The sequence below is a fragment of the Urocitellus parryii genome, chromosome 11 (assembly GCF_045843805.1).
Source record: "Urocitellus parryii isolate mUroPar1 chromosome 11, mUroPar1.hap1, whole genome shotgun sequence".
In the NCBI taxonomy this organism is placed as follows: domain Eukaryota; kingdom Metazoa; phylum Chordata; class Mammalia; order Rodentia; family Sciuridae; genus Urocitellus; species Urocitellus parryii.
In genome coordinates this window covers 117,535,014-117,607,102 of record NC_135541.1, presented here as the reverse complement: position 1 = coordinate 117,607,102, position 72,089 = coordinate 117,535,014, and the positions used below count along the sequence as shown (strand labels likewise).

Genomic DNA, 72,089 nt, shown 5'->3' with positions numbered 1-72,089 from the left:
GATGTAATATAAAATACGGAATTGATCTTTCCAGAATCAGAGATTGATGTTTTTGCTATACAAACTAATTAACAAGTATTTTTTATATGTTTATAAGCAAATATGCTTTGACAGCATATCCTGTCTAGGTAAACGCATAAAGGAAAAATAAATGGAAACTACAGAAATTGTAGTAGAACTTTTACTTGCTGGTATGATCCTGGTTGTATCTATCTCTGAACAGTTTTATCCACACTCAAGAAAACTTCCCAAGTAAATACAACTGGATGAGACTCTGAAATCATTTTCAATATTCTCTGCTATACATTGGCTGTTATATAAAGTATTAATTGTAAAACTTTTAATTGACAATTAGTGTAACTGATTTTTTTTTTTACTTTTGTGGATTATGTTTAAGCAATTCAAAAGTACGTTCCCGGTTTTGAGATACTAAGTGGTATTGCTGCTCAGTGTCACTTTACTGAATGTATACAACAGTCCCATGACCTTTATAGAGCATACCCCTACCTTCAGGTGCTGAAATTAAAGCTGATCTGTTATCACAGAAGAAAGAAATCCTTTTTGCAATATGTGGATGATATGCTTATAGCTAGCCTTGGCTATGAACACAGCTTTTCCAGTACTATCACTGTATTGAACCACCTTAACTCATGTGGGTTATAAGGTACCCCCAAATAAGGCTCAGATTTGTAAACAACAAGTAGCCTATCTGGAATTACAGATTAGGCTAGGAACTGAAATTAGCAGTTGGATCAGAGGAGACTGTCTTTAGCTTTAGAGAACCCAGAAGCCAGAGCCAGTCCTGTGGGTTCCTGGAAATGATAGGATTGCCATATTTGGATCCTTAATTTTGAACTAATAGCTAAACCCCTGTGTTAGGCCTTAACAGAAATAAAACCAGTGCCCTTGATTTGAACCCTGGAGCATCAACCTGCCTTTGAGAGGTTAAAACACAATCTCATGACAACTCCTGTTTTAGCCTCTGACTTACAGTAAAAGTTCAGAATACATGAGCATGAGAAGCACGGCACAGCCCTTGGAATTCTCTTTCAAGCTTTGTGAGGCTTACTACTACCACTAGCTTACTTGTCAAAATGGGTTGATCACGTATCAAGAAGATAGATCTCCTGATGTCAGACAACACATGCTCCTGAGATTGACTTCAGGAGACTGAGAAATGTGCTCTAGAATAACCCACTGCTATTTTTGTTCCTCACCAAGTCCTGTTTCAACTGAAAGAGAAGGGTAGCTACTGGCTGACAGAAAACCCAATCTACTAAAATCACGTCCACTTAAAATCCAGCAACCTTGTTACCACGAGGTGATAGTGGGCCAATATCATAGGAAGACTCAGAGATCTTGGAGCTTAGAGTTGTTTGATCAGCATATTACACAGCAAGAGTGGGACCTCCTCCCAGAGGGTAAACCGTCCTGGACAATGGTCAGTGAAAAGCTGGGTACCATGGTCACAGAGCAACAGGTGCTGGAAACTAAGATTGTGCCACTGGGAACATCAGACTGGAAAATTGTTCTAATTTCTCTGACAAAAGCTCTCAGTTGGTCCAAAGAGAGGAAGTGAAACATTTACACTGACTCAAAATATGCTTTCATGAGAGTATACCCATAGGTGGAAAGAAGGAGGGATCGTCACAGCTTAGAATAAGGACTTGAAGCATGCCCTCAAAATATTGCTATTAATGTAGGCTGTGGCCAATCCAAAGCAGGTGGCAACCCTATATTGTCCAGGTCACTCAAAGATGGACATTTGGATGACCATAAAATTAAGATCTCTTTTAGGGCATCCAAAAATGGCTGTGAAGAACAAATGGACAAATGATTTATCAAGCCTCTAATACCTCATCTTGAATCAGACAAATAGAAACTTCATTGTACTGAGGAGGATTGTTGGGAGCCATGAATGAATCATTGCTTTGAACTGTCCTGTGCAGAGGTGACACCTCTTTTGGTAACATCTGGTGGGAAAGTGCTGAGAACTCTGCCTATTTGAGGTGGCCTCTGTTTAGAGGAAAAATCCTGTGTCTGTCATGGAATTTATCAGTCCAATAGCCTCGAGTTCAAACCCCAGGTGCCCAGAGGTAGAAGAGATATGGGCATAGCAGATGAGCTTTAATTGGGCTGTTTTTGCTCACAACCTTGTTTTGGTTTATCTTGAAAAAAGATTTCTCACAGTAACTCCTTTTGATGTTTAAATCTATGTCATCAACAAGCAGAGCCTGCTGGTGGTCCATCTCTCTATCAGGAGTTTTGTTGATCCACTAGGTCCTGCCATCCCTATATTTGCATTTGTTTCTCTTATTTCCAATCCTCTTACTGCCCTGTTCAGGAAACTGAAGAAAAGTCTCATGGGCAGCGACAGAGGATGATAAATATGACAAAGAGTAGAGTTTTGACTTTTGACTCCTGGGATGGCACTGTCGAGTGGAGATGGAATTCCCATGTGTTCTTTTTCCTGTCTGAAGAACTGGTCTGGTGCTCCTTGAGAGTATTCATTATGGGAGGGATGCCTTGGTAAAGTTCACCAAGTCCCATTTTGAGGGCCATGCCTCCAACACACTATTCTGATGGTGACTCGAGAGAGCGTATTTTGCACCAGAAATAATCTGAAGACAGAAAGGCAGCCTACCGTAAAAAGAACACAACATGTGGGAATAAAATCTGTTGAAGATTGGCAAATAGATCTCATCCAAATATTCCATGTCATGGAAAACTTCAGATGTTTGTTTGTTCTGGTAGATATCTTCTGGGGGGTGTGTGTGTGTGTGAATCTAATTGCACCAGAAGAAAAAATTTTTTTAAATAACTCAAATCCTCTTGAAGGAGAGATGATCCCAAGATATAAACACCCCTCCTCAAAGCAAAGTGACAGTTGACCATATTTGACTGCAAATGTGAATTAACAAGTAAGCAAAGCATTGGATATACAATGTAAGTTAATGGAAACTGGAGACCCCAACACGCAGGGAATATGGAAGCAATGAATCCTACCTTAAAAAGAAATTGAGTCTATTCTACCAAGAAACCCACTTGCAGTGGGATAATGTGTTGCTAATTGCTCTCCTCCAGAGAGGGAAGAGCTCAAAATTGGGCTTCAATTGGCCCCTATAAAACTAGTTTATGGGAGACCTTTCTGGGTAGTCTGAGGGAGAGAGAAAAGTCTGGTATTGTAGAAAGAGCTACATTAAAGCAGTATGTACAATAAGTCTGTCAAACATTAATTGCTGAATGTGCCTATGCTTCTTGCAGTTTCTACCAACTTTGAAATCACCTCTTTATCTCTTACAGATAAAAGCCCAGAAGAAAAACTAAAAATGGGTTAAGACTCTTTCATTGTAGGGACCCCTTTCATTGCCCATTCTCAGTAGCGAGCAGTTTGGAAATGTCATCAAACCTTTTTCCACCGAAATAAAAAATAGAAATTGCCAGTAGGGAAAATGTAGCAGGGATCCCTTTCACGTAACATGGTCCACTTTATGCTTTGAATAGAAACTTGCTGCTTGACCACTTTTTTTTTTTTGAAGGGGGGGCGCTTTTTCCAAAGCTGAGATTTTGTTTTCCCTACCTTTTCCTATTCTCTCTCGTCCCCTTGGCAACTACAGTGGAAGCAATATTAACATGTTTCCTGTCCTAAGCTATTTGCCCTTTTGCTTGCTGTTCACAAGAATAAAGAAACTCTGGACGTGAAAATTGGAAAAAAAAACAGCTTTTTTAAGGACATTAGTTAAAAAATAATTAAATATATTGATAACAATGCTCTGGTATCCCCCTTTATAGCCCTCTGTTCACCCTAACAGTTAGACTGGCAGCCTCTATGATGTTAGTTCATCGACTTTCTTCTTTGGTAGCAAAGCTGTGAGACTTCTATTTGTTGTTGGTGGTGGTGGTTGAACTTTGTCCTCATTAATGGATGGACATCTGAAACAAGGGCTGAAATTTCAGAACCAGTTTTCCATTGCATAGAATATCTTTTCCCATCCTTTGCTTCCAGTCTCCAGGGGTTCTTAAAAGGGGATGTATTCTCTTGTATGTAGCATGCAGTTGGCCCTTCTTATTTTATTCAATTATTCCATCTGTATCTTTTTATTGGATAATTTAATGCATTTACATGTACAGTGATTGATGATTGGGCACAGCTACTACTGACATTGAATTGGTGCTTTCATTTTCTGTGCTTTGCTTCTTCTTTTCTCTTACTGTTTTACTTTGTGATTTGATTATTTTCTTAAGTGGTACTTTAGATCCTTTGGTTCTCATTGCCATTGTATGTCTCTCCTATAGACTTGGTTTTGATTACCGTGGTGCTTACTTAGGACATCTGACCCTTTTTAAAAGTCCATTTTAAGCTGACATAAGCTTGATTTTGACTGCATACAAAAAAATCTACACATTTGCCTCCCCCCTTTGATGTTTTGGCATCTGAATTTACAACATTTATCTGTATTTATCCTTTGACAGTTTATTTTAGGTGTAGTTATTATGAATGGTTTTGTCCTTTAATCCTTGCACTATGGATAAAATTACTTTGCATCTCACCATTATAGTCCTAGAGTGTTTAGAATATCATTCTGCATTATTTATACTGCTAGGTTGTGCTTTTACAAAGTCTTATATTATTAAATGGCAGCTTTATGTTTTAGTTTATGAATTTCCTCCAGCATTTCCTATAATGCAGACTTATGATGACGAACTCCCCTAACTTCTATTAGTCTGGGAAGGTGTTTACTTCTCAAAGACAAATTTTCTTGCAAATCATTTTTGGTTAGTAGTTGTTTTTTGTTTTTTTTTTCCCAGAGTACTTTGCATATATCATCCTACTGTCCCCTGGCCTGCAGGATTTCTGTTCAGAATACTGCTGATAGTTGGATCATAACTATTTTAAAAACTATTATTTAACATTTAATAAAAACTTCCATGTGTTTGCTAAAATTCCTCCTGTTGTTGAATGTTTCTTTTTCATTGAAACCACTAATATATTAAACAAAAGTACTTAAAATACTCCCTCTGATTTTTCCAACATATGAAGCATTTCTAATTTTAACTCTATTGATTTTAGTTTCTTGAACAAAGCTTGAGTTTCTTGGTATGTGTTTTAGTAATTTTTTGCCCAAATGCAGACATGTTATATGATAAATAACATTGATGCAAATGATGTCATAATTCTAATAGAGACTGAATTGTATAAATGAGAATTGTGTGTTACTTCATTTTTGGCCTGGAAAGAAATTTGCTTTCTCTTCTACTAAGCGTATAATGCGAGTGCTTGAGCAATCTGTTCTACAGTTAACTTGGTTTGTGTTTTGCTTTTGTTTCAAGTGTTCAAGAGTTTCTCTAGCACTAGTTAGCTTGTAGATTGAGGATGGTGTGTCAGAAGACTTTTCTTAACCTCTGCCCAACTCTTAGGTTTAGGTATTTCCTTTGTGATGTGCCTCAGGAAGTCCTACTAAAACAGAAGGGTGGCCATTATCTGACTGCTGAAGATATGAAGCCATACCAGGCCATTCTCTGGACAACCCAAATATTAACAACCTTAAAACTATGTCCATCTTACATCCCACATCCCTGCTGTCAGCACATGGTAAGGGGCAATGCAAATATGACTCCTCAGAGATCTTGGTGACATCATCAGGTCGGATTTGTCTGGTCAGCCTATCACATATTCATATTGGGACCTCTTCATAGAAGGGAACAGCTTCATGGGGAGTGGCCCCTGGATAGCCAAATAAACTGTGGGCACAGAGCAACAGGTGCTGGCAGATGAAGCTTTAGCCCTGGGGACATCAGACATGAAAGCTGACACAATTGCTCTGACGAAAGCTCTTGGACTTTCCAAGGATATAAGGTAAACATTTACACTGACTTCAAATATGATTTTATGAGAGTACATATGATACAAAAACCTCTCTTCTTGTCCCCAATGCCAATCCAATAATAATGGTTTTGAGAAGAAAAAAGAAGTCTTATTGTTTCCCTAGCAAAGCGGGAACACTGTGGCTCCTTATATTGATTGGTCCTTTCTACTTCTTCTTTTGAGATATGTCTATATAGATCTTTTGCCCATTAACTGAGTAGGTCATTAGCTTGTTATTTTTTGAGTTCTATATATTCTGGCTATTGACCCCTGCTGGAAGAGTCCCTGGTAAAGATTTTTTTTCCCCATTCTGTAGGCATTGTTTTCATGCTTTTAAAAGTTTTCTTTGCTGCACAGAAATTTTTAATTCAAATTATGTCACCTCACTTGTTAATTTCTGTTTGTATTTCTTGAGTTTAGAAGTCTTATTAAGGAGTTGAAGGGTTGAAGGGTTGTGCTGATTTTTCCTTCTTGAAGTTTTACTTTTTATGGTTTAATTTCCCTGTGTTTGATCTACTTTGAGCTGATTTTTGTGCAGAGTAAGAAGTAGGTATCATTTCACTCTTATAAATATGGTTGTCCAGTTTTCCCAGTGTCATTTGTTAAAAATTCTGTAGTTCTCCAACATATTTTTGGCACCTTAGCCAAAGTTCAGATGACAATATTTATGTGAGTTTGTCTTTCTGTCTTCTGTTCTACTCCATTGACTTTCATATTTGTTGGGGCCAATACTATACAATTTTGTTACCATAACTCAGTAGTATAATTTTAAATCAGGTATTGTGATGCCTGTAGTCTTTGTTCTTTCTGCTCAGAATTGCTTTGACTATTCTGGGTCTTTTATTCTTTCACATAGGTTTTAAAGACTATGTTTTTCTAGTTCTGTCAGGAATGTCATTGGAATTTTAATAAGGATTGCATTAAATCTGCAGATTGCTTTGGGTACTATGGCCATTTTGAAGATATTAATTCTGCCTATTTATGATCATGGTTGGTCTTTTCCTATTCTAAAGTGTCCTTTGATTTTGGTTTGTGACATATAGACTTTACCAGACTTGATGCAAATTTCTTCTATCACTCTTCACTCTTTTCAATATAAATGAATTTTTAATTTTGTCAAAGGTTTTTCTGCATCTATTGAGATATCTTTTTTGTTCTTGATTCTATTTATATGATGTATTATGTTTATTGATTTATGTATGTACATCAAACCAATCTTACATCCCTGGGATGATCCATTTACATCCAGAGTCATTATTTCCAGCTATTCTGTTTTTTTTTTTCACATATTTTATTCATTGATAATTCTCATTTACTTAAATGCTGTGAAATGCTTCATTCATGTGAGAGCTCTGGGATTTGTTTTGGGGTTCCATGTGTAGTATTTAGTATTTCTTTACCTTTAAATATTTTCTGTAGTGCTAATTCAGTGGTCATGAATACTTTTAGTTTATCCTTATCTAGGAAAATTAATATTTCTGGCAATTGTTTTTTGCTGGCACTCTTGGCCGGCAATTATTTTTTTCTCACAGCTTGAATTATCTCATTCTAAACCCTCCTGTATTTCAGAGTCTGACTTGAGAAGTCAGGATTGAGTGTTATTGGTATATCTTTAAGTGTTATCTGATGTTCTTCTCTTGAAACTTTTACTATTATAACATTTTCTCTATGTTAGATGTTTTGGTTATGGTATGTCTTAGGTTATTTTTGATCATTTTTATTTGGAGTTCTACATGACACACATATGTGGATGTCTATTCCCTTTCTAAGGTTTGGATTTTTTTCTTTTTCTTTTCTTTATTTATTTTTGCTATTGTATCACTAGAATGGTTCTTAATGCCATCAACCTGTAATTTCTATTCCCTCTGCTCTCATAAACACTTCATAAAGACTCTTAGGGAGTCCCAGAGTTTCTGTATATATAAATATTCTGACCATGGTCTCTCTTTTTTTCTTTATGGCCTACTGTTTCAATTCAAATATCCTGTCTTTGAAATCATTTTTTCCCCTATGCAATATAATCATTTGGTGATACTTTAAAATTAATTTTTATTTGGATTTATCATATCTTTATTTTCCAGGAAATCCAATTGGTTATTATTATTTTTTTTAATCTAAAATTGAAACAAGGCAAAATGACAAGTGGGTAAAGAAAGGGAAAATTTGATAACAACAAGACAAAAAGATGAATATCTATCTATTTATATCTTAAATCAGCACAGTACATATGCACACACACACACACACACACACACACACACATTCCATGGGAAAAAAAAGTCAAACAAAATCTTGATGGAAAAAAAGGGACTGTCTCCACGGAGGTGATCAGAACTGAATGTCCTCTGCCTATACCATACTATCCTACTTTATGTTTCTGCTTTGGCAAAATACTCTTCAGAGAGAGCAAGAACTGGGGTTTTAAACCCATCCTCTTTGAGTTGCTCACTCACTAAGCTGCCAGCGGGAGTAGCCTGGAACCATATCTAGTGGTCATATCTCTAAGCTTTTCTTCTCAGGCGGTGTCAGGTAGGACAGAATGCGAAGCAGTGATAGTTGGAGTTTTGTCTGTTTAAACTAGGAAGATGTACTCCCAGGGCAGGGCTGATTCAGAGTTCTAGATGTAAAGATCTGACAGCTGTTGTTGAGCTCTGATCCACATTTGGAGTTTTGCTGGAGGGTCTCTGTGCTCCAGAGAATAAACCCCCTACCCTATTTCTAGGTAGATCCCTGCTGGTTGTCTGGATCTACTCTTAGAGCAAAGAGACCAAATCTCTGCGGCTCTTACATACCTAACTGCCCACAAATATGGGCCTCCCAGTATCAGAACCTGAGTGCAAATGTGCCCACCTGTCCAATTTCTGGACTCTGTCTGGCTAGTCCTATGAACTGCCAGATACAAAGAGAAAGAGAGTCACACTCTGCTTCATGTCCCCAGCCTAGGTCCCCTTGGCTACAATCTTTTCTGTGCCCATTTCACTTGCATCCTACCAGGAACACTCTAGATCTCACAGCAGGCACATGCAGGAACAGTCTGATAATGCTCGTTATGAACTCCTGGGCTTCATCCACAGAAAGTGGCCTCAAGGCCATTTCAAGATATCGTTTGGGATGATAGGGCTTTCTCTATTTGATTGATCAAACTACTTGATATGTCAATTGATTTATTTATCCCCATTTTACTTTCTCCACATTTTAATGCATTGATGTATTATCTTTCTATTCTATGTGTTATTCTAAGTTATAGTATTCCTTTTTATGTACAACTTTAACTGCAAAAAGAGAAAGTATACTCTTTCATAATGCATTTCACTCAGGATTCTCCTTAAAAACCTTCCCATATCACTCTATGTCTAACCTGTATCTACCTTCCACATAGGATCCCACAGTGTACTGTTACCACATTTTATGAATGTGTTCCCATAGGAGTGAATATCTTGTGCTTCCAACACCTTAGTATCATTCAGTTGTCATGATAAACACTATTAGGTATATTTCCTCATGAAACTGTGTAAATATTTTTGGCAGATATGTTCAGAATTGGAACTGTAAGATCAACATGTACATACTTAGATAAGACACTGCTACAAGCTCTCCAGAATCACTTCACCACCATCAGATCAGAGAGATTTACACTTATGCCCCTTGCCCGCAGACCCTCCAGCTTTCTGATTTTGCCAAGTAGGTAATATAAAATGATACTTTGATACAGTGTGGTGATGCACTCCTGAAATCCCAATGGCTCAGGAGGTTGAAGCAGGAGAATTGTGAGTTTAAAGCCAGCCTCAGCAAAAGCTAGGCCCTAGGCAACTCAGTGAGACATTGTCTCTAAATAAAATACAAAATAGTGCTGGGGATGTGGCTCAGTGACTGAGTGCCCAATTCCTAGTACCAACCCCCACCAAAAAAAACCACTTTGTTTTAATTTTTTAAATATATTTTTTAGGTATTGATGGATCTTTATTTTATCTGCTTATTTATATGTCGTTCTAGGAATTGAATCCAATGCCTCACACGTATGAGGCAAGCACTGTACTGCTGAGCATTTAATTTCCTTGAATTGCTAGTGGGTTTGAGTATCATTCATATGCTTATCATCTGTGAAAGGTTTGCACACATACTTTGTTCATTTTGTAACTTTTTAGGTGTTTTCTCCTTTACCTATTAATTTAAATTTTAATATGTTTGTATTACATACATATTTATATAAATAAAATATTGTATATATAATATATATTATATATTGTATACATGTGTATATATTATATATAAAATATTGTGTTTATGGTATAAAATATTGTGTATATATATAATATTGTATATAATATATATAGCTCAAAATATTGTATATATTTTATATATAGTTTATTGTATATACAAAAGTACCATAAAAGTATGTGCATATTTACCAACTTCATTTTTACAATTCCAAATCCACTTCTTATGTATATTCTTATTAATGTTACTCAGTGTGTCCTTTGTCTATACAATGATGGGTTAAAGCTCATGTTTACAAAGCTAAGTCCTGAGTCCTGGGGACAAAAAGATGGTCAATATATATTATAAATAATTGAGTCTGATCTGAAAGGTGAAGGCTATTTGGAAAGAAAATCAAGTGCTGCCCTTTCCCTCCTCCTTCTTCCAAAGCCCTTCCCCCTGCTCCTGCTTTAACCGGTTGCTAGAGTAAACTGTCCCAGGAATTATTCTTCTCTGCAGGGAGTTGTAAGTGTTGTAATTACTGCTTCCTGGGCGGCTGGGATCACTCCACTATTCTAGCTCATCTGTTTCTCACCTTTTGGGGATCTCCTGGGCCTAGTCACCTATGCAGGATGAGGGGAGATAGTGGGGAAGGGGGCAAGAGAACAAAGAAAATCTAAAATGTATGAAAGGGGCAGGATGCTCTCAGTTCTTCAGATACCAGGATACCAGCTAGGGCCCCTCCTTCCCCCTGGGAGAAGTCTGTGTTACTATTCTTTAATAGTAACATAGTTGATATAATAATAATATAATATTCTTTAAATAAAACTTGCTTGCTACACTTGCCCTGGAGCTTCTCTGGTGTTCAAACTTCAACATTTGGGGAAGCAGAACTCATCACCAGTACCTGACTGTACATATAGGATATGGAAAATGACAAACCCTCAAACAGTATGGCCTGGGAAGAGGGAGTGAGAAAGCAGGAACACATTGATAGCATTGATCCTTTCCCAATACAGCCTTTTCTAATGACAGACAATCCCTGGAAATAAGCAAAAATCATCCAGTGACAAGACAATCCATGGGAAGGAGATATCCATCAAGCCTGAAATGGCAGTCTCTGGGAGGCATCTACCCTTCCCCAAATAAATTCTTTCCCAGTGACAGTACAATGGAACCCTGAAGGAAAGAGTTAAGCACTGAATGCTGATCCCAGGCCCTCCGTTATTCCCCAAGTAAAAACACTGCCCAGTAAAAACAAATTTCAAATTCTCACAAACTTGTTTCCTTAGTGCCCAAACGGTCATGCTCTGTCAATAATGAAGTCTCCTCTCAATATAACATATATGAGCACAGATTCCTCCTTTGACCAGTGGCTCATTTTCTATCAGGAAAGTGGGTCCACCAGAGGCACGATTTTATCACTGAATATATGCTGTGCTGATCCGTGAAGTTTGCACCCAACTTGGTCATTTTGTGCTAACAGTAACAGTACTCTAACCATCCAGTCGCAATCTGTATTTACATCAAGGAAATTTCTTCATCTCATTAAATAGTTTAGAGCAAAATTAAAATCTAATTACTCAATAAATTAGAAAAACATATCAAATACTAAAACACACTCTTTTATAATTCAATACAAGTTCATATTTTTAAAATATAATCTTTCAACTGGTTCAAGTTACTTTCCATCACATGTCCAGGGGATGGGCAAGGAAGAGTGGAGTGTAATACCCAGCTCCTTACATGTCTTCACAAATGTCTTCCTCCTCACTCACTTCCCCACTTCCCCAGCCTGCCAGGCAATTCTGAGGATACAGCCAACTCCTTCCAATTGTGAAATCCCAGCAAGTTAACATGTCAGCCATGGCAAGCCTGCTTCACATTTTGTAGTTGAAGATTTCATCCTTTTTTCTCCTTACAGAAAAATTTCTGCTCTTTAAGCAAAAACCCACTGTGGTGAAGCAGGGAGCTTGCTTAGGAAATGAACATGAATATATAATCAGAGAGATTATTTATGAAAGCACAGAAAGAGAATACAAAAAGAAAAAGGACATGGAGGCAGATCTCAAGGGGCAATCTTTGGGGGAAATACGGTGGTGGGCCACCTCAAGGGTCTGGGTTTTATATGGCCTTTGCAGAGCCAGGTCATTTGAGGGGCTGGTTACTTTTGGCTGGCCCCCTTGGCAGGCAGGGCCCAGTAATGGGAGGAGTTTAGGGTGAGGCCTAAGGAAAGGTAGGTAACAATATCCTTCAATTGAGACTCTCGATATTTATCACACTCTATATTATTTATCTGATTATATGATTACATAATTATATTTATTTCATTATATAATTTATTCTGTTTTATAGTAATCAGGGAGATTGTTTATAATCTATTTACCCCATGTTGATGTTGATAAAGCTCAACAATAGAGAAGGGAAGAAACAATTTTTTTTAGAAATTTTACTGAAAATTACTTAGTAAAACCCTGGGGCGGGGGAGACAATAAAACTTTATGAAATTTAACTCTATGTGATAAAATCTAAGCATCAAATATGGAAGTAGTTTGCAGTTAGAAATTATTAAATATATTTTCAATATCTTAGAGCTATGGCTGTTTTTCCTACATTTTAGAAATACTCTGTCAATATGTTTGCCACAAAAGTAGTAAAACTGAATGCATGATGAATGAATGAATGAACAGAGAATAAATTAATAAAATTTGTTAGGAGGAAATCTGTGGGGAGCCACTCTGCATGACCATGCCTTCCAGTCATGAAGCACAGAGGCTCTGACCAATTACTACATTGTGTAATGACCTGGGCTTTGTCCTAGCTCAGATAGCAAGGCATGACTTCAGGTGTAGGTGTACCAGCTGGGGTTGAGCTACACTCACCTATTCCTTTATAATCCTACCCCTTGCCTCATTTGAATGGCTTCTCCCCAATAAAAGGGTTCAGCACATGATCCTTTCTCTATTTCCACAGACCCCTAAAGTCAGAGGAGCCATCATAGGACCCCCCCCTCCCCAAAAAAGGCATTTCTCTGTCTCTGTGTGATTATTTCATGCCATCCCAGTTCACCTTGGGTGACCTTGAGTATTTAGTCATGGAACACAGCAGACATCCTTAGGGAAATGTCTTACATGTTGATTATCTAAGTGTTGATGCCACAACCTGCCACAGTTTAATAAATACTGGTGCTAAATTTTCTTTTCACTCTCATGAAATCCTGGAGAGAATACATATTTTTCTTTCTAAATTTTTAAATACTAAATAAAAGAATGAAAATCTAGGAACATTTCCAAATCACTCTTATCTAGCACTACAACCATCACTTTGATTTCTGGTAAATATTTTGACAAAAATGCATGAAGAGTGAAGAAGAGGGACTGATCCAAATGCCAGGAATAAAATCTAAGCAGTATACATGTTTAACAAGACAAGGACACTTATGAGGAAAAAAAAATCAATATTCAAGAAAAGCCAATCTCAGGAGGAGAGGAGGAGAAAGAGAAAAGTAAAAGGATGTTGCAAACAAAAATAGAAGTCAACTGAGTCCCCTGATGTCTTTTTACCTTAGGCAGGATCCTTCCAGTCACCCACAAGAGGACACATTCTTAATGAGCTGAAAAAATAAAGGAAATGGACTGACCGACCTGACTGAGAAGTACATGGGTCATTCAGCCTTTGATATAGTTTAATACGAACTCTTCTGTGAGTCTGTTGTCTCTGTCTTTTTGGCTGTATGATTTCAACAACAGGCTCACTCCTCTGGTGCTGATAAAATAATTGGAACTGTTTCTAACTTTGGATATCACATGTTAAAAAACCACTATTAGAAAAAAAAAAAAACTCTTTTTCTTCTTACCAACAAACATAAGAATCAGGCTTCTCATAAAATGAGCCGCCTTAGAAAAGATGCATACCCAGACTCATCCCTGTGAACAAAATAAGTAAGAAATACATAATTATTATGTTAAATTACAGGTTTCTAGTCCATTCTCTAGCCTACCACTTTCTCAAAGGTGGATTCTCATGAGCCCTTGGCTGATTGCTGCAGTTGAGTGGACTCAACCAACCAAACCAATGGCTGCAATAGAAACATGGCAAACAGACTTGGAAGCTGGGCAGATTGGAACCAGCCATGTCTACTCTAAGCAGAAAGACTGAAGTGTACCACTGTTTGCTCTCCCTCCCACATCCCATATTTTTCACATTTTCCTCTTCTCTCATCACAACTTCATTTTTCAAAAGTTTTCCTACATTTTGGAACTACTCTCAGTGAATGTTTGTCTTTCAAATAGTAAAGGCCGGATGTGTGATGGATGATGTCTTAGTCAGCTTTGAGCTGCTGTCATTAAGGATCTGACCAGAACAATTTTAGGGGAGGAAAAGTTTATTGGAGGGCTCACAGTTTCAGAGGTCTTATTCCGTAGAAGGCCGGCTCCATTCCTCGGGGCTAGAGGTGAGGCTGAACATCATGGCAAAGGGTGTGGCAGAGGGAAAAAGCTCACATGTGATTAGAAAGCGGACAGAGATACTCCTCTCACCAGATACAAATATATATACTCCAAATCCATGCCCTAATTCTCACCTCCTCCAACCACACTCTATCACTTCAGTTATTAATTCACTGATTGGATAAAGACTATCACAACCCAGTCATTTCTCCCTTGAACCATCTTGCGTGGTCTCACATGTAAATTTTAGGGGGACACCTCACATCCAAACCATAACAAATGAATAAATGGATGCAGTTTTCAGGAGGAAAACAATGGGAAAATGTCTTACATGGCCTGGTCTCTCTGGATGTTTCTTTGCCCTGGGCCCCCTCTTCTCAGTTCCCTGAGCAAAATGAGGCTAAATCCCCTTCCCCAAGTTTCACCCAAGTAAGTTTTTCTGCCAGCAAACTGGAAATCAAATTTATTAGACACGATTTTCAAGCTCAGAACCCAGTGATGATCTTTTTATCTCTGCATTACTTTATACTCAATATGTACTTGCAGCAGAAAAAGTCTATGTTAAGTGCCTAAGAACTCTTGAGTCGATTTATGAATTTTAAAGAAGTTGAACTTAATTGTGGATATCTTGACTCACACTGGCATTTGGGGTCATTGGTCAACCTCTATAATCAAGATATCTGTATTTGCTAATTTGACTATTCAATGAAATTCATTTGTAGCTCCAAATCAATACTCACAGTGCTTTCACAGTCATTCATGGATTTGTGCCGAATCTAAGACACTTGAGACACATGCAGGACACATTCCCTATGAAAGTCACAAGAATCGGTGCCCTGCCTTCTGGTTTCATTCCTCACTATAGGATGAGCATAAAGAGATCTGTATGGTCTGTTCAATGCCATGTTTTCCACATTTTTGTGGGTTTTTTGTTTGTTTTTTATTTTTATTTTTTATTTGTTTTTTTAATTTTGGTGGGGAGGATACCAAGGTTTGAACTCAGGGGCACTCGACCATTGAATCATATCCCCAGCCCTATTTTGTATTTTATTTAGAGACAGGGTCTCACTGAGTTGCTTAGTACCTCTCCATTTCCGAGGCTGACTTTGAACTCATGATCCTCCTGCCTCAGCTTCCTGAGCCACTGGGATTACACATGTGCACCACCATGCCTGGCCATTTTTATGCTCTTTGTTACAGATTTTGCCAGATAAAATGACCCCAATACATACTACAGAAGTGCTATCTACTGTTCTTAAACTCAAAAAATGCTGTGATATACCTTAAAGAATAAATAAGTGTTTTAGATAATCTGTTGCAGTTGTAATGCTGATGGCTATGAGTTTGATATTAATGAACCAACAATACAGTACATTGGGAAAAGAGGAAATTCTCCAAGTTGTAGGTGGAGGCTACTTTATAAAATAATGTGTATAACGCTATGATGCAGCTATGGAAAAGCAACAAAAATATTACTTCTTGAGATGAAAAAAGATTTTTTAAATATGGTATTCATCATAGTAGTGAAAATGAAGGTCAAAGAAATTCACAAACACATTATTCAGATCAGACACTTCACATATGATGTTTCAGTATAAAGAAATACTGCTTATGATAAATTATTCCTAAGCATATATATTAAATAAGAAGGTTTGAACCAAATACACATAAAAGGGTTATGTATTCATTGGTCAACAAAATTATTATGAACAGGAACTCACTGACACCTGGCCCTCTATTGCTTTAGGAACATGGTTCATGTCACTAACCCAGTGTTTGCAGTAAATGTGTCAGATTTTTGTTTTGTTTTTTTTTTTTTCCCACTATGACCAAGATACCTGACAAGAACAGTTTTAGAGGAGGAAAGGTTTATTTGGCCCTCATGGTCTAAGGGGTCTCAGTCTATAGATGGTCGGGGCCAATGCTCTGGTCCCAAAGTGAGACAAAACATCAGGATGGGAAGGTGTGGAGGAGGAAAACCACTCAGGACACAGCAATCAGGAAGGGGACAGAGAGAGAGAGAGAGAGAGAGAGAGAGAGAGAGAGAGAGAGACATCCGTGACAAAACATAAACCTAAAGGCACATCTCCTAGTGACCTATGTCCTCCAGCCACCACTTACTTGCCTACAGTTCCCCCCCGCCAGTTAATAATAGGTGACATAATGCACCTAGTATGAGTTGAGTTTCTTAGGACCTAATTATTTCACCTTAGAAAATCCTTTCATCGCCTCACACATGAGCTTTTGGGGGACATCTCCTATCTAAACCATAACAAACTGTATGGACAAAATTGCTGGGAAGAATGAAAATGCTGTGTTTACACATTCCTCTCCATGGCAGTACTGCTACTCTGAGGAGCAACACTCTCATTAACCGTTTTTTAAATAATTCAGTAAATCCAAGGTCAGTCCTCAAATTCTACATTTGTAACAAGCACTGATATGATGGTGTTTGACCCTGAGCCACACTGAATATCAAGGGCCTTCTTCATCTTACCATGTGGCTTTTTTTTTTAGTTTGGAATCCTTAGACTCATAGGATTAGTTTCACTCTAATAGTTCTCAATACGAATAACAAAAGTGGCAAGAATCAAATTTGTGCTTCTACCCAGAGATCAGAGAAGAAGCTATATAACCAAGATAGTCTGTGAATTCTTTTGGCTAAATGAGAAGACTTTTAATAAGAGAAGCATCAAATATCTCAAACTACAACACAGGTATCAGAAAGGAAAGAACATAACAAATCCACAAATCTGTTCGTCATAGATTTTTATCAAGGATAGACATTTCACCAGGGTTATGAATATTAAAAATGCATGTGCTCTGTTCCCAAAATTCTATCAAATTCAAATGGGGAAGGAACAAGCACAGCTGCCATAAAGGATAGGGATTGAGGATTATGGTTACTAAACTATAGTTGAAATACAGGGAGATCTCAGATGGGTGACAGATTGCTTCCCACTGTGAATTAGGAAGGACCTCTGGTGGACCTGACATCTTCAATGCATCTAATGATTCACTAATTAATCTCACCAGGTGGAGCCTGCTAGGATTCTATTCCAATCAGAGTTAAAATTTGAATTTTAAAGTTCCAGAAGTCAGGTCAGACTCAGTCCTTCCAGTTGACATTGTGCATGTGTCCACAACTGATCAGGAAGCAGAGACATATCACAAGTGTTTCACAAGGAGAGCCGAGGGATGTCATCACTCAAGGTGTTCAGGTGTGTGATGAGCACCTGGGATGTGGGTCCTCACTTCGAGGGGAGAGCATTGCAGGGAACTTCACAGTGTGTCTACAGTGAACCAAAGGAGAACAGATAAAATAACAGAAGTTCAGAAATTGGAGGCAAGAACAGAGGAGAACGCAGGAATGGGGCTGGGAGGAGAAGGAAAGGTGAGTTAAGAGACAGAGAAGATGGAAAGACCAGTGGGGAGGAGGGGCTAACAGGAAAGATGGATACAAAGAACTCCCCAGCACTTCCTAAACCAAAATGCAAGGCCTGTCAGAAGCAAAACAAAATGCAAGAGCCAGAGCCACCATTATTGCCAGGAAGATCAAGCCCAGGCAACTAGGATGTTCTGCAGATTCAAGGGAGCACCCAGGACGTTTTATATCCATCTCCTGACTTACCATTTACTCTCTGTATTACTGAATGAAACTTGGCTTCTTTTGTTTGTCTGTCTCACCCATCTGCTTTCTTTCTATTTTTTCTCATACGTCTTCAGAGATGAAACCATCTATCCCACAATTTTTTTTTCTGCATCTACAGATCCCTCATTTTAAACTTTAAATTGGATTAACCAATTTCTCTCTGTGGGGGGCCTAGAATTTCTTAAAATCTCAAATTTCTTAGCTGGCCCTCATGCTTTGCTATAGGATCACCTCCCTCCATCTTCAGTTGGGTCCCAGGTCTTGCCATCCCAATACCGGATGAGACCTTGCCCTCCTAGACTTCTGTCTAACTGAACACCTGGTGGTGATGGCATCCCTCAGTTCTCCTTGTGAAACACTTGTGATTTATTTGTCTCTGCTTCCTGATCAGTTGTGGATACATGCACAATGTCAACTGGAAGGATTCGTTCTGACCCGACTTCTAGAACTTTAAAATTCAAATTTTAACTCTGAATGGAATAGAATCCTAGCACTCTCCACCTGGTTAGATATCAGATTAGGCCTGCCACTTCCTCAGCTCCCAAATACAAGGCTGCTCTGAGATACCATGTCCCAGTGTTGGATGAGAAGTCACTTTGCTGAATGCCCTGCTCATCTCATGATCACATCACCCACAAGGGCACTGGGTATAAGCCAGAGACATGACACACCAGTAACAGATGTCCAGGCCTAGGACTGGGGCCTCTGGTCAGCCTGGCCTCGGGTTTCACTGCAGAGGACAGAAAAGATATTCAGACAAGGATCCTAACGTAGATTTAGAGGTTCACAGCTCCACATCAGCCTAGGTAGACAATCTCCTGGAAATGTCACTCATTATTGTCTTCTCCCTCTCTTGTCTCCTTCTTATCTTTGATTTGATTTGAGAATAGAAAATTCTTAGGGAGAGGATACAGAACTTAGGTCGCCTCTGGAGATGGGACTGCCTCACATTTAAGAAGACAAGGTGAAAAGTGGACAGGTGTCACTGTATGTGATGGCTTGGTTCTGACTGAGTAGTCTGCAGAAACACCAGGACTTTCTTCCATCCTTTGGAGATGGTAACCATGAATCATTTTTGAAGCTCCTATGAAGTCCCCTGCAGAGCCCAGCTCACAACCAGCTGCCATCTGTATCTCAAAGGGTCCAGGGAAAGAATAATAATTCATTAGAGAAAAAAAAGGAAGCAAAAAAAAAAGAGAGAGAAAATGGAATGAATGAAGGCAAAGGACCATAGAAGCCAAAGGGAGAAGATTTGGAGGTTTAAGGGAATGGGACAAAGCTCTGCTTGATTAGAGGTTCATGGAAAGCTAAATCGGTAGGAGTTGGAAGTAGAGGAAGAGAAGAATAAATGAGGAAGAGGAGAATGGTATGGGGGAGAGAGCACTTAGTGTGAGAGGGCTGGGATTATGATAAGACAAGGTGAAAGAATCAAGCAGAAGACTGAGGAAGCTGAGGGTGCCTGATCAGAGACCTTGGAAAAGGGTGACCAAAGGATATCTTTAAGGAAAGACAATAAAAATCAGGCTTGCTGTCAATGAGAGAGCAGTTTATAAGTAGCAGAAGACTGAAATGTTTGAAGACTCAGGGTCTGGTCTATAGCACCTGCTCAAAAGTAGGATTGCAGTTTTATGGTGCATAGGATGGAGTAAGATTCAGAAAGAGAGTAGGCTCTTTTCTAGAGGAATCTCTCATTCAGAGACACTCCTTACCCCTCACCTCCTCACTCTCACTCAAGGGAACTGAACTCACCTTTGAATCGTAATTGACCAATGTGAACAGCCCGAACACATCTAATGAAGTTGACCTGGAAAAACTTTTCCAAATAAATCAACTAGCTTGACTGAAGTTGCCCTTGGATTAGGGACACAGGAAATTGATGGTATTAGCCCTGGCTGTTCCAGATATGAGTCTGTACCTCACTCAACCAACCTGAGCACAGATTTTTGTACCCATGAATGGTGGTCAAAGATTATGATCTTGATGACATGGAAGGAGACAGACTCTTTGAATACTATGCAAAGACAAAATAGGAGTATTGAGAAATTGGTGAAGAGAGAATTGGGGGGGAAAGTGACAGAATAGGGAGAAAGGGTGAGCCATGGTTATCTGAGCAGATATTGGCGTGCCATAGGGTCCCATGCTCTGTCAGCACCTCCAGAAGAGGGCTGGGCCCTTGAGTCACAGACACTCAGAATGGGACCAGAATTTTTTTTTCCAAATATATGCCTGGGAAACTAACATCGTCAACACACACACACACACACACACACACACACACACACACACACCCAATTGGTCCGCTGCCCTAATTCTCACCCCCTTCACTGTCTCCGTCTGGGAAGAGAGCAGCGAGCAAGGGAAGTAGCAGAAAGAGCATGGCCCTTGCAGATGCTCCTTCTTTCTGTTGGAAAAGATGGTCTTTGGTTCCTGTTCTAAATAAACCTATCCCACAGACCTCTGTTCTGACTTCCTTCTCAAACAATCAGACAAACCTCTTCTGTTTGCAACCAAGAAAATCTGTTCCCTCCTAAAACCCTGAGCCTCCTACTCCGCTTTCCATTTCCCCACCTGTTCTGACCCTCCTCTAAGGCTTTCAGGTCCTATCAGCGTCACCTGCTTGTATCCCATTCATACTTTCAATCCCACGTGAAATAGCAATTGCTATTTCAACTGCTATGGAACAATTTTCACATGGGATTGAAAGTCTACCTTACCTCCAGAGACTTTTTTTTTCTTTTTTTTTTTTTTTTTTTTGCAGGTCTGGAGATGGAACACAGGGCCTTGAACATTTTCTATTACTCTGTTTACTTGCCCTTTTGAATTATTCCCCAACTTTTTCTCTTCCCCATTTGACCACATTCACATCTCTGACTCATGCTTTGTTTACTTTTTTAGAACCAACTGTGGCTTTCCTGTACAATGACATCAACTACCACCAGTTCTCCATTGTTCTCAGAGGAAAGCCAGTAGCCATCACAGAAACCACAGGGACATTGACACATAGAAAGAAAATTTTTTCAGTTTTTTGCTTTGATGGATGTTTATTTACTCACTAACTGGTTTCTTAGCACATGCCTGGAGTGAAGCATCTTGCTACACTTAAGAGTATATAGTGGTTGACGATGAAATTGCTTTATTATAGGAGCATTCAGTCTACATGGCGAGAAAAACACACCAAGAACTATGTATCTTGGTGTGCCGAGTACTATGACATATAGACTCTAGGTTTTAAAAAATCCTGCTTGAAACAATATTTTCCAAACTGATGACATTTAACTGATGTTTTCCCACTCTGAGTTTTGACATTAGTGACTCACTTGGGGCCTTCGTTCTATATCGTTAGTATACTGTGTCCCTACCTAACAGAGTACCTAGCAAGTGGTTAATATTTGTTAAATGGATGGATTACTTTAATCCATGCATCCAACCATCCCTTTTAATTATGGAGGATATCTTCAACATAAAACTTTTAAGGGTGCTTGCAAACCTATGTAATAAATTGAGAATCCTGCATAGTTGCACTTAGAATAAAAGCCTGCGTTACTAAGCATGAATTTTATGGAAGCAAAAATAACCAACACAATCTTGGCACCATTATGAAAACACAAATAACGGGGACAGAAGCAGAACTCGAACAGGTCAGAAAGCTTTCCTTTATTCTGCAGCAGAGTCAATCAATTTGGCTCTGGAGGGGCTCACTTTCTGCATAGAAAAATGGCCACTGGTTACAGAGGGGCTCTGAGTTTGATAGGGTACAGTGAGAGTGAATTAGTCATCAGAGACAGAAGCAGAATGTGTCTGTTTGGGCAGTCAGGAAAAAAGTCTGAAACTTATAGTTACTGGGAAGGGATGAGAGCTCAGAACTCAACCATAGTTCACTGTGATCTTCTTCCTCTGCCACCCACTGTTACCCAGAGCTTCACTGTTTATGTTCTCCTTCCAAGATTCATGGGCAATGGGAAAGGGTAGAGTCCAGGACCTCCTCCCTTCAGGACCTATTGTGGTTGGGAGATGTTTCCTTATAAAAACTAGCTCCCTTCCACAGAAGGCAAGGGTTGCAGAGGACACATTTTGAGCAGGCAGCAGTGAAAATCCCCTGAAGCTTTGGAAACGAAGGAGCATGTGTGTCTTGAAGAGAGGTAATAGATGGCTAACTCAAGCATCCACTAGAGCAAAAGTGTTCTTACAGAAGGAAGTAAGGGTATACTTGCCGGACCCTTAAATAAATGCAAAGCCTTCAGAAATAGAGTCAGTATTGAAAACACAGTTCCCCCAGGTCAAAATGTGTGGGATTCTATAAACAACGGACATCATCTAGACGGCTTCAGCAGGAGTGGCTGAGGCAAAGATTCTAGTATGGGACCAGAGATCTCTTAGCCACAGATTCTTTTAAAACATTAAGTAGCAAAACAATTAGGGACAGTTTTTCCTTGACTTTTATTCCAGACCAGATATGCAGCTAGATGAGATGTCCCAGATTTATTTCTCCTTCATACTATTTTGAACTGGCTTCGGGGTCAAGAAAGACTTGTGAAGAGACTAACCTTGAATATATGTGGCTTGTGCAGATGCTCAATAGTCATGTCTAATTAGGTAGTCTCAATTTGCTTATATTAGCTTCATTATTGCTTAGATTTCTGAGATAAACATTTTGGCTTCATACATGGAAGGGTGGCAAATTCTACTAATAAAAAAATGAAATAAGAGGGATTCTGCCTTCAGAAATAGACTGTGTACTTGGAATCTTATCAAGGACAATTAGGAAAAGCAAGAAGAAGATAAAATAAAATCTGCCTCAAGCCATGGAAGAACCAACAAAGGAGAGATGAGTTACTAGACCAATGTCAGGGAGAAGAAATTCATGGAGATAAACCCTGTCCTGGGGATTACTTTACCCCTAGAGGTATCCACAGATTCCATGAGAGGCAGCTTATGATACTGAGCAGCAAAGTTTGCAGCAGATTTGTAAATTTTCAAAGATCTAATTGGAGCTCTCACTTCAAGTTGGGAACTTAAAGATTTACATTTTAAGTGTAAATGCAAAGCAGAAGAGTAATCTTTGCAGAGATTACAGTATAGTTTCAAACTATCTTAATCTCTGAAAATGGTAAAGTAATTCTGGTTTCCCAGTGCCCTAAATGAATAAAGAGGAAGATAACATTATTCTAGGTCCCAAATTATTTATGCATTTTAACGTATATTAAGTAGGTGAAAATATTGACATGTGAGAGTAGAAACAGTATGGGTTGTTAGGATCTGTAAACAAGTCAAGATGGCATCTGGCATCTTGCCAGAGGGAGTGGTTTGTGAAGTAACACCAGGGAGCCATTAAGTGTGGAGATTCCTTATTGGTTGACTGCTGTATCTAGATTATGTTAATTAAGATAAGCTGTGTGGAATGTATATATACCACTCCTGTCCTACATTAAACGGCTCCCACTCCTGCTGTATCAACCTTCACAAGTTCCTTCACAAGTTCCTTCACAAGTTCCTTCACAAGTTCCTTCACAAGTTCATAAGTCACCCCCACCCCCCACCCACCCCCGGGCTATTATGCCCAGCCAGCCGGGCTGAGACAATGGGTGATTCAGTTATTGTCAGAACAAGGTCAAACATTCAGTGCAACATCCAAGAAAATGTGTAGTATTGTCCTCTTTGAGCATATATCTCAGCAAATTATGATAACATCTTGGCAGAGCATTTGTATAGAAGACTAACATTAATAGTAGGTAATATAACATGTAGGATATGTTATACAAAATGAAATAATTACAATGGTCACCGCTATGATGAATTAAAGAATTTTAAATAAGGTAAGAGATGTTGAATATTTACACTTGAATCTACTGATATTGATTAAAATTTATGCGAAGAAAAACAGGTCTTTATTATTCATTTGTGTTTCACTAAATGCTTATCTTTCCACATTGAAACATTTTGTATATTTTTCTTTTCTATCATGTAATCTGAATGGAAACAATTATATAAATCACTGATATACAAATTACAAGCAATGAATATGGCAGAAACTGATTTGAGGATTCAGGGATAAACAATGCCACCACTCTCGAAAAATATAATGACAGGGTCTGAAATGCTTTTTAAAAATATGGTATTTACATTTTTTTTTTATCTGAGCACTTTAGTTTTAAACAAATTAGGGGCTGGTGTTGTGGCTGAGCGGTAGAGAGCTTGCCTTGCAGGTGCGAGATCCAGGATTCCATCCTCAGCACCATATAAAAACAAATAAGTGAAATAAAGGTAAAAAAAAATGGTAGTAAAATGTAAAAGTCTATCTCAATATAGTTTTTAAAAGCACCGTACAAGAATAATATTACTTTTTCATCTCCATAAAACATTGTATTTTACTAAAAAATATAATAAATATAAAATTAAAATCATTGTTGAGTATATGATAAAGATGTCAAGTGAATACCATTATGTTACTCAGAATTCAACCTGTGATATTCTGCAATGCTGATTCTGAAACTTCAACATACAACCAATCTCCTTTCACAATGGGGGAAGCATTCTAAGACCTCCAGCTTCCTGAAACTGCAGACAATAGAGAACCCTGTGTAGACTATGCCTCTTCGTATATACACATACCTGTGGTAAGTTTTAACTTATAAATTAGGCACAATAAGAAATTAGCAACTAATAATAAAATAGAGCAATTGAACAATATACTGTATAAAAGTTATGTGAATATGGTGTCTCTCAAAATGTAACATTGTGCCCCATTCTAAGTGTGGGTCATCTTCTAATAGTTTGTGCTTTGAGCTTTCATTGCTGGGGACTCTCTGAGAATTCCTTTAAGGTGAAGATGTCTGCCAGCATTTCTTCATTTGGATACCTTTACACTTTCCTCATTTAGGTTGATGTGTTTGCTTTTACTAAGTTCCTCTAGTTCATATCTCAAACAGTGACACTATCAGCATTCCTATAGTAAGCTACTTATTCTAAACTTCTTTAATATTATGAAGTTTATAAACTTATTTTATATTTTATTAAAAATCTCACTTCTAATATCATCAGTTTTCTGCACTTTAATCTATGTTGTATTATTCATTCCTGGAAGATGTCACACATATTTATTACTGAGATACAAGGAGGCAACACAACTCCATGGTTTGTTATCTTTGCAGAGAACAAAACAATTGTCACCTGAAAACTTTAAAATAGGGATGCACATGATCACCAGTTATGTGTGCATTTGTTATTTCCATAATTATTCATGGACTACAGAGCTAATAGTAAAATTTGTACATTGTGCTATTTCTAACAGTTACATACTGGGACAACTGAAATTTGAGCCACACTGTTTGGGGACTGGTTTTATTGAACTAAGCTATGGCAACTGAAATTTGTGCATAATGAAACTTTGCAAAGTAAAGATTATTATATTAGAAAAAATATGATTGCACTAATTGTGAATCCTTGGAAAGTCATTTGTGTTTGCTTCTGATGAATGACACAATGCTATTAGCAGCTTGGAGCAATTTCTTATTGCTAATTTCTTGGACTGGGTATTTTCAGACATTTATTTTTTAAATTGAAATCTTGTTTATTTAAAAAATAATAAAACATTTTATCTTCCTCAAGTTAAATAATATTTGAGCCCTATTTTCATAAAGTATAATGAAAGCCTTTGCAGGAAATATGCAAAATAATGAACTCAATATTTGCTTCTGCAATTTGTTTCTTGCTTTTCTTAAGAAAAAATTAGAAATTTGCCTTTCTTCTTTCTTATGACCATTGTGGTATTAAATTTCACTTGGTGATAGTTTCTATGACAACAAAGGTGCAGAACACAGAGAATTTTTCCCCCTTTATCGTGTTTCACAAGAGATCCTTAAAACATTTGAAACTCATTAAATGAAATGTACCTCAACAGCATAGACATTGTTCCTCTGATGTGAAAGAGAAGTGAGAGAACTTTCCGTGATGTTGTGACTTTCTGACACTATAATAGATGCAGAAATTTAGAGACCTTTCTCCTGGTAAATGCTGGGCAGTACCTAAAAACCACAATGCAGCCAAAGAAGTAAGATACCACAGACTCAGGCTCATGCAAAGTAGTTTGAGGCAAGAGATGTCAACCTGCACGTTATCACTCAGCAGTAGTGATTGCTATCCATCTGCAGTTTCCAGGCACCTCACCTGCTTTCTCAGATAGCTCTACTTGGCTTCTTATCTTGGCTTCTGTTTTTGGACAGGTGCCTTGATCAAACCACATTTTCCCACAGCTTTTCCCAGTAACTATGTTGCTTGGATTCGGTCACTCATTTTTCTTTGTACCCTTGTCTAATATTGGTGTTATCAGATCCCATATCATGCCACATAGGACACCTCCAGTACAAAAATCTAAACAAAGACAACATGAACATATTATACAAAAATTTATAGGCTTTCTATTCTGTATAATCTTATGGATTTTGACATAATTCTTGTTTTTTTCTCACTTGGACTACTGATTCTGTCATTTTTTCCCCTTAAATTTCTGGCACAAAGAAAAGCCCTAATTTGTTGTTGCTATGATTTATACTGCTATAGTTATTCATTTATTTATTTTCATTTGTTTCTTTCAGTTGTACATGACAGTAGAGTCAATTTTGACACACTTATACAAACATGGAGAATATCTTATTCTGACTAGGATACCAATGTTGTTGATGGACATGATGTGGAGATTTACAGTCGTGTATTCATATGTGTACATAGTAAAGTTAAGGCATTTATTTTTTTTAAGTTCCAAAAGCATGTGAGGGTTAGCCCGTGATTAAAAAGTTTTGAAAGGACAATTTTGAAAAATTCAAAATAGAGCTTAAGATAATCACAAGATTCCTTGTGATCTTTCTGTCCAGATGGACAGGTTTTTCCTAAACCAATTTTGTCAAGGTTATTACAGAGGATCTTGTTCAACTTGCATGTTTATCAGGTGGATATTGTAGACAAAGCTGCTGGGAATTGATTCTTAACAATGTCTTGGGAAATTCAAATCTTAGCTTTCTGTTTTTCTCTCTAGTTTTCAATGTATTTTGTTTCTTGCATATTTCTTTATCTTGTGAGGGTATTGTATGCATGTATAAATAATTTTTAAAAGTATAATTTACTTAGTATTTCTTTGTGTTTTGTAGCTTTTAAATTGTTTGCTTGCTTATCTTCTACCTTGCAATGAGAAAAATTGTCTTGCCTGTGGTTCATATATTTACAGAAAAATAAGGATCACAGAAATCTAAGGATAAAGAGATAAGATAATTCTTTAGGTTTCCAAATTTAACCAGAATGGAAGCCTTGCTTAGCTTGAGTGGGTAGGGTATCTAGGCAAAAAAGAGGTCCAGGAAACTCAAATAAAGGATAGATTGCAACATAAGAACACAGAGAGTAAATGAGGAAGAGGAAACAGTGAAGAGACAGAGACTGTGTAAGCAGAAATAAATAGGTACACAGACCTAGTAAAAGCATGGTAAAGCTGAAATGGAATTAGAGAATATTGAGTTCTTTCAACAGTCATCTTACAGCGAGGAATTAATTCTGCTATTAAATGGTCCAGGCAGGAGTACACCCTAGTTTTCAGGTTGGGACCTATACACTGTTGTAGATCTGAGAGGGAAGAAGAGGTGGGCTAGAGATGGGCACTGCTGCCAGAATCCAGGAAACGGAGAGAAAAACTTGAAGGAGCACTGAAGGGGAAATGAAAGGTCCCGAGAGGGTCATGTGATTGTGGGTTTCTCTAGTAGGGAAGTGAGCAGAGGGCAAAACTTCTGCTTCTGGGGAAGAAGGGGTTGACAGAACAGAGTGTGAGGCTGTGAGGCATGAGGTCAGGACATCAGAGTCCTGAGGAGAGGCTAAAGTCACCCACTGGAGCAGAGTTAGGGGAATGTCACACAGGAGACCAGGCAAAGGGGAACAGGTGACTCACGGCCTGAGTACCAGCAGGACACTGGAAGGAGCCTGGGGAGCTGTGACAGAGGAGGAGCGCGGGATGTCCCAGGGGGAGTGGAGACCCTCGGTTTAGGCTGAGTTCTAATGGAAGGGTGTCCCCCTCTGGATCTATAAATTCTCTCCCTTTGGGGGCAATTAATATATAAAAGCCTTTTTGAATAAAATTGACATGCTTAGGAATCTAGAATTTTTTCATGAAAGCAATTAAAATATTTAAAAAATGAGATTGATATGATCAGGTTCAAATTTCACATAGTTCAAATGTCACAGGTTTGTGGTGCTCAGTTAAGGTACCACAGGCACTAATCTATGTCACACTTAATATGAGCAGAACTGGGTGTCAATGAGGCCAGAGAGGAAAAAACAAATTTTAGAAATGGAGAGAGCAGAGCCAATGTGGTAATTGTGAGGAGTAAAGGAGAGGTAAGTTTCCCAAGAAAGCAGGGTTGCAAGTTTTGTGTAACTGAATGGTTATTGCCATGTGAACTGGGTACTGACTCTGTTTGTTCCCTTGAGGGAAATTTTCCCCAATTATTTGTTGTTTCTTTTCTCAGCCTTGACTCTTATGAAAATGAAGTGAATTACCTCACTGATAAATCCATGAGAGAAACTGATATATATACCTTTCAGCACCTTTTCTCCACCCTTTCCCTTGGGAACCAAGGTACTCCCAGAATGTGCATCCTGTTCTCCTTATCCATGCTCAAACTCACAGGAATGGCCTGTCAGGTGGACAGAATTAGGGATTTTCTGACATTGCAAAAGCTGAGTGTGTTAGTCTGTGTGGGCTGCTATTACAAAATGCAATAGTCCAGGTAGCTTAAAAAAACAGAAATTATATTTTTTCACAGTCCTGGAAACTAGATGTTCAAGATCAAGATTCTGGATTCAGTTTCTGCTAAGGTTCTCTTCCTGGTTTGTACACAGCTGCCTTCTTTCTGTGTGCTCACATGGTCATTCCTTGGTAGGTACACACACACACACACACACACACACACACACACACACACACAGTTAACACTAGTTCTTTGGTGTCTCTTCTTAAAAGGGCACTAATCATATATATCAGACAAGGCCCCACTGTTAGGATCGCATTTAAACTTTTTTTTTTTTCCTCATTTGCCATTGTTTTTTTTTTTTTAGTTTTTTTTTTATTGGTCGTTCATAACATTACATAGTTCTTAATACATCATATTACACTGTTTGATTCAAGTGGGTTATGAACTCCTGCTTTTACCCCGTATACAGATTGCTGTGTCACATCAGTTACCCTTCCATTGATTGACATATTGCCTTTCTAGTGTCTGATGTATTCTGCTGTCTGTCCTATTGTCTACTATCCCCCCTCCCCTCCCATCCCCTCCCCTCCCCTTTTCTCTCTCTACCCCTTCTACTGTAAATCATTTCTTCCATTTGTATTATCTTGTCTTACCCCTCCTTCCCTCTTATATGACATTTTGTATAACCCTGAGGATCGCCTTCCATTTCCATGCAATTTCCCTTCTCACTCCCTTTCCCTCCCACCTCTCATCCCTGTTTAATGTAAATCTTCTTCTCAAGCTCTTCGTCCCTACCCTGTCCTTGTTTACTCCCTTTATATCAAAGGAGTCATTTGGTATTTGTTTTTTAAAGATTGACTAGCTTCACTTAGCATAATCTGCTCTAATGCCATCCATTTCCCTCCAAATTCTATGATTTTGTCATTTTTTAATGCAGAATAATACTCCATAGTATATAAATGCCACATTTTTTTTATCCATTCATCTATTGAAGGACATCTAGGCTGGTTCCACAGTCTTGCTATTGTGAATTGAGCTGCTATGAACATCGATGTAGCAGTGTCCCTGTAGCATGCTCTTGTTAGGGCTTTAGGGAATAGACCGAGAAGGGGAATAGCTGGGTCAAATGGGGGTTCCATTCCCAGCTTTCCAAGAAATCTCCATACTGCTTTCCACATTGGCTGCACCAATTTGCAGTCCCACCAGCAATGAACAAGAGTGCCCTTTTCCCCGCATCCTCTCCAGCACTTATTGTTGTTTGACTTCCTAATGGCTGCCAGTCTTACTGGAGTGAGATGGTATCTTAGGGTGGTTTTGATTTGCATTTCTCTGACTGCTAGCGATGGTGAGCATTTTTTCATGTACTTGTTGATTGATTGTATGTCCTCCTCTGAGAAGTGTCTGTTCAGGTCCTTGGCCCATTTATTGATTGGGTTATTTGTTATCTTATTGTCTAATTTTTTGAGTTCTTTGTATATTCTGGTTATTAGGGCTCTATCTGAAGTGTGTGGAGTAAAGATTTGTTCCCAGGATGTAGGCTCCGTGTTTATCTCTCTTATTGTTTCTTTTGCTGAGAAAAAACTTTTTAGTTTGAGTAAGTCCCATTTGTTGATTCTATTTGTTAACTCTAGTGCTATGGGTGTCCTATTGAGGAATTTGGAGCCCGATCCCACAGCGTGTAGATCATAACCAACTTTTTCTTCTATCAGATGCCAAGTCTCTGATTTAATATCAAGCTCCTTGATCCATTTTGAGTTAACTTTTGTGCACGGCGAGAGATAGGGATTCAGATTCATTTTGGTGCAAATGGATTTCCAGTTTTCCCAGCACCATTTGTTGAAGATGCTATCTTTCCTCCATTGCATGCTTTTAGCCCCTTTATCAAATATAAGATAGTTGTAGTTTTGTGGATTGGTTACTGTGTCCTCTATTCTGTACCATTGGTCCACCCGCCTGTTTTGGTACCAGTACCATGCTGTTTTTGTTACTATTGCTCTGTAGTATAGTTTGAAGTCTGGTATTGCTATACGGCCTGATTCACACTTCCTGCTTAGTATTGTTTTTGCTATTCTGGGTCTTTTATTATTCCATATGAATTTCATGATTCTTTTAACTATTTCTACAAGATATGCTGTTGGGATTTTGATTGGCATTGCATTGAACTTATAGAGAACTTTTGGTAATATCGCCATTTTGATGATGTTAAGTCTGCCTATCCATGAGCAGGGTATATTTTTCCGTCTTCTAAGGTCTTCTTCTATGTCTTTCTTTAGGGTTCTGTAATTTTCATTGTACAAATCTTTCACCTATTTTGTTAGGTTGATTCCCAAGTATTTTATTTTTTGGGGGGATATTATGAATGGAGTAGTTGTCCTCATTTCCGTTTCAGAGGATTTGTCGCTGATATACAGGAATGCCTTTGATTTATTCGTGTTGATCTTATATCCTGCCACTTTGCTGAATTCATTTATTAGCTCTAATAGCTTCTTTGTAGACCCTTTTGGGTCTGCTAGGTATAGAATCATATCATCTGCAAATAGTGATAATTTAAGTTCTTCTTTTCCTATTTTTATGCCTTTAATTTCTTTCGTCTGCCTAATTGCTCTGGCCAGTGTTTCGAGGACTATGTTGAACAGAAGTGGTGAGAGAGGGCATCCCTGTCTTGTACCAGATCTTAGAGGGAATGCCTTCAATTTTTCTCCATTCAGAATGATGCTGGCCTGTGGCTTATCATAGATTGCTTTTACAATGTTGAGGTATGATCCAGTTATCCCTAATTTTTCTAGATTTTTGAACATAAAGGGATGCTGTACTTTGTCAAATGCTTTTTCTGCATCTATCGAGATGATCATATGGTTATTATTTTTAAGTCTATTGATGTGGTGGATAACATTTATTGATTTCCGTATATTGAACCAACCTTGCATACCAGGGATGAATCCTACTTGATCATGGTGTATAATTTTTTTGATATGTATTTGAATCTGATTCACCAGAATTTTATTGAGGATTTTTGCATCAAGGTTCATTAGAGATATTGGTCTGTAGTTTTCTTTCTTTGAAGTGTCTTTGTCTGGTTTCGGAATCAGGGTGATGTTGGCCTCGTAGAATGAATTTGGAAATTCTCCCTCTTTTTCTATTTCCTGAAATAGCTTGAAAAGTATTGGTGTTAGTTCCTCTTTAAAGGTTTTGTAAAATTCTGCTGTATACCCATCCGGTCCTGGGCTTTTCTTAGTTGGTAATCTTTTGATGGTTTCTTCTATTTCCTCTATTGTTATTGGTCTGTTTAGGTTGTCTATATCCTCCTGACTCAATCTGGGCAGATCATAAGACTTAAGGAATTTATCTATGCCTTCACTATCTTCTATTTTATTGGAGTATAAGGATTCAAAATAATTTCTGATTATCTTCTGTATTTCTGAAGAATCTGTTGTGATATTGCCTTTTTCATCCCGTATGCTAGTAATTTGGGTTCTCTCTCTTCTTCTCTTCATCAGCATGGCTAAGGGTCTGTCAATTTTACTTATTTTTTCAAAGAACCAACTTTTAGTTTTGTCAATTTTTTCAATTGTTTCTTTTGTTTCAATTTCATTAATTTCAGCTCTGATTTTAATTATTTCTTGCCTTCTACTTCTTTTGCTGTTGTTTTGCTCTTCTTTTTCTAGGATTTTGAGATGAAGTATGAAATCATTTATTTGTTGTTTTTTTCTTTTTTTGAGGAATGAACTCCAAGCAATGAATTTTCCTCTTAGAACTGCTTTCAATGTGTCCCATAGGTTCCGATATGTTGTGTCTGTGTTTTCATTTAACTCTAGGAAGTTTTTAATTTCCTCCTTGATGTCTTCTAAAACCCATTGATCATTCAGCAACCTATTGTTCATTCTCCAAGTGATGCTTGATTTTTCCTTCCTACTTTTATCATTGAATTTCAGTTTCATTCCATTGTGATCAGATAGGATGCATGGTGTTATCTCTACCCCTTTATATTGTCTAAGAGTTGCCCTGTGACATAATATATGGTCTATTTTTGAGAAGGTTCCATGTGCTGCTGAGAAAAAAGTGTAGCTACTTGATGTTGGGTGGTATAGTCTATATATGTCAATTAAGTCTAGGTTGTTAATTGTGTTATTGAGTTCTATAGTTTCCTTATTTAACTTTTGTTTGGAAGATCTGTCCAGTGGTGAGAGAGGTGTGTTGAAGTCCCCCATGATTATTGTATGGTGATCTATTAGACTCTTAAACTTGAGAAGAGTTTGCTTGATGAACACAGCTGCGCCATTATTTGGGGCATATATATTTATGATTGTTATGTCTTGTTGGTGTATGGTTCCCTTGAGTAGTATGACGTGTCCTTCTTTATCCCTTTTGATTAACTTTGGCTTGAAATCTATTTTATTAGATATGAGTATGGCCACTCCTGCTTGTTTCTGCAGTCCATATGAGTGGTATGATTTTTCCCAACCTTTCACCTTCAGTCTATGAATATCTTTTCCTATCAGATGAGTCTCCTGTAGGCAGCATATTGTTGGGTCTTGTTTTGTGATCCATTCTGCTAGCCTGTGTCTCTTGATTTGTGAGTTTAAGCCATTAACATTTAGGGTTATTATTGAGATATGGTTTGTTCTTCTAGCCATATTTATTTATTGATGTTACTAAACCTGATTTGTTATCCTCTTTGACTACTTTCCCCCCTTTACTGTCCTACCTCCCATTGTTGGTTTTCAATTTATTTTCCATTGCCTCTTCCTGTGATGTTTTGCCAAGGATTTTTTGAAGAGATGGTTTTCTAGCTGCGAATTCTTTTAACTTTTGTTTATCGTGGAAGGTTTTAATTTCATCTTCTATCCTGAAGCTTAATTTCGCCGGATACACGATTCTTGGTTGGAACCCATTTTCTTTCAGTGTTTGGAATATGTTATTCCAGGATCTTCTAGCTTTCAGAGTCTGTGTCGAGAGATCAGCTGTTATCCTGATTGGTTTACCCCTAAATGTAATCTGCTTTCTTTCTCTTGCAGCTTTTAAAATTCTCTCCTTATTCTGTATGTTGGACATCTTCATTATAATGTGTCTAGGTGTGGATCTCTTATGATTTTGCACATTCGGCGTCCTGTAGGCTTCTAGGATTTGGGATTCTGTCTCATTCTTCAAGTCTGGGAAGTTTTCTCGTATTATTTCACTGAATAGACTGTTTATTCCTTTGGTATGGAGCTCTGTGCCTTCTTGTATCCCAATGACTCTTAAATTTGGTCTTTTGATATTGTCCCATATTTCTTGGATGTTCTGCTCATGGTTTCTTAGCAGACTTGCTGAGTTGTCTATGTTCTTTTCCAGTTGAAATACTTTGTCTTCATTGTCTGATGTTCTCTCTTCTTAGTGATCTACTCTGCTGGTAGTATTCTCAAATGAGTTTTTAAGTTGGTTTATTGTTTCCTGCATTTCTAGGATTTCTATTTGTTTGTTTTTTATTACCTCTATCTCCCTGTGAAATTGATCTTTTACTTCCTGAATTTGTTTGTCAATGTGATCTTTCATTGTCTGATTTTGCTGTCTCATGTCTTCCTTGAGACTCCAGATAATCTGAAGCATGTATATCCTGAACTCTTTATCTGACATTCCATCTGTTGCAGCTATTACCTCTTCTAATGTTGAGTTGACCTGCATTGCTTGTAGTCCTTTCTTTCCTTGTCTTTTCATACTGCTCGCGTTTCTTTCTGCTTGGTGCAACTGTTGTGTTTTTGAAATTTACCCCCTGGCCTGTCTTTCCAGTGGGCCGCAGGTATCGTTGCTCCCCCGCTCCGGCACCTTGCGGCTCCCTGGTGCGCGCCACAGACTCCAGCCGCAGGGCGATTGCCTATCAGGCTATGCGACCCTCCGTGGGGAGAAAAGGAGCTCCCGCAGTCGAACTTTGCACGATGGAAATCTGTCCACTAGATTCTGGGGCACCTCGATTTGGCTGGAAATTCCCTACAAGATAGCCTTCAGGCGATTCACATCATCTTTCTCCCGCTCAGTGACGCGGCGCACTGGGGTGATGCACTCCCTTCGCTGCCATCTTCCCTCCTCAGGACTTGACTTCTGCACCCGCCGCGGGGCCACCTTTGGAGCCGGGTAGCTGTGGCCGCGTGGTTCGGAACCGGGCGGGAGAGGCGGCTGTTCCCAGAGCGAGCGCTAGGCCTCCTGGGGCAGCCCGGATGGCGGAGGCCGACTGCGGATTCGGGCGGCGCGGCCCAAGCCGCTCAGGATGACCGCCGCTTGCAAAAGCGGTTGCTGGCTCCGGGACTTGATTTCTGCACCCGCTGCGGTGCTACCTATGGAGCCGGGTAGCTGCGGCCGCGTGGTTAGGGACCGGGCGGGAGAAGCCGCTGCTCCCAGAGCGAGCGGTATGCCTTCCGGGGGAGTCCGGATGGCGGAGGCCGACTGCGGGTTCGGGCGGGGCGGCCCAAGCCGCTCAGGGTGACCGCGCTTGCAAACGCGATTGTTGGCTCTGGGACTTGACTTCTGCACCCGCCACGGTGCCACCTGTGGAGCCGGGTAGCTGTGGCCGGGTGGTCAGGAACCGGACAGGTGAGATGGCTGCTCGCAAAGCGAGAGCTAGGCCTCCCCGGGGAGCCCCTTGCCAGAGTGGCTAATGGCTGTGGGACTAGACCTCTGTGCCCGAGTGGCCGTCCAAGATCCACTTCTCTGGGACAAACTGTCACTTCCAATAAACCTACCAGATCACGGCTGTTCTCCTCTAAAGGGAATTATGCTAGAAGTTCCTCCGTAGGTAGGCTGCAGCTGTCCAGGTGGGTCTTTCTTATCCCATTAAAGTGGAGACGTTGGAATCGCTGCTTCCTCGCTGGCTGCCATGTTGGATCCCCACATTTAAACTTGATTACTTCCATAACCACACTGGATATTGGGGCTTTAACATACCTAGTCCATACACAGGGAGTTTGGCCATTCCATTTAGGGTTCAATACAAGCAAGATTTCTTGGGTTTCACATTTAAGGGAAATCCTCCAGCATATCTATCTGAAGCAATAGATAGCAATTTGATGCAGCTGTCTCATGCTATCTTTATCTCACCTGGTTCTAAATTCTGGAAAGGTTGCTGTTTATAGGGCTCTATAATGTTAGCCAGTCTAACTCAATTGTGTTGAAGCTACACATAAACTTTGGAGTCTTAGAGGATGAACACAGTGAAGTTTGCTTCTCATTATGTAAACTCTATGTAGAACTGGGGGTCCTTCTTTGTCTCTTGTCTGCTGTTTGGAAGATGGTATTTCAGGTCAAGATGATCAAATGGGATATTTCACAAGGTCAGACATGGAAATGGCATTACTCACGTCAGTGCCTGTAAGTCAGTCTCCTGGCTCTACCTCCATTATAAGGGAAGAGGAGGATTGTGCTTCTCCTGAAGGCCCATAGAGAAAATAAATGTGACATATGCATGGCATTTTATCTGTTATCACTTCCTAAAACCACAAAGAGCTGGCTTGCGATTGACAGGATGAAAGCTGGTACTGGTGAGGGATTTGGGTAGGGCTTCAACTGTAAATTGTTCTTAAAGGAGTTTGTAGCTCATAGAACTGCAAATATCTGCAGCTATGATAGGAAGAGTTTGTGAGAGTGACAACCAGCCTCATTATTAGTGTTGAAAAATCTAAGTAAAACATAATGTATATGAAAACATCATGTTTTACAGGATAAACACATACAATGAAATACACTGTAAGAATAACAATGTTACAAATGGGATTTTAAGTAACAGATCTCTGTATTTGGTGGATATTATTTTAAGGACATTATAATAATAATTGTATTGCCTGGGTCTCACAATGATTTTGTTTTCATGTGTCCACACACATAAACCAGTCACTATTACTGACAAATCATTAAGTACCTCTCATAATAACTTGAATAAATTCAAACATTGACAGATACTGCCTTTTTAAAAAAATCAATTTGGTTAGGTCACAAAATGTAACTTAAACATGGATTTTCATGGTCTCCCATGCATGTAGCCTCCTGCCAAACACAGTTACACACTGCACAGTAGTTAGCCCCCAGGTTGAAATACAGGATGTTCTTCGGAATTTTAAATGATGGACGGTTTAGGCAGGCAAAATGCTTCTTTTGAAAATATTGATCAAAACAGATTTGTCTCGGGAATTCTATATATTAATTTTATACATTTTAGTTCTTGATTTAAATGTGTTTCTGTAGTTTAAAGTCCCTTGATATATCAAATTATATTGTTAATCTCTGTATGTTCACATGCCTGTGATTGATGGTACTAATCATATATTGAGAAACTCTTTTTGGTGGCTGAATGTATGGATTAAACTCAATTGCAGGACTTATTTATGTATTTATAGTCTTATATAGTCTTATCTACCTTTAAAAATCTCTTTTATTTAATTTTTTTAAAAATTTCCGATACAAGGTCCCAGAGTAGGACATGTCATGCCCATAAACAACTGCCAACTACATTGTCAGATGACCAGCAAAATCTGCTACTCCACTCTGTGACTTGATGAAGAGACCGACTGCCCACTTTGAGTCCCATCACTTAACTATGCCATTGTCCAGCCTACCACATGGCTATGATGACTCAGAGCACATTTTAGTATCTGGATGGCAAGGACACATTGAGTGGCAAGTAAAATAAGTAAGTGTCCTTTGTGTATTAGATGGGAAAATACAAAGAAAGGATATGAAGGGAAGCCAGCTTCATTTGATGCCTGAGTTCCCAAAGTCTCTTTCATCTATGACCTTGACCTATGCTAGGAAATCTGTCAATGCCATATGGAGAACTTGCCCATTTGCAATGAGATGGAGCTCCTTGCTCTGAAGGGCTGCAGGAAGGATGAGAGAGTCACATGAGATAAGAACTTGAAATTGGAGTTCATGAGTCAGATCTTCTATACTTTGAAAGGCTACAATTTTATCTCTTTAAAAAAATGGAGAGTGCATGGGGAAGTCCTAGGAGCCATGAAACTGCAGTTTCTCCAATTCATCAAAGAACCAGTGAAAATCAAGAAATGAGAATTGTGGAGGAATAAAGGGTGAAATGGGAAAGAGAAAACTGGGAGGACAATGAAAAGGGACAGAGAAGCAAGGAGTGTTGAGAAGAGGACAGGAGGGACCATGAGGCCTAGCTCAGAGCAGAAACAGGAAACATTGTGACCCATTCAAACAAGCAGGAAGCCATACAGTCTCTTCTTTTTATGTGACAGATAGAATGCAAGACTCGGAGAGTTGAGGTGACCCTTGAGTGCCACACACTACTTTGTCCAAGGGCATTTGAGGAAGGAAATACGATGGAGGCTTACTGAAGAGGAGAACCGCTGGAATTCAGAGACAGGGCATAACTTTAGCTCAGAGCAGGAGGGGAAATGAGAGATTGAGTAGGAGGCTCAGTGTTGAGGCAAAATCTAGATTTCTTTGCTGCCATCAGTGACTGGTTCAGAAAATGATGAGTGAGAGGAGGAAGACAGACTAGTGGTATGGAAGGGGAGGTTTGTTGACATCAGCCATCAAAGACCACCAGTCTTGCTGAGAGAGAGAAGGAAACACCTGCAGACTAAATGCTGCTTCTGTACCTTGCATCGTTGGCTCTCCTCCTCCCAGGCAGTGACGATGCACATGGTGAGAACCTCCCTGCCAGCTGCCCAGCTCGGGGGATCCAGGTGGAGCATGGTGGGCTTTCCCAGGATGGACTCTAATACCAAGATGCTTACAATCTGAGTATCCCTTTTATTCTTTTGGAGGACGGTGACAGGGCGTGCTGCTCTGTGTATGAAGAAGGTCAAGGCTAAGGTTCTTTCTCTGGGAACTGGACCACTTACTGTCTTCTCCCTATCCTGCAATCCACTCATGTTTGCCTTATACCATTTGATATTCTTCCATCCCCAGTGGTCCAGGAACGGATCTCATTCCATCTCATCCAGATCTCCTCCTTCGCCAACCAATCTTGGGCAAAGCATCAAGGCTCAGGTTGGCTGGATGAGATGCAGATTCACGGCTGGGAGAGTGAATTAGGCACAATAATATTCCTGCACACCTGGTCCAAGGGCAACTTCCGCAATAAGGAGTTTGCATTCCTGGAGCTGCTATTCCGTGAATACTTCATTGGATTAACTCAGCAGATTCAAACCCATGCCAGTCAATATCATTTCGAATGTAAGTTCATCCAACACAGGGAAGGGAATTCTTCAGAGGATTGATCTATTTCTGGTTAACCCTCTAGTCCTATCTAAATAGGGCCATTTTCTACTATCCCATTCCACCATAAAAGTCGGCATGAGTAAATCTTTTAGGGGATTATTCTAAATATTGATTCTTTAAAATTTCTTAGACTTTTGTTATTTTAAAATATTTTTTCTTGTATTTTTTTTTAATCTTCTGCCTGTGATCTCCCCCTGTGGCCCACAAGCCAGAGGCACACCTTTGTCCATTTTGTGCTTGACTTCCTTAAAATATGATATCTTCCCCTGATTTCTTCAAAGATCTATATCCATAGTCCAACAGTGATTATGACAACTTCATGCATCGTGAAATGCTACTGCTATCTTCCTCATAAAAATTCCCCCTCACTTCTAGCCAACATTACATGACTCAGCTGTTGTTTTCCCAGACTTTTCTAAGGTCAATCTCCTGCTAATCCATCCCCAGCCACTTTTCTCTCCCTAGTTCCTAACTGAATATATCTTTGGCTCATCCTTCCTTTTTACTACACTTGCTGATGAGGTCTTTAGATTATTATTTCAATGATCTAGTTTTTTCATTGAAACTTTTTCTCATTTTACCCTTCCCCCAGATCCCTTTGAAATACAAGCAAATGCCGGCTGTGAGTTACACTCTCCAGAGAGCCCAGAAGGCTTCTTCCAGGCCGCTTTTGAAGGATCAGATTTCCTGAGCTTCCAAAACATATCATGGGTGCCAGCTCCAGAGGGTGGGAGTAGAGCCCAGAAAATCTGTGATCTCCTTAATCGCTATGAAGGCATCAAGGAAATAGTGTACAATCTCACCAGAAACACCTGCCCTCGATTCCTCTTGGGTCTCCTAGATGCGGGAAAGAGGGAGCTCCAAAGAAAAGGTCAGTTCTGCACCTTCATCTGAGTGCCACCCTATGTGAACTTAGGACGAGGAACGGGACAAGAGGGAGAAGGGTTACTTGGTGATAGTTTCCATTGGGGAAGAAAATAGATAACCGTGCATATTGGTGTGGATATGTGTCCCTAGGCTGTACATAACATCCACATCTGAATCCCCTTTGTGCTTTCTGCAGTGAGACCAGAGGCCTGGCTGTCCAGTCGCCCCACCGTTGAGTCGGGTCAACTATTGCTGGTTTGTCACGTCTCTGGTTTCTACCCCAAACCTATCTGGGTTATGTGGATGCGAGGTGAGCAGGAGCAAGTGGGCACCAAGCAAGATGATATTCTTCCTAATGCCGATGGAACGTGGTATCTTCGGGTGCTCCTGGAGGTGGCAACTGAGGAAGCATCTGGCCTGTCTTGTCGAGTAAGGCACAGCTGTCTAGGAGGCCGGGACATGATCCTCTACTGGGGTAAGACTGGGAGATAGAGTAGGTGGTCATGTGGACATTTTGGTAAGGTAGGTGAGGGGTGTGAGGAAGAAATGAACACCAGTAATTCAAGACATGGAAGAGTGAGACGTAAGGGACACATACAGCCAAGAGATTTCCGGGCAAATGAGGAATCCTTCCCTGCATAGGGGTGGAAACAGAGTGGCTGAAACAGGATGACTGATGTGGCTCATACCCAATGCACAAGGAAAGTAAGGAAATCAATGGGTGGAGGAGAATCAGCAGTGGGTTTAAGATAACATCCTTCCCTGTCTCTAATATCCACAGGACACCACACTTCTGTGAACTTGATCCTCTTGGCAGTGATAGTACCTGTGATACTTCTCATCATCCCTGTATTAGGGCGTAAGATGTGATGGTGAGTCTATGTTCCTCTCTTTCATCCCAGATCTACCCTCTTACGGCTCAGCTTCTCTCTCTGGACAGCTCCACCTTATCCTAGTCACTATCTCCAGTTTATCTATGGTTTCTCCCATTTGTTCTCTTGTAGCTAATTTCAGAATATCCTGTGAGATGCCTCACGACGTCTCCCCATTGCAACAAGAGCCTGAGAACCCAGGGGCTTAGGAAAACCTAGTGATGCCATCATTTGTACACTCCGCTCCATTTGAGTTCTTTCTCTTTCTGCCTGACAGCCACTTGTTTCCATATCCCACTTTAATTTCAAAGCCCTGAGGCCACTTCCTTGACCCAGGATTGGGAAGCAGCCTCTCCCACCTCTGAGCTGAGCAAGTTCCTGGACTGGACTCTTCTGCGTGCCGGCCTCACTTCCAACCTGAGCACCGCCATGCGCATCTTTCTTCTCCTTTTTATTTTTAAGCTCCTTGTGGGTAATGACCATGACCAAGGTACCTTTCCTACATGCAATAGATGCTCATGTTGTGTTTAGTGGAAAACTAGACACAGTGAACAAAAAAAAATTACCATATCCATGTCAGGACTAATTGGTAATGTTGGTAGCTTTTTTTTTTTTCTCATGCTTTTCTTACACAGCTGTGTCTGTTGGATCGTAGATACTTCCCTTTTGTTTAAGTGTTTGTTATTTAGCTGAAACATTCCAGCTTCCTTTGACTTTCCTCGTCTTCTCCTAAAACCTTTAAGGACAAATATAACTTTTCCTCTTGAAACATTAAATATGGGGAGGTAATGGCTTCTAGTTTGTTCCAAACACAAATAGACGTATGCAAGTCAGGTATGAAAAGTAATGGGCCACAGGTATCACAAAATGGTTTAAGAAAAAGAAGCAAGAGAGTAACTTCTCAGGGTTGGGTTGGTATGGCGGCAACCATGTTATAGGGGAGACAAATTTCCTGTAACAATGTGTTCTTTGAAAGAGCCTGGGCTACACTGTAGCCCCTTTAGGTTTCAATCATTAATTCAACTAGCATTTGCTCAGCACTGAATAGGAAAGCGTTACACACAGGTGCTGAATTAGCAGGGGCAAAACCAGCTGAGCCTGTGTCCCTCTGTCTGATATGAAGTGTTTCCTGCTTCAATCTGTTCTTGTCCTTTGAAATGTTTTCTTTTTCATTTTTTGCCATCTTTGAAAAAAATTAAATCAACTCTGTTATTGTATACCTTTTGGTAAAATGCATGTATTTTAAGTGCATAATTTATCTGAACAAATATATTTGCCCAGGTAAACAAGACTTCAAATAAGATAGAATTCTACAACCCTTCAAACCCATTTGTAAGTCAAAACCACCTTCAAACCAACAATTTGCAACTCCTGATCTGCTTTATGCCTCTGAAGCTTAGATTTGTATTTTCTAAGTTTATTCAGGTAGGAATAAATCGAGGTACACTTTACATCAGACTTTATATCCATTAAGCTTATGGTGATAAGTAATCTGGTTGCTGGGTATATCAGTAACCCATTCCTTGGAAGTGCTAATAGAACTCCCTGGATGTATATACTTTAAGTTTTTAAATTCATCTGTTCTTTGATTATTTTTTTTTCTTTTCTAGTAGTAGACTCTTCGAAGAAGTCACTTTTGTTTTGTTTTGCTTCTCTCCCTTTTATTTTTATTTTTGAAATTCTTTTTGCAGTGTCTGGGGAGCCAAACTAATACCTCATATATGCTTTTTTGTGTTTTTTTCTTTGGTTGTTGTTTGTTTGCTTTTATATTTTTATTTTTAAGTTACTTGCTTGGAGCAGTTTTGTAGATTCTGCTGGCCATGTGGTTTATAGACACTGATGTTCCTGATCAGTTTTTTTTTATTATTTTTTAAGATAGATATTTTTCCTCCTTTCTTCCTTTGTTTCTCCCTCCCTGCCTTCATTTTTACTTTTTTTTCCAGTTATTAAGCTAGGCTCCTAGGAAGCCACTCCTGGGTCAGTACAGCTAGGTGGTAGGCAATGATTTGTCAGAGGCTGTGCCTTGTTAGTTAAACTAGTAAGTACTTGCTGAGGAAGCCTGTGTGGTTAGGGCACATACTGCTTGAGTAGTTGACAAATCTGTCCTGGGCTGTACTTTCTCTTTGTGCAAGGTTTTGTGTTCAATCAGATTGGGCAGATGACTCTTCCCCTTTGGTCATAAGTGTGCAGCCTTCCAGATCTCCAGAAACAAGTTGGAGCGGATCAGAGTCCACTCTGCGTGTCTCATCTCCCAGATGTCTTTGTTAAATCTCGCTTGGTATTTCTTTTCTTTGTCCAGTTCTGCAGCCTCTGGCAGCTGTGATGTCCACCTTTGGTTTTTACCACTGTGGCTCTTGTTTCTACAAGTTCTCTGGGTGTGGGGCCTTTCTATGGAGTTCCAAGTGATATCTACCCTTCCTGTGCCAGCAAGACCTCAGCTGGATTTATCATCTGGCCAGGGGAAGGATGCAAACTTCCCTGTGTTATGTGCCCACTGTTCTTATGGGGGCTCTGGTAGTTATTTTTGAGCAAGCTCTTCTCAATTTGTTGTTGCCCTCACTCATTCTTTAATTCTGAGATGTCTTATTTTGAGAATTGTATCCTGTTTTAACCCTGAGTTTTGGGGAAAGGATACCTGTTCTTTCCTCTGCCACTCTGGAAGTCCAACTGCAATGTATATTTTGTAAAATTAAAATTAAATCAAGCAAAAATCAATTCCTAAATCTTGTAAAGAGAATGTAAATTGAGCACGACCGCTTGCTTCCTGAGTTGGTGACATACCACAGAGACAGGCGCTGTTTGAAATGAACTTAAAGCACGGCAATTTGACTCCATGTCTCTAGGGGAATATATGTTAGTTTCACAAAACAAATTTTTAGAAGTAATGTACTCAGATGTAATGTTTTGAGGAAGTACAGATGTTAGCCATCACGGCCTGGAACTTACAAGTACAGACTTTGTAATACGACAGACCAACCAAGGGCCTAATCTCACTTTGTCCCTTTTCAGCTGTGTCACCTAGGAAGCTCAGTTTCATCATTGCAAAACAAAGATACTGATGGTTTTCTCTTCAGAGGATTTTTGCAAATACTGAATGTGATCATGAATGTAAAAATCTAGTGTAGTGCTTGCCCTATAGGAGGTAGGGCTTTTATTACAGATCTTATTATTATCATTATATTATTAACATGAACAGAAAGTGAAACTAGGTGTCAATTTCTAGAACAATACAAGCTATCTGACTTTTACAAGCAGATTTAAAGACAGCGGATGTTTTTAACAACAAGGCAAATATAACTTGTGAAAATCTATCACCTTCCTGCTTTAGTACCAACGCAAAACTGAATTCTGATGTTTAAATGGTTTTCTTCCTCTGGCTCAAAATGAAATAACAAATTCTTCCAGTTAATAGATATTTCAAACCTATGCAATTATTATTGGAAATCGAGGTGAAGATGGAATAGAGGGGAAAAATTCTCTGTCTCCTCCTAATTTTAGGAACTTGATGTTTACCATGACTTCAAACCTTGAAAACACAAACTACTAAGTGTTTTGGGTGCTGATTTATATGTGGCCAATTTCCTATCTCCCAGGGTAAGGAGTTGCATAATGCATTTAAAATTTAGATTTGCAAGATAAAATTCTGGAGATTAATTTCACAACAGTGTACTACTGACCTGGGCACAACTGTCAAGGAAACTATATTAAAATGGATTTTTATTAATCAATTATTATTGCATTATTATTCAATTATATATACATTTTCCAACAAATGTTTAATGAAAGTTACATGAATCTCTTTTGTTCTGTACATGAAAACATTGACTTTTCTGTTTCCTACCTGTGGCAACTCCAGTATCCTAAACTCATCTGACTCCATGCTTAAAATTAACTAATTTCTAGTTCATAACAGATACAGAATTCAGAATAAACAAAGAACAACACTGGCCAATGTATAACCAGACATAACCTTTCTACCATGTAAAAGCCACCCAGCAAGTTTTGGAATTTGAAGTGTACAAATCTTAAGCATCATCAATTTCAGTATGATCAATGCTCTTACAGATTTAAGTCATCAAAATATAAACTAAATAAAGTTATTTCCAAAATTATCTGTTTCATGCCTTAAGAACTAGCTAGTTATTTGCAATGTTTAAAATTATATGCATCTTATGCATAATTCAGTCAATTAAACTAAACACTTGTATAATACAATATTCTTACAGTAGTAAAAATCATCTTTTCTTGAAAAACTTGCTCCCAACAAAATTAAATATGTGTATAGTATAAAAAGATTGCTGTTTTTAGTTGGGTGTGGTGGCGCATGCCTGTAATCCCAGGGGTTTTGGAGGCTGAGGAAGGAGGATCCAGAGTTCAAAGCCAGCCTCAGAAAAAGCAAGGCACTAAGCAACTCAATGAGACCCTGTTTCTAAATAAAATACAAAATAGGGCTGGGGATGTGGTTCAGTGGCCAAGTGCCCCTGGGTTCAATCCCCAGTACCAAAAAAGAAAAACAAAATTGCAGTTTTTATTTTCTAGACTATTTCTTTTGCTGTAAGAAACTTCTCAGTTTGATAAGTTGTTATGCATTCATTTTGTCTTTGTAGTCTGAACCTTTGGTGTAATATCCAAAAAAGTCTAGGCCAATGTCAAAAGTGACTCTTCTTTTCTTTAGGAGTTAAGGTTTTGTGTCTGGGTGCAGTTTCATTCTTTAGCAGTTGGGAATTCGGTTTTGCCAGAACTATTTATTAAAGAGAGGATACTTTCCCCATTGTGACCCCGTTACAAAAATTAGTTGACCGTATATGTTTGGGTTGATTTGGGGCTCTCTATTCTGACTTTATACCATTATCACACTGCTTTGATTTCTATAGGTTTGTAAATGATTTTTAATTTGGGGAATGTGATGGTTCTCATTTTGTTTTTCCTTTCTTAGAATTGCTTTGGTTATTCTATATCTCCTGTGGTTCCATAGGAATTTTAGAATTGTGTATTTCTATGAAATATCATTTAATAGGGATTTTAATGGGGACCGCTTTGAATCTGCTGATCACTTTGGGCAACGTGGTACCTGCTTACCAAACCTATGTATTGCCCTGCCCTTCCCAGACTCTGGCAATTGCTATTCTACATTCAGATTGACAGGGACTCCCTCACCATAAGACAGGACTCACCACTCCGTTTCTGACATGGTCTTTAGCAATGTGAAATACGCTCTTCTGGTAGTATGATTTTGACTAGATTATTGTTCTCATATTTTAGGCTTGTTTAAAATTTTGGTGAGTGTGGGACCAGGGTTGTGGTATCTTTTACATTCTAGTAATTCTTTTGCATGAGTTTAAAAAGTGAGGAACACTCAAGTTACTTTATCTCAATTAGACATTGCAGGTTTCGAAAGAACTCTCTAATTTCTTATTTTTTTTAATATTTATTCTTAAGTTTTTTTTAGGTGGACACAATATCTTTATTTTACATTTATGTGGTGCTGAGGATCGAAACCTGTGCCTCGAGCATGCTAAGTGAGCCCTGTACCACTGAGCCACAACCTAAGCCCAGAACTCTAATTTCAATGGAAAATCCTCCCAACAGAAAATCTTCCCAATGCAGACTCTGAAGAAATCAACTCTAATCAAACTTTGAGAATTCATAAATTGAGAATAGGAACATAGTATTAAACTGAGGAAAGATTTTAGGGTTTTGTTTTTTGTTTTTGTTTTTGTTTTTTGTTCTCTAAATTTGTGGTCAATATTTTTTAGAAAAATATTTTTATATTATTATTTAGAGAGAGGGTGTCACTGAGTTGCTGAGTGCCTTGATAAATTGCTGAGACTGGCTTTGAACTTGACATCCTCTTGCCTCAGCCCCCTGAGCTGCTGGGATTTCAGTCATGTGACCACCATGATTTTTGGCTTTGAAGACAGCATGGAAGTAGTTAATAGTAACTTTGATGAGATTACTGGGGCAAACAATGCTTCTAAATAATTCCAGGAATCACTTGGATAGTTCTCCAATCCCTAAGATAGTTCTCCAGTCCCTGAGAAAGACTTATGTTGTTGATAGCCACCAAATTCCTATAAGTTTAAAAATTATTTCCCCCTTTTCCTGTGACAGACATTTGGGTTTGTTAAAAGAATTCCTGGGACACACTGATTTACATCTTCCAATGATGCCTTGGAGAGACAGAGCCAAAGGAAAGTACTGGTAATTGGTTTTGGGTGAAGAAGGAAAACTAGCAGGAAATTATGTCAAATTATCTGGTTCTCAGATATTCAGTTTTAGGAAATGTGATGGAGCCTTCATTATGTTTTCCCTCATATGTAAAAGAAGAAAATGTGTGGAGCAGAAGTAAATGGAAACAAAATAACGTTCAACAGATATGAATAAAAAATAACTGGACTAAATCATGGAAATGGGAAACATAATCATTGAAATTAAAAGAAAATACAGTAGATAAGATGTTCTCTATCCTGGTAACAATAAAGAGATATATAGAACTGAGGAGTATTAAAGTGGAATCTATTCGAGGTAGAGGAAAAAATTATTTTTTTAAGAATAGATGAAATCATGGCATTTGCTGGTAAATGGATGGTGTTGGAGAAGATAATGCTAAGTGAAGTTAGTTAATCCCCCCTCCCCCATCTTCTCGTCCTAATGAATCTGTTGGCAGCTGGAGCCAAGCTTAAAGCCAAGCTGAGACATTCACAGTAACAGCAACCGTGGAGTGAGTGTGGCTTGGACAGGAAGCTCTGGCCCTGTGAAGAGAATTCTAACAGCATCCTGGTACAGGGAGCAGAACTCTCGGAACCCCCTGTATCTGGTGCCTCTGGCTTCTCATCTCTGCCTGAGTACACCTTGCAGACACTCACGCTGATCCCCCAGGCATCCTCTTGGGGCCAGGTTTTGCTGCTTCCTCTTGGCTGTCAGTGTAGGGTGGTGGTGCAGGAGGACGTGTCCATTCCACGTGTCTGCACACCTCCCAGGTTTCGCCCCTGTGTTCCTAAACTCTGCTCATGCAAGTGAAACTGCAGCACACAGAGTAAGCTGAACCTTGGGTGTTCTATCTTGGGTAAATGAAACACTTACCAAGTAAAAAAAATGCTGCGTGAATGACAGCTGATGTTAACTCCATGCTGTTGTCTGTGCCTCTTATCTCAACAGTGGACTAGATTACATTATATATTTAAGTCTGGGAATATCATTAAGAGATACATAGTCTGACATTTGGACAGCAGTTATGACTTTCTGATTAGGCAGTGGGGATTGTAGATGAAAGCTGTTTTTTTTTTTTCTACTGTTGTGAGCCTTTCATTTCTGGGAACAGAGAAAGGTCCATTACTTATTTTGCATAGTAAAATCAGTTAGCAGCAGACAAACCTTGATACTTGGAATTGGTTTCCACCATGCTTCTCCAAGATGATGTGAAGATATATGTGAATTTGTATTTTTTCCTCATTAGTGAAAATCTAAAAATCATCCTTAAACCAAGATGTTGGTTAGGATCTGTATTTTTCATTCAGTATATTGTCAGCATATTGACAAGACTTTCCAAAGGCATGCAAAGATAAGGTAGGAGTTAACACCTCAAAACAAACATCTAAGAAATATTGAAGAAAAATGTGGCAGGTTACTTCTACCTACAGTAATGACTTATATGGTGACAGAAAAGTCCTAAATGTCACAGAGGTTGTGAATTATTGCAAAAGGAAAAGACCCTACTACTTCTAGAACGTTACTCAAAATGCTATTTTTGACTTTAGCTCTTAGAGTTCTGCTTGTCTCATGAAAATTTGTTACTCCAAAGGTCAGGAGGGACCTTGAAGAAAGTAGTACAGCACCAAATGCCTTTTTTACCCTCAAAAATTGTATGGTATTAGATAATTTTGTTTGAACTATAAACTGCGGCATTTATCATGTTTGAATCTGGGACTTAGGAGGTTTTTAAAATGTTTTTCCTTTAGGTAAGTGACTATCAACAGGGATAGAGGAACACACACACACACATTCACCCACCCACCCACACACACACACACACACAGAACCAGACTTGAGTATGAGGTCGGGGACACCAGACAAAGAGGACCAGTTAAGAAAAAGGAGACACTGAGAATATTGAGAAGGGAAGGGAGGGGGTGAATTGAGGGGAGAAACCGAAAGAATCCTCACAGGTTGGAATCTGAGCAATTCTTTAGTACTACCCTCTTATTTAATAAGGTGGGCATAAGGTTCAGGGAGGTAGGGAAATGGTGTTTCGAAATCTCACAGGGGCTCTTCTGAGGTCAGATGAAGGAAGTTGGGGAGGTACGAGAAGGCTTAGAAGTCGGGGTGGCAGGGGAAATGAGAGGTGGAGTAGGAGGCACCTTTAATTCTTTGGTACAGAGTTTGTCTGAGGAAGAGATTTGTCAGTTGGAAGAGAGGAAGTCACTACAGACTGAGAAACAACAGCGTTTCCGAAAGCAGAGTTCAAACACCAGCCGAAAGCCAGAAGCCCTCCCTCAGTGAAATGCTGCTGCTGCTTGTATTAGCAGTTCTCTACCCAGGTGGGGACAATCAGGGAGGTAAGCATGACGGTGGCATAAACTGCTGCAGAGGACCTGGTTGAAAGCAGGGTGTCTTGCCCAGGTGCACGTTTACTCTGAGGTCCTGCCCCCTCCTGACTCTGGCCCTCTTCCACCTGCTGGAGGTAGGGCTGCCGCCTGAGGCCCTGGGGGCTCTCCAATGTGCCAAGCGTTACGTTTCTGCAGACCCTGGGATTTTGCTGCATGCTTTCTCTTTCCCTCCTGCCTCTCCCTTTCTCTTCACTCTCTTTCCTTCCTTTCTTCACAGCCTCCCAGGAGCCAATCTCATTCCACCTCATCCAAATCTCATCCTTTGTCAACAGCACCTGGATACAGTATCACGGCTCAGGCTGGGTGGATGACCTGCAGATTCATGGTTGGAATAGTGTGGCAGACACTGCCATATTCCTGAAGCCCTGGTCGAAGGGCAATTTCAGTGATGTGGAGATATCTGATTTGGTGGAGCTGTTCCGGGTCTATACCTTTGCATTCATTAGAGAAATGCGGGCCCACGTCCATGAGTTCCAGTTGGAATGTAAGTCCCATCCTCAGACCTGGCGGCTTCTCCGTTACTAGTTTTCTCTTGGTGGAGGGCAATGCTCCCTCTGGCCCTTTCCTCTTTTCCCTTCTTTGCCCAGTTATGAGCACACTCTTCTATAGAGCAGGCTCCCTCCACACCTCCACAAAGGGTCCCCAACTCTGGCTGCTTCTGCATTTGTGATAGTTGAAGGCAGCTGCTTTGTGACCAGTCCCTGCTTTATTTCCCATGAAACTGGATCCTTACTTTGCTACTGGCTGCTTGAGTGACCTAAAGTGTGGCTCTTCTTTTTATCCATCCCTTCGACCTTCGGTCCACATGACCCTCTGCTTCTCTCTAGCATGCTATTTTGGTGACCGCGTGGTATTCTTCCTTGTCGTCTGCCTCTCCTGTGCCCTCTTACCCACCACACATTCTACTACGCTCTTGATCCTTTTCCGACAAGCAACCCTCTCTCCATGGCTCCACTTTTTGAAAGTGTCTGAATGGTGTGACGACTTTGGTTCATTATCTCGGATTCCAGGCTTCTATCCTCACCCAAATCCAAAATCCTTGGTCCTCCCTATTATCTTTGTATTTCTTGTTGGTAACTTCCATCTGTTTTCCTTGTGCATAGACCCCTTTGAGATCCAGGGCATAGCAGGCTGTGAGCTGCACCCCGGGGGAGCCATCCTGAGCTTCTTAAGGGGGGCTTTAGGAGGCCTGGACTTTGTGAGCTTCAGGAACTCTTCCTGTGTGCCTGCTTCAGAAGGGGGCAGCAGGGCACAGCTCGTCTGCGCCCTGCTCAGACCTTACGGAGACATCTTCCATATTGTGAAGAAGCTGCTGTATGAAACCTGCCCCCGGTTTCTCCTGGGTGTCCTCGAGGCGGGGAAGGCAGATCTGCAGAGGCAAGGTTAGTGCCGCAATGTTTCACTTTCCACCACCTCTCCTAGGCCCAAACTTGTGAGTTTCTCAGTCCCTGTGCTATGGGTTAGTGTCATAATGTGACACCATCTGTACCCCTTTCTGTCCCAGTGAAGCCTGAGGCCTGGCTGTCCAGTGGCCCCAGCCCTGGGCCTGGCCGTCTGCTGCTGGTGTGCCATGTGTCTGGCTTCTACCCAAAGCCCGTGTGGGTGATGTGGATGCGAGGTGACCAGGAGCAGCAGGGCACTCAGAGGGGTGACTTCCTGCCCAATGGTGATGGGACGTGGCATCTCCGAGCAACCCTGGACGTGGCAGCTGGGGAGGCGGCTGGCCTGGCCTGCAGGGTGAAGCACAGCAGCCTAGGAGGGCAGGACCTCGTCCTCTACTGGGGTGGTAAGAGTGGGACCCAGGCTGGAGATGGGGGAGGGGGCGCTCCAGCACAGAGGGACTGGAGAAGGGTGGTGTGATGGGGAGGGAGAGGGAGAGGAGGAAGGAGAAAAAGGGAAAGAGGAAAAGAAAGGGAGGAGGAGAAAGAGAATGAGGCACATGGGAGCTGGCTGCAGGAAAACCAGGGGTGCAGGGATGAGATGTGAAGTACCATCTCTTGTCCTCTCCCAATCGGCAGGAGGCTCCGTCTCCATTGCTGTGATCATTTTGATAGTGATGGTGCTCTGTCTGGTCATTGCACTGGGCCTTGCCTTGTGGTTTTGGCGGCATCGGTAAGTTTTTACTAAGTGTTCTTTGCCCTGCACCCTCTTACTCCTCCCACCATTCCATCTGTCTAGAGAGCACACTTGTCTCTATCTTTCCACCCAAACTCCCCTCTTAACTCTCATCTTCTGTGTGCAGCTATTATTATTTTTTTTAAATGTGGTAAAATCCATGTAACGTCGAATGTACCATCTTTACCATTTTTTTAAGTCCACTCGCGCCCTTACCAGCATCCAACTCCAGAATCTTTCCTTTTACAAAATGGAAACTCACTTCTAAAAACAACATCAACAAAAAGCAAAAACCTGCTATTTCTTCCCTTCCCGAGGCCCTGCTAGAGACCTCTGCACCTTCCGTTTCTGTGAGTTTGTGTTTTCTCTGTGCCTCGTATACACAGAATCATGAAATATCTGTCTCTTTGCCCCTGGCCTGTTTGACTTAGCAATGTGTCCTCAAGTTTCATCCATGTCATAGAAGGTGCCAGAGTTTCCTTCCTTCTTAAGGCCCAATAATATCTCATCGCATGTATCATAACCCACATTTTGTTTATCCATTCATTTATAGTTGGGCTGTTTCCACATTTTTGTCATTGTGACTAACAATCTGACAATAGTTGTCATTTTGAACCATGAATGTGGCCATACACATCACTCATGTAGAGCTAATTTTTGGTCATTCTTTTGACAGGTCTTATCAGGAAACCTGTCAACCCTCGTCATGTCTTCTCTCCCATTTGGAATAAGTACAAGAAGTCCAGAAGCTTCGGATGTTAGCCCAGCCGACAATCTCTTGACATTGCATCCAGTGATCATGGATTTTGATCAAATAACAGTTCTCGTAGTTTCAAACAATAATCATAATTAAAAATAATCAAAACCCACCTATTTTAAGATGGTATCGATCGTAGATTTCATCACTTAGATATCTATTTTACAATTCTTATGATTATGTAAGTTTTTGGTACATTGTGTTTTCCAAGTGTTTTGTTGTATGAGTTATTCAATGTGCCTAATTTATTGCTAACAGCTTCTTCATCTCTTTCTATTATTACTGAATTAATAATTATTTTCCCTTCCATCTGGTATTGAAAATTTGTTCTCATTCTCTATGTTTTTATTTTTTGTGTGTGTGTGGTTCTGGGGATTGAATTACTCAGGGCCTTGTGCATGCTGGGCAAACACCCACCACTGAGTCACACTCCCAGTGAACTTTAACTCTTGTTCTTTTTTTTTTTTTTTTCTCTTATCCTGACAAGGGTGTATCGACTCATAAAGTTTTCAAAAGAAATAACTTTTGGTTTTGTTGGTTGTTTCTATGATCTTATCATTTTCTTTGTTATTTTCTTCCTCCTACTTTCCTTGAGTTTAATTTGCTTTTGTATTCTTTTTTCCTAATTTTTTGATGCAGTTGCTTAAGTAACTTATTTTCAGCCATTAGTTTCCCATTATGTGCTTTAATGCTAAAACCTTCCTTGAAGCAGGGCACTCGTGCAAATCAGAAAGTCTGACGTGCTGGGTTGCCTGTGTCAGCTTGATGTTTCCTATAACGTCTGCTTTTTGACACATTAGGTATTCAGAATTTGTATTTCAGAATTTCTAGACATGAGGGAATTTTCTGGTTGCATTTTTAATCACTGATTTTTAACTTAATTGTGCCAGGGAAACATTTTGTATACTTTTAGCTATCTGAAGTGCATGTTGCTTCACGAACAGAGTTTGACAATGAATGTCCCATGTTTACTTAAAAAGAATGTATACTTTTCGGTTTTAAGAGTTTTGAATTCCAGATGTTTCATTAGGTCATGTTTATTAAAAATGCTTAAATCTTATTTATACTTTGTTGTTCACAGAAGTCTATTAAAAATTTTGCACCAAAATTGTGGATTTTAATACACCTCTTTCTGCACCATAGTTTTGTTTTATAACTTAGAGAATGCATCATCACATGCACACATGTTTAGAAATGCTCTATCTTCCTTGTGATGCACTTATTGGTTTAACTTGAATAATGCTTACTTGCCCATATGGTGATTATCTAAAATAAGTGCATCCATTCAGGTTTCTAGTGTTTTTGAAGTATATCTTTTTCCATCTCTTTAATTTGTAAATCTCTGTTTTTGTCACTTGTAACCATAATATAGGTATGTTTCTTTCTATTCACTTAGACAATTAATGAAATTAATTGTCATTAATGAAATTACTGATATATTCGTTTTTAAATCTACCATCTACTCTGGATGGGTGTGGTGTTGCATACATGTAGTGTCAGTGACTAAGGAGGCTGAGCAACTTAGTGAGAACTTGTCTCAAAAAAAAATCAATCAATTAATAAGCAAATTAAAAGGTCTGAGGATGTGGGTAAGTAGTTAAGCACCTTTAGGATCAATCCCCAGAATAAATAAATACATAAATAAATAAACTAACTAATTAACTTGCCATCTAAATTTTGCTATTTTATCCCTCTTTTTCTGACCCTGTTCTGCCTATTTCAGATAAAGTATTCCTAACTACAGCATCTTCTCATTTCTTAACTTGTTGATTTCGTGATCTTTTAGCATTTTAATTGGCCATCTTAGAAAGTTTTACACAATCCTACATGTTAAATTTTAATAGACATTTATATTTTAGTGCTTCCTGACTTCCTGCTAGCTCAATGCCAGAACATTTTAATTCCATGTATCCTTCTTCAGACTATGTCTTATGGTTGTTAGATATTTATATTTTGGTTCTCCATGAATTTAAAAATCTAAATAGAATTTAAATACGGCAAAAAGTAAATATTTATTTATTTTTTATTTATTTGTCCTTTCAATTGTTCAGCCTTACAGGGTTGGGGACTAGCAATGCTTGTTGTTTTTAATCAGATCGGGAAGTGAAATTATTCAAATTTGGATTTTTAATCACTTATTAGGGCTGCTTTATTATTTATTTATTTATTTTTCTACTGATGATTCACCTTAGTCCTAGGGCCTAGGGATTCAGGATGTAAGGTTTTAGGGTTGCAACCTCATACTGAATGTATTGACCATTGTGTGTCTTCTATGTAGGCTCCACATTCTAGTTATTTTTTCCTGGGTCCCAAGGCCCTGCAGAAAGTTCTGCTCAGTCTTGCCCCTCTCTGCTGTGCTTTTGGAATTCCCAGATTCCTGTAGATGAAGAAATGTGGTTCCGGATGCCAGGCTTTACCTCAGGATTTCTTTCCTTTCTTGAATCATGGACCTCTAATCCCTCACTGTCTTGATGGCTCTCAGATATTTCAAAATAGATGATGTTTTTCAAAATCTATCTTTACTAGTTGTACTCAGTAAAAAAGTTTTCCCTAAACAATATTATTCACGATGGCCAAATGTTAAATTTTAACTGCTATTTTAAGTCAATAACATAGTGCTTAAAAGCCTCCCTGGGTTTAATCCTCAGTAAAAATAAATAGATAAATAAACAAGAAAGAAAACTATAAATATGTGAGGTGATGAATATATTTTGAATATTTTTTTTCTTTTTAAAAATATTTTTAGTTGTAAATGGACACAATATCTTTATTTATTTATTTTTATAAATAAATACATTTTTATGTGGTGCTGAGCATCGAACCCAGTGCCTCACATGTGCTAGTAAGTGCTCCATCACTGAGCTATAACCCCAGCCCAAGAATATATTAATTAATCTAATTTTTAAATGCCACAATGCATTCATGTATTGAGATGTTTCAATGTACTCCATAATTAATACAACTATTATTAAGTCAAACAAAATATCTTTAAAATTTTGTGGATTCCTTTCCCCCAAAAGCCAAAATTTATTAGGATCAAGACCTGGAAAGTTTGAAGATTTAGTAATCTAAGAAGCAGATGAAAGTGATCAGCACCTTCAGGTATATGACACATTACAAGGTTGGCATCAGTGTTTCCTGGAGTTACTGAGCTCGTCTGTGATGATGATCTAGTTCTAGTGGTACTAGCAGCTCATGATTGTTAAATGTTTCTTCTGTGATCTTCACTGAATTCCTCTTTTAATCTTCACAATGACTCTGTGAAGTTTTCATTTCACAGATACGGAGAGCAAAAAATCCTGGAATTGGTCTTCCCGCTCTAGTTACATCCATATAGAGAAAAACAATTTAGTTAACACTATCGTTTCAATTCCTATAGAAAGTTTCTCACATAGTGTTATAACAGGGATAGAGATGACTGTAGAGCTGAATTCAGGCCAAGGCTTGGGGAATCAGTGTGCACGGGAAAATTAGGGAAATGGATAAACAGAGAAAGAGAAGTTAGTCACTGATATGGTCAGGCGAAAAGGTGGCTTACAGATGGTATAATACCCAGGAAAAACCCAAAGTAGAAAATAAATATTTATTAGTCTTCCCAGATATAAATAAATTATGAATATATTAAAAACAAGAAAACAAGACTACATCTTTGTTACAGAAATCTAACCCAAGACATGAAGTTTAATGTGGTCTGGCCTTTGTGCAAAGGGAAAAATAACTTTACAGTGGAAATAGCTAGCATATAGAACCTTCACTCTGCCCAGTGACCAGCGCTGGCTTCATTAAAGAAGGTTCGATTCGTGAGTAAAACACTAGGCAGTTTTAAATTAAAGAGACAAGACTCTCATTACCTTTAATACCAGTTCCGGGATGGCTTCTCCTAGCTCCTACCTCCAGCCACCTAATGTGGTGGCAAGGTTTACAGAAGAGACTAGCGAGAGAGGGAGAGCATGCCAGGGAGTGGGAAAATCCCATCCAATGAAGATTAAGGGGGGCAGCATCCCAAGGTCAGAAGTGACAATTGTGTCTTCGGGGCAGTGGCCTTGCACGCCTCCACCTGGACAAGCTCTGGGACCTGAGAAGGATGGGGAAAGCTCTGACACAGCTGTGTCTAAGCGCCTCTCATGTGAGGATGGCCTCCCACACTTCACCAAGAGATCACGTTTAATGCCATCAGTGGTAAGTCTTGTGGGTGTCACGGGCTTCTGAGATGATGGATGGGAGGGTTTGCATAATGGTACTCTCCCTTCCAATCCACATGGCAAACCAGTCATGAAAGAAACATCAGACTAACCTGAAATGATGGACATTTTACAACATCTGACCAATACTGTTTGGAATTATCAAGGTCATGAAAACAGATCATAGAAAACTGAAGAGAAACAAACTAAATGCAGTATGATATCTTGGATGAAAACTTTGAGCAGATGCTAATGTTAATGTCTTAGTTTTAACAAATCTACCAGTAATATAAGATGTAATCTTAGGGTAAACTAGGCGAGAAGTATATGGCAACTCCCTATATTCTCTTTATGCCATTTCTTGAATTCTAAAATTAAAAGAAATTAAAATATAGTAAAATCTAAAAGAAAGGGAGTGGTGAGGGGGAAGAGAGACGAGAGATACAGAGACAGAGAGATCTCAGGCCAGAAGTTTCTAAAGTATATTAACTGATAATGTGACCAACACATTGCATGCCAGATGAAGCAACACTTAATCTAGAGAAATTTACTCTAAGATATAAATTCAGATCAATGTAAATAAAAAGCCTTTGAGTGGGAGAAGTAGAAAGAAAAGTTTACGTTACAAAGAGAGGTACATTATGTTCAATTAACCAGATACGAGAAATTTAAAATCTGAAATTCAGTAGTAAATCTGTTTCTGAAATATTTCACACTGGGCAGCTTTATGGACTCCTCCAGGTGTGTCACCTGTCTTGGCTGGAGTTGGCTGGAGTAGTGGCACTCATGGTAAGGAGAAGCCAGCTTTAGGTGATGGCAACTACGCCCCCTAGTGTACTTCACTGATAGTGCAAGGAATCAAGGAACAATAATCTTTAGTCATTGAATATAGAATATCACAGTGTGGGTAGTGTGGATGGAAAAGAATAGGACTTTGTGATGGATCCTTCAGAGTCCTCAAATGAAGCACTGCTGTCACTGCGCAGGTGTATTGGGTTCCCTCTTGAGATGAGCAGTGTCTGTCTTGAGGATTCAGAAATAAGGGGAAGGCCTGGCTGGTTTAATACTTATGCTGGGTGCGTATGTACCGTAGAAAGCCAGGACAATGTGGATAAAAATTCAAAAGATACCATTTTGAGCTTAAATATGGAAAATGCATTTTCCCAAATTTAGATCAGTTTAATTAATCCAATTCAATTCAATTCTGTACTGATCATCACAGAACAGTTCAATCACGTTAGTAGATCTATGAGACAGCACTACTATAAGATATGGTGACATAACTTAAAGCTTAGTTTCTGTGGAACAAAAATGTAACAGATATAAGAAGAATTGTGGAGATTTCCATTTGGAATTTTAGCTCCAAGGGCCTCAGAGCTCCTTTGGATCATGTGGACCCCGATTATGTCAATAGCCCTGACTCTAACTATATATTTCGATTGATCACTTAAGATGTGGAGATAAGGACAGAGGGACTTGCACGTGGATTTTGAAGAAATGGAAGTTCGTGGAATCATTAGTAAAATCATGAAAAAATTTTGAAGTAATTATATAAGGCTTTTGAGAATCTGAAGGTGATATAACAAGAGGTCAGGGAAATTATCCAAGTATTGTGGATTAATACTGCCAAAGAGACATTTTTTTAATAACCCTTCACTGTGCTGATCAGGGACATTATTTCATAATTCAAATGTGTGGAATTGCTATCTAAGGGGACATTTCTTATGGAATGTAAAAAAGAGAAGGCCATTGACCTAGAGGATTAGATTAAAAAAAAACCTTGAATATGTAAAGCCTCTAGAAATTAATCACAGAAAGGAGATTGAGTGTAGACAGATATTGGAAGGTTGAAGAAATGCTGAGACTAGAATAGAGGTTCTGAAGAGGTCCAAAATGTGAGCACACAGCACAGTCCAGGCACTTACCCTCTACATCTTTATCTTAAACTCTTTTCTTTCCCTTTTGTGCTGGAGATTGACTCTAGGGAAGCTCTACCACTGAACTAAATTTCCAGCCCTTATTTTTATGTTTTGAGACAGGGTCTTGCTAAGTTTCTCGGGCTGGCCTCGAACACGTGATCCTCCTTCCTCAGCCTCCTGTGTCCCTGGGATTAAGGTGTGCACCACTGCTTCTGGCTTTTATTATTTTTTGCAACCTTAATGAAAAAATAAAAATAGACGTTAAAAAGAAAAGACAGGACTTTATAAAAAAATCTTTGACAATTAATGACTTATAGGTTGATGTTATTTGATATCTTCTGTTAACATTTTGTTGTTTCCTTAAATGTATCCTAATGTCATAATTATACTGCTTTGATGGAAATACAGGTTGTCAATAGATGATTATAGCACATTTTCAATAGTAGCTGGTAAAAGATCTTTTCTCTGAGTTTTTTTTCTTCTTAGTTGTTGATGGACACAATATTTTTATTTTTACTTATGTGGTGCTGAGGATTAAATCCAGGGCCTCCCCCATGTGAGGCAAGCACTCTACCACTGAGCTACAACCCCAGCCCTTCTCTAAGTTTTATTCTGGTAGTTTTGCTGTTTTAGTTTTACCATTTGAGTCTTCAGTCAATTTTGAATTGACATTCATATCTAGTGTGAGATAAGAGTCTAATTTATTTCTTTTGCATATAGAGGTGCAGTGTTCTCATTACCACTTGTTGAGACGACCCTTTTTTCCTAGTGCAAATTCTTAGCATGCTTGTGAAAAGTCAGCTCACCAAGAATCTGTGGACTCATTTTTGGTCTATTACATTAAATCTGTAGATCACTTAGGAAAGTATGGATATACAATATTATTATTGTATACAATAGTATACAATATTAATTCTTCCAGTTCATGGACTAGAGATGCTGTTTTATTTATCTGTATGTCAATTTTTTTCATCAATATTTTATAATTTTTAGTATTCCCTTCTTTTGTTAAGTTTAACAAAACTTAAACTAGGTTTGTTCCTTTTGTTGCTGCTATAAATGGGCATGTTCTCTAAATTTCCCATTTGGATAATTCATTATTCATATATAGAAACACTACTGATTTTTGTATGTTGATTTTGTATCCTGCATCCTTACTGAATTTGTATATTTAATGAGATATCATCTTAGCTTATTAGAATGGCTACTATCACTCTGGCATGGTGGTACACCCCTATAATCCTAGCAACTCAGGAGCCTGAGGTAGGAGGATCACAAGTTGAAGGCCAGTTTTTTTTTTTTTGAATTTTTTTTTTAATTGAAGGCCAGTTTTAACTTAGTAAGATCCTGTTTCAAATACAAAATTTAAAAAATGGGGTGGGGATGTAACTCAGTGGCATCACACCCATGGGCTTAATACCTAATACTGAAAAATAAAATCTATTGTCAAGAAGACAAAAAGATAAAAAGGATGGTGATGGTGTGGAGAAGAGGGAAAACCTATATATTCTTGTTAAGAATGGAAATTGGTACAACCATTATGGAAAACATTATGAAGTTTTCTCAAAGTAATAAAAATAGAAGTGTCACATGCTCTAGCAGGTTCACTTCTGAATCTATATCCAAAGGGAATAAGATCACTGTCTCCAAGCTGTATCAGCACTATGATGCTCATTATTGGATTATTCAAAATAGCCAAGATAAAAAGTAGTTTTAATGTCCAATAATGGATTAACAAAGGAAATGTGGGAGATATAAATACATAATACACCTATATAAAATGAAATATTTTTCAGCCTTAAGAAAAAAGAAAATTGTGCCATTTGTACCAACTCAGATGAACCTCGAGAGCCATTAAGCAAAGTAAATCAATCCAGAAACAGAAAAGTACTGCATGATCCCACTTATATGTGGAGTCAAATAAACATGGTGGTTTCCAGGGATTGGGGGAAGGTGGAAATGCAGAAATGTTGGTTAAAATTTAGGTTTCTGTTATGTAAGATAAGTTCTGAGTATCTAATATTTGGCATAATTAACAATACAACATTGTGTATTTAAACTTTGCTAATAAATCAAATTTTAAATGTTCTCATCTTTAAAAAGAAAAGAAAAAAGTGATAGGTAACTGTTAGGAGATGAAAATGTCAATTATTTTTGGTTGTAGTGTGCTGAGAGCCACAGCCGAGTCTGTATGGCCCCTGGCATTTTGCCAACAGTATTGATTGACAGGCAAGGCGTTAATATCCGCCTCTGCCGCTACTTTTGAGTTCTAGCGCTAATTTTGAGTTCTCGCGCTATTTTTAGTTCTCACGGGGATTCCCCGGGAGTTCCCATTGGTTGGCGAAGGGCAGGAGGAGGGTTTTCCCTGGGAGATATTTTCCGGCTGGGGGTTCCTGGAGGAGCCTCGTGGCTTTTCGGGAGGATTCCCCAGGAGCGTGTGTGAGGTTTCTTTCTTGCAGTAAAAAAATAAAGTCTGTTCTTGCTTCAGTGGCTTGTGATTTGTGCCCAGCCAGACTGCGGCATTTGGCGGCCCTGACGGGGAACGTCTGAAGCTTCGGGGTAAGTGAAATTGCTTACCCCTAAGGGAAGGCAAGAGAATGGGTGACCATTTTAAAAAACAATATGTTCTTGCTTTGATTTGTTTTGGTTTTGTTTCAAGCTGCCTATCCCTAGAATTTTATCAGGCAGACTGGGAAAAATGGTTGGCTCAAGGTTTGAAGTTGTTTGCCCCTGAGGAAGAGATAGAAATAGACCACAAATGCACATGTCCAGAAAATAGGAAAATTGATACAACGATTTTTTGTTCCATTTTTGTTTCATTCTGTTTCGGTCTTGTTTTGTGTTATCTTTTTGGGTTGCGTTATCTTTGTAACAGATTAGAAATTAGTAAAAAACAAACTGAAAGAGTGTTAAATAAATTGTTAGAGGTTCAAACCATGGAGAAAGATAATTTAGATCAAGCAAAAGAGAAGGTCTCTCAAGCTAGTCAGACAGAGGAAGAAAATTTAAAGGAAGAAAGCTTAGAGGAGAAACAGCTATCAGGGGGGAAGCAACAACAGGAGGCTGCTACTAACACCGATCTATCACCAGAGGGCGTAATTCAGCCAACAGCTCCACCTATGGAGATAGCTGAGTGGCCCTCAACCCCCTCAACCCCCGTAGTTGATAGATGGGATCCTGAGACAGGACCTCAAAGATTAGCATGCCCTGTACTTGAGCAGGCAGGAGGGCAGCGAATTCACCGTGAGTTAGAGTTCAAAACAGTGAAGCAATTAAAGGAGGCTGTAACAACCTATGGTCCTCATGCACCCTTCACTGTAAGCATGGTCGAATCCATTACTAACTTGGACATGACTCCAGCAGATTGGGCTAGCATGTGTAGATCTGTGCTAAATGGAGGACAATATTTGTTATGGAAGGTTGCCAATGAGGAATTTTGCAGGGAGACAGCTAGACGAAATGCAGCAGCCGGTTACCCTCAAAGAAGTCTAGAGATGTTGCTAGGAAAAGGACCTTATGAGGGTCAGCGGCAACAAATTCAATATGATCCTGCTGTATATGCACAGATTGCTGCAGACGCAGTTAGGGCATGGAAGACTTTACAAGGACATGGAGATTTACAAGGTCAGCTATCTAAGGTAATACAGAGACCTAATGAACCTTACGCTGACTTTGTAGATAGGCTTATTCAAACAGCCACCAAAATTTTTGGTGACACAGAACAAGCAATGCCATTTATAAAACAACTGGCTTATGACCAAGCAAATCGTTGCTGCAGAGAGGTCATTAGACCATGGAGACATGAAGATTTAAACACATATATTAAATTATGTAGAGACATTAATGAACAAGGACAAGTCTTGGCAGCAGTACAACAGGCTTTAGATGCCAGGCCAAAAACATGCTACAATTGTGAACAAACAGGACATTTTAAAAGGAGTTGCCCCATAGGAGGAAGGTATAACAAAGTTAGGTATCAAAGGAATAGAACACCAGATATTTGCCCACGATGCCGTAGAGGGAGACACTGGGCTAATGAATGCCGTTCTCAAACCACCATAGAGGGTACTCCATTATCAAAAAATGGACAAGGACCAGGTGGTTACCCACGATATCGTGGAGAAAGGCATCAGGCTCCATTGCCAAAAAACGGACAGGGGGGCCCAATGCTCCGGGGCCCACGACCACAAATGTACGGGGCACTGGAGGAACCCAGAAAAACCATGGAGGAACCCAGCAACCCCATCAGGGTAGTACCCAGGACACATTATCCATCAGATCTCTCATCAGACGAACCAGAGGGAGCGCAGGGTTGGACATCTGCGCCTCCGCCAGAGCAGTACTAACTCCAGAGATGGGAGTTCAAATCATTCCCACAGGAGTAAAAGGACCTCTTCCCCAAGGAACAGTAGGCTTATTGTTAGGACGTAGTTCTTCTACGCTAAAAGGACTTATGATAAGTCCCGGGGTAATTGATCCCGATTATGAAGGTGAAATAAAAATTATAGCTAGTTCTCCAAAGGGTATATCAGTAATTTCACCAGGAGATAGAATAGCACAGTTATTAATAATATCCAGCCTACATGATAAATTTTCCAGTACTACTATGGAAAGAGGTTCCAGGGGTTTAGGCTCCACAGGTGTAGATTGGGCTATGCTGTCTTTGAATTTAGATTCTCGCCCAATGCTAAAACTAAATATTCAAGGACATGAATTTAATGGGCTACTGGATACAGGTGCAGACCTTAGCATCATATCTCGTCAAGAATGGCCAAAACATTGGCCATTACAACAAGCCACTCAAACGCTTCGAGGCCTAGGAGTGGCAACTAATCCCCATAGAAGTGCAATGGTCTTAGATTGGAAGGATCCTGAAGGATGTGAAGGAACTATACAGCCATATGTATTGGATCATCTTCCCGTAAATTTATGGGGACGAGATGTCTTAGATCAATTAGGTTTGACATTAACAAATAATATCAATCAAAATGCACCCACTATTATGGCTAGACAAGGTTTTAGGAAAGGAAAAAGATTAGAAAAACAAGAACAAGGTATAGCAGCACCAATACAAATAGATCAAAGAATAAATAGACATGGACTGGGTTTTCAGAAGGGGTCACTGAGGCAATAAAAATCACTTGGAAATCAGATAGACCGGTATGGGTTTCTCAGTGGCCCCTGACTAAAGAAAAGATACAAGCAGCCCATGACCTGGTCAAACAACAATTAGCAGAGGGACATATACAACCTTCTGTATCTCCCTATAATACTCCCATTTTTGTCATTAAAAAGAAGTCTGGTAAATGGAGATTATTACAAGATTTAAGAGCCATTAATAATGAGATGGTTATTATGGGACCTGCTCAATCAGGGATTCCTCAATTGTCTGCTTTACCAAAAACCTGGTATGTTTTAGCTATAGATATTAAAGATTGTTTCTTTTCAATTCCAATTCATCCTGAGGATAGTCCACATTTTGCATTTACTATCCCTGCACTGAATCATGAAGGTCCTGATCAGAGATATGAATGGAAAGTGCTCCCTCAAGGGATGGCTAACAGCCCAACTATGTGTCAAATTTATGTTAATAAAGCAATCCAGCCACTTAGAAATCAAAATCCTGAACTACAAATATTTCACTATATGGATGATGTATTGTTAGCACACAAAGATAAAAACACATTGTTGGAATGTTATGCCACACTTACAAATTTGTTAAAAAATTATAATCTAGAGATAGCAATAGATAAAGTACAATTAAATTTTCCAATTAATTATTTAGGAGTTCTATTATCCTCAACCATGGTCCGTCCACCTAAAATTCAAATACGAGTAGATCAACTCAAATCGCTTAATGACTTTCAAAAGTTGTTGGGAGATATAAATTGGATAAAGCCTTATCTAGGCATACCAACAGGAGAGTTGGGACCTTTATTTGATATCCTAAAAGGTCCATCAGATCCAAATTCACCCCGCATATTAACTCCTGAAGCAAGAAAGGCATTAAAAATTATTGAAACATATATGGAAAATATGCATTTGGACAGAATTGATATAAGTTTGCCTTTATTATTCATTGTAATACCAACAAAAAATATTCCTACAGGAGTATTTTGGCAAGAAGGTCCATTATTGTGGATACATTTATCTTACTCTCCTAACACTATTCTTACTAGGTATCCTGAGGCTGTAGGACAATTAATACTGAAAGGAATAAAAGCAGCAAAGGGAGTGTTTGGAATTTCTCCCAATAAAATTATTACTCCATATACTATGGAGCAAATTGATGAGTTAGCTAATGAGTTAAATACATGGGCAATAATCATGTGTAAATCAAATGTTTCATTTGATAATCATTTACCATCTAATCCTTTGTTGTCTTTTTGGTCTAAGCATCCTGTAGTTTTTCCTAAAATGACAAGAAAAACACCTATCGTGAATGCTCCAAATATATTCACTGATGGGTCTAATAATGGTACAGCAGCAGTAGTTACCCCTGATCAAACTTTTACATTTTTAGTTCCCAAACAATCAGCTCAAAAGGTAGAGCTCAATGCAGTTTTACAAGCTTTTGTGATGTTTAAAGATTCTGTATTTAATTTATTTTCTGATAGTCAGTATATAGTTAATGCTATAATATCCCTTGAAGATGCTGGTAGGATTTCCCCTTCCTCTACTGTTTTCTCTTTGTTTTCCACTATACAAAGTCTAATCTGGGATAGAAAAGATCCATTCTTTATAGGACATATCAGGGCACATACAGGATTGCCTGGAGCCCTTAGTTTGGGCAATGATTTAGCAGATAAAACTACACATGATATACATATTTTTTCTACTGTAGAAGAAGCTACAAATTTTCATAAAAGGTTTCATGTTAATGCTAATACTTTACAAAAGCGTTTTAAAATAACTAAGGAACAAGCCAGGCATATAATAAAACAATGTCAAAATTGTGTGACCTTTTTACCACAAGTTAATCTTGGAGTCAATCCTAGAGGACTGATACCTAACCATATTTGGCAGATGGACGTCACACACTTGCCAGAATTTGGAAAATTAAAATATTTACATGTTACAGTTGATACTTCTTCCGGATTTTTGATGGGCTCCCTTCATGCCGGAGAAAAAACTAAAGATGTTATAGCTCATTGCTTACAAAATTTTGCCACTGTGGGTGTTCCTAAACAGTTAAAAACTGATAATGGTCCTGGTTACACTTCTAACTCTTTTAAACAATTTTGCTCATCTTTTGGTATTACTCATATAACAGGAATCCCATACAATCCACAGGGACAAGGCATAGTTGAAAGAGCTCATCAAACTATTAAAACGTACTTATTAAAGCAAAAAGAGGGAATTGGAAAGGGGTATATATCCCCCAAAGATAAACTTAAAATAACCCTTTTTACTCTAAACTTTCTAAATTTGGATTCATCAGGACTTAGTGCTGCGGAAAGACATATGTATCCGAAAAATGTACATAAACCTAAGGTACTTTGGAAAGATATTCTAACAGGACAATGGAAAGGTCCCGACCCAGTTATTGTCTGGAGTCGGGGTTCCGTTTGTGTGTTCCCACAGGGAGAACAGCAGCCGATTTGGATTCCAGAGAGGTTAACCAAAACAATTTCTACAGAAAAAGAAGATGATTTGACTGAAATCCATAACAGCTGATATCCAGAGCTCCAGCTTGGCTATTCTTACATCTGCGACAGTGATTAACCACGGTGCCTTTTTTCAATATCTATTTTATTATTGCATTTTTCCCACATCATAAAGTTCTATTTTATTTTTTGAGCTCATACAAACCTAGGTTAATGTTTTTCTGATCAGTTTTGTTTTTTGACTGTGTTTTATTTTTTGACTGTGGAGTTTTTAAACATTGCAATGGAGATTTCACCTAGGTAAAGCTACAAGGCCTTTATTATTGTCTTATATGTTGTATGTTATGTGCGCACACTTCTGTTTTGTGTTGTATGTCTGTATGTGTGTATGTCCATATATCTTATATGAGGAGCGCTCATGAATAAATGGATCCGAATTTTTTTTTATTCACGTGATTTTAATGGTTTAATTTAGATTGGGTAAACAGCTGTTGAAAATTGTTTTAATATGTAAACAAATAAGGAGGTTAACAGATCTGTTTGTTTGCTTTCACCTTTCCTTCTCATTATATTTAATAATTCTGTTCAGGATAATGTAAATTGTTCAAAAAATTGTTTTCTTAATGCCTGTTGGAATGTTACATAATTTTTTTCCTAGCATCATTGCCAGAATTCCTATCTTCATCCCAGTGCCGGTGAAGACAAAGATAAAACCAAACTACAGCTTCTTCGGTAGCTATCAACAAACTGTATAAACTGATGCATCAGTGAATAATAACTCAACAAGTAATGCTCAATCAAGGAGTAGATTTACTTTGGGAGGAAATGGACATATTGACAGATTCCTCTACTTTGAACTGCTTGCACAACTTGCCTGGACTATGTATCACTTGTATGCATTGTGAACTATCTGTTGGTGCAGCGAATTGTGGTAATGCTGGCATCTTTGCTGATGGTGTCACTGGTGGTACAATTTTTCAAAGGAGCCCTCAATTGGCTTGGTGTCATGGCATTTTTCATCCTCCTCCCTTCTACTAGTGATGGTCTAAAATTTGGGGGCCAACAGAGGTGAGGCAAAGAACCTCACCCCCCCATTGGCACCAAGGACAAGTTTGGGGGCCAACAGAGGTGAGGCAAAGAACCTCACCCCCCCACTGGTGCAAAGGCCTATCCACAAGTATGGCTGTATGCTGGACCGGTAGTCAGTGACGGGTATGATCCGATTGCAGTGGTACCAACCTAAGACAGGAGGCTGACGCCTAGAGGTCAGTTCATCCGATGACGGGTAAGGACCATATGTTGAATTGGACTACCTAACAGGCACGGTCCCTAAGCCACATTACTTGTTGTTTAATTAAACAGAAGGGGGGAGATGCTGAGAGCCACAGCCGAGTCTGTATGGCCCCTGGCATTTTGCCAACAGTATTGATTGACAGGCAAGGCGTTAATATCCGCCTCTGCCGCTACTTTTGAGTTCTAGCGCTAATTTTGAGTTCTCGCGCTATTTTTAGTTCTCACGGGGATTCCCCGGGAGTTCCCATTGGTTGGCGAAGGGCAGGAGGAGGGTTTTCCCTGGGAGATATTTTCCGGCTGGGGGTTCCTGGAGGAGCCTCGTGGCTTTTCGGGAGGATTCCCCAGGAGCGTGTGTGAGGTTTCTTTCTTGCAGTAAAAAAATAAAGTCTGTTCTTGCTTCAGTGGCTTGTGATTTGTGCCCAGCCAGACTGCGGCAGTAGTGATCATTTCATAAAGTATACATATATCAAAAAATTATGCTGTATACGTTAATTATATTTGATTTTATTTTCAAATGTACCTCAGTAAAGCTGAGAAGGAAAAAAATACACATGAATAAATATTAAAGGAATGTAAACAGACACAATCAGAAAATAAGTAACTAAGAAATGTTTATCTTTCATGGAAATATGACAAAAGAGAAAAAAAACTTAGTTGAATTGTATAAAAAAGTGTCAGAAAGAACATTCCTTTACGTTGTTACAAATGTACTAAAGTATACTATTTTAAGTCAATTGTAAGTGATTTTTCTTCCATTATTTCCTTACTTAAAATGAGTGATCTGTCCAAAGCCATATCTTGTGATTTAGTTCTAGAGAATTTTCCAGTTTGGAGAACACAAGGGATCTGTGAACGAGACTTGGAGGACCCAGAGAATAGGTAGGAGGGGGAATTTTGTTTTGAAAATGTTCTGTGCCTCACCAATACTGTTAGTCAAAAATGTGGGTAGACAATGATGCAATTTGGCCAAACAAGGAAGAAATAATTGTATCATGGAACGTTCCAAACGTGAAAATTAATGTTACATATTTTTTTTTCCTTTTGGAATTTATCTTCTGCATGTTTTTAGTTAAGAATAAGTCTCACTAATGATTTTGTTAATCACTGTTGGTTTGTTAGCAGGAATTATTTCTTTTTAATTAGTTTTTGGCAGAAAGGTGTGGATTCTATAACCTCAAAATTGAAAACAAGGAAATGGTGGTTATTAGGGTATCTGGCACATAAGAGACACAACTCTGAGTTCAAGCAAAGAAAAATATCTCTTTATTGACAGAGATTATCTGCCAGGCTGCCCTTCTGCAGATGCAGCAGCCTGCAGGGAAAAAAAAAAAAAAAAAAAACTCCTTAAGTATATAGTCAAGTACAATGGAGTAGTTAAAAAGGAACCTGTCTGGTCCTGTGATTGTTACTTGATGTCTTTGCTGTGGTTTCTGTAGTTAGGACCCTTTCCAGGTGGGCCTAACGAGAAGAGTATGCCTAGGTGGGCAGGTGCTGATTTTCAAAATGGAGTTCCTTTGGCAGAGGGACCTAACTTCTCTCACAGGACAGTACAATTACTTGTGGAATAATGAAATTGTTTTCTCCTGTAGTTTTTGGTTTTATTTTATTTTGTGAGTCTAAAATTTTTCTAATCACTATAGTTATTTGTAGCATTAATGTTTGGTTTATGTCCTTTCAATATATTCACTATATTGTGTTTTTTGTAGATTGCTGTATATATAATCTCTTGAATATCTATTCATGTCTACAGATGATAATGATATTATACAACCAAGGCAGAGTTGTGCAGCAGTTTGAAATTTTAAAATCATTTGTAGAAAATCAGAAAGGTGACAAATTAATAATCTGGACATTCAACCGAAAAAAAGTAAAAGAAACATGGAGTAAATTAAAAGCTGTAGAAGGAAGAAAACAAGTATGAATGCAATATTACCTGAGTGGATATTAAAGTTAATTATATAACAGAAGTTATCAAATAAGCCAAGGTTGTATTTATTTAATTTGTTTTTTTTCTAGATATACACAACAGTAAAGTATATTTTGACGTATTATACATACATAGAATAAGTATAGCTTGTTCTAATTATGATTCCATTATTGTCGTCATATATGACATGGAGTTATGTTGGTATGTATTCATAATATAAGGTTAGGAAACATATGCCCAGTTCATCCTTCTGTCTTTTCTATTCCCATCCTCGCTCCCTTCCCTTCATTCCCCTTTGTCTAGTCCAATGAACTTCTAATCTTCTCCACCTTGTTGTGGGTTAGCATCCATATATCAGAGAGAACATTCTGTCTTTGGATTTGGGGGACTGGCTTATTTCACTTAGCATGGTATTCTCCAGTTCCATCCATTCACCAGCAAATGCCACAATTTCATTACCAAAAAATTATTCTACAATAAAATACAATAATGTAAATTTTATTTTAAAAAGTTAATAAAATATGAAAGTAAACTCTAGGAGGATGGATAAAAATAATATTCAGAGAAGCCAGTCTCCACATTTCCATCGCTCAAAACTAGGGGGCGCTCAGCTCCTGTGTGGCAGTGCCCAACAATGTTCATACATTGAAATTTAAAAGGTGGCTTTTAATGGATGTAGTAATGAGTAATTCTGAAAGACTTTGTACAACTTTATGTTGGTGATTTGAATTCAAAATGAGATAAAAATTTTTTGTTAAAAATTAAAACAATGAAAATGAGACTCAAAGGAGGAAAGAACCCTAAATATACCAGTTAACAACAAGTTGATCCTGAAGTCAACATTATAACTAATTCAGAAGGTCCTAGGTTCTTCTGTGACAGACAGTTTCAGAGAGGGGAATGCTATAATTGAAGTCATCTTACAAGGAAAGAATCCATCTCACTCCCAAATTCAACAACCTGACAAAACTACTGGAAGATAAGTAAAGCACAAAAATAAAGACAAAGCAAACAAATAAACCTGACACCCAATAGCTATTATCCAGTTTCACTTAGGAATTTATGTACTTAAATGCAGACATATCTTATACTTCTGGTAGAAACCAAAAATGCAAGAATAATTAAACATTAGAAAGATCCATTAATATAATTGCCTATATAAAGAAGTTAAAGGGAAAAAATAAAACATCTGATTAGTTCCCTGTGTGGCTTATAAAGTCCTCAATAAAAATAACATATTGATGAAGAAAATTACTTTAATTCTCTGGAATAAAGGGAGATTCCTTATATATCTTTAACCTAAGTTATGGTAAATATTCTTAATTATAAAAAGGAAGATTTAACATTAAAATTAGGAACAGAACAAGAGTGTTATTATCAGTCAGTAAATAATAATAAAGGGCATAAAGAAAGGATAAATCATCATTATTAGAAGATAATATGATTTATTTATACAACAAATTAAACTGTGGAAACTTGAAACAATTTAGCTATCTAGGTGGACAGAAAAGACTGAATACTAAATAAATGTAGGAATGCTATCATGCAGAATTTCCCATTGAGCCTTATTTACTGAAAATGATATCCAGCAGTAAAATAAAACTAAAGAAACAGAAAGAAGAAAACCAAAAACCTTTATTAGCATAAATCTAATTTTAATATAATTAGCATGTAAAATGAAAGTCAGGTTATGATGAGTTATTTATAATATATATAGATGTAAAATGAACACAAGTGTCAAATTTTTGTTAATTTGTTCCTTTTATTTATTTTAAAGTTATTACTATTATTAATGCAGGACATGTTTTCTATTTATTTAGATCTTTAATTTATCTTTTGTAATTTTCAGCATACACATCTTACTTTTTTTTCATTGAATTTCTTATGTATTTTATTATTAGTAAAGCTTATGTGAATTAAATCAGTTCCCCAATTTCATTTTTGGAAGATGTATTGTTACTAGACAGAAATATAATTAATCTTGGCCTATTATCTTATATCATGGTACAAAGATATTGGACCATTTCACTCCAGAATTTCCATATAATTTCTGGGGTTTATTAACATAAGATATCTTTATATATATATATATATATATATATATATATATATATATATATATATATATATGGTATAGTGTGATAAATTCGATACATGCATATAAAGTGTAATCAAATGAAAGCAGTTAGCTTTTCTATACCCTAAAACTTTTATCATTTCTTTGTCTTGGGAAACTTTAATTTTTCTCTACTGGTTCTTTGTAAAATACATTGTTGTTACGATGCCCTTTAATTCTTAAACTTGAGCTCTATGTTTGAATGTATTTCATAGGAGCTTTGGAGTCATTCTGGGTAATGTCAAAGGCAGTTTCTATTGACTTCTTTTTCTTCTACCTGTGTATCATCCTATTCCCTCTTTCTTTTAACACCTCTTGTATTGTTGCTGAGAAATACATGTAGGATCATGTACTGTGATCCTTCCATATTATAGCCATGGATCTGTGCATCATTTTGCGTGTTTGGTTTTGTGTGTCGAGTGTATCTCCTTCATTATTGTTTTACAGAATGACGCCTCTACAATCTGAAGTTGCTCTTGTCTCTTAATTAAAAAAAAAATTCTGTTTTTCTTTTTAGCCTGATTTCTTACAGATCCACATTTCTTCACAGGTCAACATAGGTTTGTGATCACCCTATAATTCCTCAGAGGTTGTGCTCAAGCACTTTGAGCTGCTAAGGCTTCCACCCTTTGCCAGAAAATCTTTGTTTTGGTTGAGGATCCATTACAAGTGCTGCAAGACATTACCTTTCTGCTCCATTGATATGTGTCTCCTCACAGCATGAGCA

General features: G+C 38.7%; 2 protein-coding genes across 2 annotated transcripts; both read left to right on the top strand.

Moving 5' to 3' along the window:
• Positions 1–38,462: 38,462 nt before the first annotated feature.
• LOC113176355 (T-cell surface glycoprotein CD1c) lies at positions 38,463–41,050 on the top strand. The gene is made up of 6 exons (XM_026380822.1): positions 38,463–38,523; positions 38,791–39,057; positions 39,695–39,973; positions 40,166–40,444; positions 40,751–40,828; positions 40,974–41,050. Exons 1-6 carry the CDS (start codon positions 38,463–38,465, stop codon positions 41,048–41,050), a joined length of 1,041 nt encoding a protein of 346 aa, XP_026236607.1.
• Positions 41,051–49,341: 8,291 nt separating this feature from the next.
• LOC113176354 (T-cell surface glycoprotein CD1b3-like) lies at positions 49,342–54,046 on the top strand. Its single transcript, XM_077791615.1, has 6 exons — positions 49,342–49,396; positions 49,665–49,931; positions 50,551–50,829; positions 50,952–51,233; positions 51,466–51,559; positions 54,043–54,046. The coding sequence occupies exons 1-6, from the start codon at positions 49,342–49,344 to the stop codon at positions 54,044–54,046; spliced, it is 981 nt and encodes a 326-aa protein (XP_077647741.1).
• Positions 54,047–72,089: the final 18,043 nt, after the last annotated feature.

Coding starts and splice junctions, on each gene's coding strand:
- LOC113176354 (XM_077791615.1), top strand. CDS start 49,342: ATGCTGCTGCTGCTTGTATTAGCAGTTCTCTACCCAGGTGGGGACAAT. Junction 49,397..49,664: donor AGGTGGGGACAATCAGGGAG/GTAAGCATGACG, acceptor CTTTCTTCACAG/CCTCCCAGGAGCCAATCTCA. Junction 49,932..50,550: donor CCATGAGTTCCAGTTGGAAT/GTAAGTCCCATC, acceptor CCTTGTGCATAG/ACCCCTTTGAGATCCAGGGC.
- LOC113176355 (XM_026380822.1), top strand. CDS start 38,463: ATGCTGCTTCTGTACCTTGCATCGTTGGCTCTCCTCCTCCCAGGCAGT. Junction 39,058..39,694: donor CAGTCAATATCATTTCGAAT/GTAAGTTCATCC, acceptor CCCTTCCCCCAG/ATCCCTTTGAAATACAAGCA. Junction 39,974..40,165: donor GAGGGAGCTCCAAAGAAAAG/GTCAGTTCTGCA, acceptor TGCTTTCTGCAG/TGAGACCAGAGGCCTGGCTG.